Genomic DNA, 72,089 nt, shown 5'->3' with positions numbered 1-72,089 from the left:
GTACATAAATACTGTAGTGTTAGAGTATGTAAGAAGCAAATCTAGTGGAGTATTCCTGCTTTTGTTTACTTGCCCACCTAACAAAAATATTGCTATTTGCACCACACAGATGCCAATAAAGAGCCCCATAAGTAGCCTCTATACGGGAGATTGAATGACCTGTATTGCATGCCACAACTGATTGTTTAATGCAGAAACTAATAGGGGTACACAGGTATAAGCAAGCAAACTCCATCTTTCCTGGTCACTGCTTCTGCTTTGAATTAGCAACCCAGGAACATTCCATTCCTGAGTTGTTTCATGATGTGTGAACCCTGAGACAGAAGTTATCCAACAACAAAACTTGAATTAATTCTAGAACATATGACCCCTAAAGAACCCAGAGTTTCCTGACTCACGTGTCATGAAACAATTCAGGAAAAGTGCTGGGGGCGGGGAGCACTCATGGATTGATAATTGAAAGTGGGAACAGGCAGGATGCTATGTTCTGCTTAATCCCTCACACTCAAAAACCACCATGGGTTGTAGTATTTGTTTTTCCTGTTTATACTTCTCACCTGCCTGCACATCTTTTGCTGATGTTCTTCCACAGCTGCACACTTCTAACATCTCTGCTAGCACCATCTTGGGGGTTGTAAGGCACTCACAAAATCACTTAAAGTTTGTGACTTAAAATATGGTCATATTCAGTGGCCATGAAGGTAGCAGTCTGCCAGAACTATTTAATTCAGAAAAGGCAGGTTGCATCCAAAGTCTTGTACAAAGTCCAGTCCTACTGATCTCAGTTAATGCCTGCAGCGCCATCCCAGCTCTAGAGCCTGCCTTTTGAATAACCCGTGGAGACCTCTAACATTTCTTTTAGACCTTTTCCTGTCTCACCTAGACTTCTGCCTGATCTTCCCCTTGTCTCACGTCTCGCCTAAGCTTCCTTCATCTCTTTTTGTCAGCTCCCAGTAGTTCTTTCCACCTGCAGTTGTGTAGCGTTAAGACCATCTTTCTTGCATTTCTGCCCCTTCATCATGTTCACAGGGCAGAATGTACTGATGCCTGTCAGAAGGGAGGGGGATTTCTGTGTGTGTTTTTAACACTGGGAAGAATAAGTGAAGTCACAAGCCTACTGTTTTTCTCTCACAGCCATAACAGCTAGAAGCTAAATATCTTTAAGCATAAATATTGTGGGTTGTACTTGTTTTGTCCTTTGATAAATTGGGCCTTGTGTACATCCGTGTTCATGCTCTTGTATCAAATAGGAAGTTCTGTGACTTTCAAGATGCAGAACCTAATGTTCTTCGTCGTGGCCTCTGTGCATCACACATATGGGGTACTGCGCCTGCACAGCGCCTGTGGCCGGAAGATTGACAGCTAATGGTTTTTGGCGGGAAGCTCCGCTCCCCCTTCCCCCTGTGGCCTATAAAGAGCGGAGTGTCCGCCATTTTGTTCAGTCTTTGCGACCGCCGTTCGCTGTGCCTCATGCCGCTTTCGACTTTCACTTTGACTGTTACCTTGCTCTCGATTGTCCTTCTTTTCCCAGTTTTTCTTCTCCTTGCTCCCAGTTCATTGTTCCACGTAGTTTTTTCTCGTTATTTCTTCTTTCGATATATCTATCTAAAAAACAAAAACAAAAAAAACAAAAATGTATACTTACCTTCTGCACTGTCTCTCTCTTTTCTTCTTCTGCGATGGCGCAGCGAGCAGCTTTCCTCAAATGCGCTGACTGCGGGTCAAAAATGGCACCAACTGAGGGGCATAGGACGGATAAGAGAGGAGAGGGGCATAGGACGGATAAATGTGCGCATTGCCTGGCCTTCTCCGAGCAGGCCAGGAAGAACTGCGAAAACCGCCTCCGGAGACTCCTTTGGGATAGGGCCCTAATGCAATCGGACCCGCTTATTGCCGTCCCAAAACCTGGCTCCGCTTCTGTGGCCCCACCCTCAAGGCCTTCGGATGAAGGTGCGTCTGCTTCGGTGGCTCCCTCTGCTTCACCTAAAAAGAAGCACGAGAAGCGGAAGCATGCCGAATCCAAGAAGTCGACAGGCCATAAAAAGGCCAGGAGGGAGAAAGTCTCCAAGCCTCTCAACCCAGGAATTCAGACCGTCCGGACCGTCCCCGACATTGGGACTCGGAACCAATGGGCCCCTCGGTACCGGTGGCGCCTACGGTACCCACTTCGCCCGAACCGGTCCTCCAGGAGGCTATGTGGGTTACCCCTCAAGGGTCTCCCCACCGTGCGGTTGACCTCCTGCCTGCTCCCCTTCCAACTCTACGGGGTTCGATATCCGATGGGGAAATCCAAGACTCCCCTCCTAGGGCGAGGTCACCGACACCCATGCCCATGGTCACTATGGTAGCGGACGTTGGACTGTCCCCACTGGGGAGCCGGAGGAGCCGCTCTGTGGAACAATGCCTAGAGAGCTGGCACCGCCCCTACTACCATACTTGGGGTGATCCGCTCTCCATAGGGTACTACCCTGCTCCCAGGGCACGATCCTCTCCTCCATCCCGTGATCAACTGCACTTATCGGATCCGAGGCGGGCGTCACCTCGATCCCCACAGGATAGAAGCAGCCGCTCCTTCTCCCTGGCGGAGTTGTCATCCTCGGCCCCACCCTACTTCGGTGCCGATTTGGCCGACTCAACCTCCCCGGACGTCACTGTGACATTCCAGGGTCCTGCGTTGCCTGATGAGTCCCATGTCTCCTTCGCGGAGCTGATGTCCAGACTTGTCCAGTCCCTGGACATCGACGCTGCCCAGCACCCAGGACCGACGATGGACAAGTTCTATGATGTTGTCCGCGGGGAGCAGTCAACATCTATCGTCCTGCCGCTCATAACCACCTTGCGGCAGGCGATGACGCAGCCCTGGGATCTGCCATCACATCCTCAACAGACGTCCAGGAGATATGAGTCGATGTACAGGGTTCAGGAGGAGGACATCCCCTTCCTCCTCCGACATCCCAAACCGAACTCTGCAGTCATCGAATCCTCACAGGGCAGAGAGGCAAGAGGGCACACAGCACCGAGGGACAAGGAGGGCCGAAAAATAGACTCCCTGGTTAGGCGAGCCTACGCTGCTTCAGGCCTGGGGCTCCACATATCAAATTACGAGGTGACGTTGGCGAGGTATCAATACTTCATTATGCAGCGCCAGCACAACATCGCCTCCACCCTCCCAGACCACCAGGGTGACCTCGCGAAGGTCCTGATCAAGGAAGCCATGCAGGTCGTGGTGCAGCAGTTATCCACGGCGAGGCACCACATGGATACTGACTCACGGGCCTTGGTTGGTGCCGTTTCTCTCCGAAGGCATGCATGGCTTCGGAATTGCAATTTTCCGGAAGAAACCAAGTGCTGGATAGAGGAAATGCCTTTCGATGGATCTGGGCTTTTCCATTCTCGCACCGACCGTAAGCTCAAGAAGCTGCATGAATCGAGGATGACGGCACGCAGGATGGAGATACAGTCCCACGCCAGATGGGAGTGGTCCTGGAATCGTCCATCCTACAGGCAAGCATATCAACCGAGGCAGTAGCCACAACACCACCAGCAACAGCAGCGCCGCCGTCTGCAGCCCCAGCAACGCTTCCAACAAGGCCGCTGTCGTTTCGACGATCGGAGGCAACATTGACGGGACTGACGAACCATTCCTCCCACTCCACCAATACCCACCCCCCTCTCATCTGGGGATCAGCTTCGAAGCCGACTCCCCATTTGGGAGTCCATCACATCTGATCGGTGGGTATTGTCCATCGTTCAACATGGCTATCGAATAGAATTCGACATCGTTCCTCCACCGAGTCCGATCCGGTCCACTTTATGTTCACCGGTACTGCTCGATGAAATACATCAACTTCTTTGTAAAGGAGCAATTCGTCAAATATTTCCATCTGCTGGACTCCATGGATTCTATTCCAGATACTTTACGGTCCCTAAGCGGGATGGTGGTCTACGTCCGATTTTGGACTTACGGAACTTAAATAAGTTTATTGTACCGAAAAAGTTTTGTATGACTATCCTTCAAAACATTTTGCCGTTGCTAAGGAGAGAGGATTGGTTCGCCTCATTGGACTTGAAGGACGCCTACTTCCATATTTCAATTCACCCAAGTTACAGGCTTTTCCTTCGTTTTGCGGTTGCAACCCAACTTTATGAGTTTACAGTTTTGCCTTTTGGACTGGCTACAGCTCCAAGGGTTTTTACCAAGTGCATGGCTCCTGTCTGTGCCTTCCTACGCCTCCAGGGCATACAAATTTATCCGTACCTCATTGACTGGCTGTTGGTGTCGCAGTCCAGAGAAGGACTCCTTGTGGCCATCCATACAACTTGTGCCTTGCTCAATAGCCTAGGCCTATGTATTAATACCGAGAAATCTTCTCTTCTTCCGACACAGACACTCACCTTCATTGGAGCCCGCTTGGATTCGACGTTGGAAAAAGCCTTCCTCCCTCAGGACAGACAACAGACTCTTGCTCACCACATCCATCGAATCCGATGAGAGGGAACGGTCCCGGTGAAGTCTATCCAGAGGATCCTGGGGCATATGGCTTCCTCAGTTGCTATAGTTCCACATGCCAGGCTTCAGCTTCGTCCACTGCAACTCTTTTTCAACAAGGTGTACCATCCTCAAAGAGATCTGCAGTCGAGACTGATTCGGATCCCATCTTCCGTGCTTCACTCTCTGCATTGGTGGTTGGAACCGACCAATCTTATGATAGGAGTCCCCTTCAGGGCACGACCTCCTACGATAACCCTTGGCACTGACGCGTCTCTTCTAGGATGGGGAGCGATATGCTCTGGCCTATCTACCCAGGGTACGTGGAATCATCAAGAATCCACGAATCATATCAACCTCCTAGAACTACTGGCAGTTTTCAAGGCCTTGTGCTCTTTCGAGGACATCCTTCATCATCAGATCATTCAGATAACTTCGGACAATATAGCTGCCATCTTTTATCTGAACAAGCAAGGGGGAACAAAGTCACCGACTCTAGCCAGACTTTCTATGAAAATTTGGGACTGGTGCATCCGGAGACACATCACGCTGATGGCTGTTCATCTAGCTGGTGTAGACAATGTGCAGGCGGATCTTCTCAGCAGGCACATGTTCACCTCTCACGAGTGGGAACTGGATCCTCGTACGCGCAACCACCTTTTCCGGCACTGGGGGTTTCCCGACGTGGACTTATTCGCTACCCAACAGAACAGGGTGTGCGAGGCTTACTGTTTGAGAGCGGGAATCAGACACGCATCCCTAGGGGACGCATTCATGATCCCTTGGAACAATATGGAATTTTACGCCTTCCCTCCGATCCCTCTTCTGATGCAGGTCATAGCAAAGATAGTGCACGACCGGGCATCGGGGATACTAGTTGCCCCTTGGTGGCCACGTCAAGCGTGGTTTGTGAAACTACTCAACATCTCTCACGGGGAATTTCTTCATCTTCCATCGCTCCCATATCTTATAACACAGGTGGACAGCACAGTTCGCCACCCGGACTTGCTCTCATTGAACCTAACAGCGTGGCGAATTCGATGATTGACGTTCCATTGGTGCTGACGACGGTTTCGAAAGTTACAAATCCGACAGCTTCTACTAATCTGTCGGTACCGACGATGACTTTGACCACCTCGGATCCAATTGTCGAACCCAGTCACTCGGGTGCTTCCCCTTTCTCTGGTCTCTCTGTACCATCCGGTTTGAGACAAGACCCGTCGAATCCGAATTCAACATTTTTGCACCCTGATATTCAGCATATCATCGACTCTGCCTTAAAGCCATCCACAAGGAAGTCATATAAGACTAAATGGAAATGTTTTTCTGCCTTTGCTGAGTCGCGTTTGTTCTCTCCATTCCTCTCATCCATTCAACAAATTCTTCAGTTCCTCCTGGAATTGCACCATTCCGGATTGAAGCCGTCGTCCATTAAAGTGTATACAGCCGCAATAGCCTACTACTGTGGCTTAGTCGACAGATCACCTCTGTTTTCTCATCCTATCCTCAAAAGATTTTTGAAGAGACTATATAATCTTAACCCACCAATTAGACCGGTTATGCCCACATGGAGCCTTTCTGTAGTTCTACAGGCCCTTATGAAGGCCCCCTTTGAACCTTTGGCGACGGTGGATCTGCGATTGGTCTCTTGGAAGACGGTGTTTCTTGTAGCTGTCACTTCAGCCCGGAGGGCCAGTGAACTTTGTGCTCTTCGCATAGACCCTCCTTATTTAAACTTTCACAGGGAGAAGGTCGTTTTACGCCTCGACCCGTCTTTTTTGCCTAAAGCGTCTACACCTTTCCATACGGGACAAGACATTGTGCTGCCTGCCTTTTTTCTGTCACCGTCGACTCCATTGGAAAGATCTTTGCATTCACTCGATGTTCGGCGTTGCTTAGCCTTCTACCGATCGCGAACGGAGTCTATTCAACGATCCAATAAACTATTCATCAAATATTCTGCTAGGGATCAGGGCGATCCAGTCACTCCACAGAGACTTTCTAAGTGGATAGTCCACACTATAGTCTTATGCTATCAATTAGCTAAGCTCGAAGTGCCTTCGGTTCCTCGAGGCCATTCTGCTAGAGCTGTTGCAACCTCATCTGCATTCGCATCCGGGGTCCCGATTGATGACGTCTGCCGAGCCGCTACTTGGGCGAACCCTTGCACCTTCGCCAGGCACTACCGTCTTGATGTTCGAGCTCGACGGGATTGCTCCTTCGGTAGAGCTGTTCTCTCCTCCATTCTTCAATGAGGACACCTTCCCTCCTCCTTTATGGTAAGCTTGTTAATCTACCCATATGTGTGATGCACAGAGGCCACGACAAAGAAAAGCAGGTTGCTTACCTGTAACTGATGTTCTTCGAGTGGCCACCTGTGCAGTCACACAACCCACCCGCCGGCCCTGCTCGGTGTCGGTGAGTGGATGCATCTACCACTCGGTGTCGGTGAGTGAATGCATCTTTCGGTACCGACTATGCCTTTTTTTCACGGTACCGACCTCAAACAAAAAAACAAAACAAAAAAACAAAGTTTTTTTCCATAAGGTAGCGTACGTTCAGTCGCAAAGACTGAACAAAATGGCGGATGCTCCGCTCTTTATAGGCCACAGGGGGGAGGGGGAGCGGAGCTTCCCACCAAAAACCGTTAGCTGTCAATCTTCCGGTCACAGGCACTGCGCAGGTGCAGTACCCCATATGTGTGACTGCACAGATGGCCACTCGAAGAGCATCAGTTACAGGTAAGCAACCTGCTTTTTGTGCCAGTTTCTGAGAACCTTTCTGCTTTTGTACATTAGAGGGGATTGATACCATAAAGGATGACACAGCCTTGGGTTTGCAGGGGCTGAGCCGGGCTGTCATGGATAGGACATTTTGGAGAGAACTTGACAGCACGTAACAACAGCAGGTGATACAGTTAAAACTGAGACACCTTGTGCATATTGTGTGCACACAATTTACTTAGGTATATTGGCCCTAATAGTTATTCTGCTGAACAAACCTTTAAAAACATAGCGCCAAGAAAAGACTCTACTGTTGTTGTTTTACCAGTTTAGGACTTCATTTGTGTAAATTCTTTCAAGCCCATTGCACAGGGGTATTGATAAACAACTCAAGCAGAAGCTGTTCTATACATGCATCTTTCCTACCTCAAACTTGCTGGCTTTTGCTTGAGCTTCCTCAGAAAGGCAAGAATTCACTTCCTGCTCATTCCTAATATCTCAGCACTTTTTTGCATCATGAGGAAGGTCAGCATTAAACAGGTTGTCTGTTGGAGCAGCTTGTCAGTTTGGGGTGTGCCAGGAGGCTGGTTCTTGGCTGCATAGCATGTTTAGGCTGTAGTTAGCTTTGGAAACAACTCCCCAGGCATTATCCACATAGTGAGCCAGATAATGTAACTCCTTATTCCTGATGGTCTTGGCCTCAGCTGGGTCATTTAGGTGTTAAGATTGTGATCAGTTACATTGGGGTTGGAAGGGGAAATAATTCTATAATATTAGCCTTCCCAGATGACATTCTCAGAGGATGGATCTGCAGTGGCAATGGCAACCATTTTACTCAGACTAAAGGAGTAACATTTTCCCTGTCCCTCATTTTGGTAGGGAAAGTCAACAGCATCAAGCACTTAAAAGTGCATCTTAAAACCCGTTATGTGAAAGTGACTTGAACTGCTTGTAATATAACAAAGTTCAAGGTTCTTTGAGACACTGGACACTTTGGCTACTGGAATTGCATTTGAGTCCTAGCTGCAAACACTCTGTCGTTCAGCCTTCCCCGACCTGATGTCTTCCAGATGGGTCGGACTGCAATTCCCATAATTCTGTGGGAGCTGGCATGGCCATTGGTTGCAGCCAAACGCATCCTGGCAGCAGCAGGTTGGGGCAGCTCCTGCAATTGACTAGGCTTTTCATTGCCTGCTGAAGTACACATTATGCTCATCACTTTCTCCTTCTAGGTAAGTTCAGGCTTTTGGGCCAGGCAGAATGTGGCCCATGGGTAATTTTGTGCATCTATAAAAGCTCCTGTTAGTTTTACGCTGAGTCCTGGTGCGCCTCCAAATTATTTTGGAAAATGAACCATTCTTTCTATTTAATCAGTGAATATTTCCAGTGTTATCACTACTTCTGAGTGAATGCAGCATTTTTAAATGTTTCTGATTGTGGACTTAAGCATTGTGGAATGAAGGTGGGAATCAGGGTGGGGGGCAGGCCGGTACCCTTTCTCTTCCTGCATTTCCGTGGCAGCTGTCTCTTTCCATTTAATGCTGAAACTCAGAACCAGTTCCATCTACCCCACCTCCTCTTCCCTTCGGCTTCCCCCCACCATTCTCTTTCCAAGGATGCTGGGGGGGGGGCATAAGAATTCCCCCACCCCTACAAAAGTGCTTCTTTATTTTCACACTGGAGTGTAGGACTGCAGCAGTGGAGGCTAAAGCGGTGGGAGGGGTGGGTGGGTGGAGTCTGAGAGGTGGAAGCTCAACACCAGCGGGGGGGGGGGGGCTGAGCTGCTCCTGTGCAAAAGACAGGTTTGATTGTTTTGATGAAAAGGCAAGTGCATGCTCTGAAAAGCAATGGTTTTAGGCGCAATGTGCATGGAACAAAAAGGCCGTTGTCAGCTGCGTACAAGAGTTGGTGAGAGTTTGTATTCCGCTCTCTCTCTCTCTCTTTTTCTGTGGGAGTTATTTCCTGTTGTTGACTCCAGTTCTTTATTTAGAACCACCTTAGCTACTCAGCAACTGCTAGTTGGGGGGGCAGCGTAGGGAGGAACAGCATGATTACAACTTCTGAAGGCTTGTTTTAAACAGATATCCTTGCTTTGCTTCACTGAAAAGCAGCAGCTTCACTTGATGTACTGGGAAGGAACATTTTTCTCACTTGACACCAAGGCATCTCTTCCTAATAATGCTAGCCTCACTGTGAGAGGTAACCTGTGTGGAACAAAAGTCAAGTTAAGATGTGTTACGTTTTGGAAGGTGCTGGTTCACTTAAACATCAAATGCAAGGCAAAGGATATTTTTCAGCAGCAAATGGTGGGTTTCTTTTGTTCCTCAAGAAGCAGAAACGACATCCTAACGACCCTGTAAAAGTAAAAGCTTGGGCTACCCTTGCAGTTATAAATAAGCTGTCTGGAAAAATGAAAGGCCTGTCAACTTCTGTATTCTGTTATTGTGGAGACTGTCCTTTTCAGCTGACACCACGGTTTCTTGGGCTGCAAAGACTACAGCACACTCAGCCTCTGGCAGCAGAGGGTTTCCTTCTGCAGTAGCTGCCAGCAAAGAGAGAGCATCCCAGCTGTTGACAAGGGTGTCAGAATAAGTGCACACACTTCTCAAAGCAGTGAAAGTTAGTTAATTTGCCCGTTCCATGGTATGCCATCCAGCCCACACTCAGGGCTTTTAAACCCCCAGCTACAAACACGTTGGTCACACACACACGCGCGCGCACAACTTGATGCTTTGTGGATAACTCTCACAAGCATGTTGAAAAGTTTCATAAGGTAAATGTGTGTATTTTGAGATGACAGGGTAGCAATAAAGTTCTTTCTGTCATGACGGCTACTGTGATAGGGGATAACTAAGCATGAACATAGCAGCTCTTGGAGTCCAATTTAGGGAAAGAGGTTCCTGACTGCATTTATGGATGGGAGTCTATTTGGATTGCAGTCAGCTTTGCCCAGATAGGTTCTTACAGGAAATGCTTCCACATCATGGCTACCCACACGACAGTCAGTGGGGCCTGTGCTAGAAAGGCTTAGTGGACTGTGTCCATAAGCCCTTTTTTACAAGCTCATGCTACAATCACATCCTTCTGCAAAGCCCTTTCCCACAGAAACAGTATTGAAAAAATTGCACCGCACAGTAAGGCAGAACAACATCAATAATGATAACTTTGAAAATCAAAACATTTGCAAAGAAAGAAAGAAAGAAAGAAAGAAAGAAAGAAAGAAAGAAAGAAGGAAAAGTGCCAGCATTAGGAATGGGGGAGGGTATGGCTCAAGTCTAATTACCAGTATTTAAAATGTCAAGTTTGACCTGGAATAAATGTGTAAGCATACTCCATATATCAACTTGGATAGCTATTTATATGCTATTTGAGGAAAACGTTGAGTGCTGGGTGCTGGGAATGTGTATCATTCCAACACCGAAGGCACAATTTTAACTAATGTTATACAGAATGGCCCTGTTCAAACACTTATACAACTGAATCTTGAACACACACACCCTCCTCTGGCCTCACCCTTTGCATATGCCAAGGATGTATCAAAAGCTTTCATTTTTTAATGAACCACAATTTCCTATTTCATCTCAACTCAGGACATCATGGTATGTTTTAATGCTGGTTACTTCAACTGGGCAGTGAAACCACACTTTAATCCTGCTCTGAGTTAGTAGCCATAGTTAGAACAGTCCATAGTTTCCATGTCAAGGCAATCTTTTAAATCTCTGAGTATATGCAAAGGAGGAAGAGAAGGTATGGATGATGTAAGGTGTATATGATGATAGTACATTCTGCTCCACTAAATGGAGGCTCACAGTTTCCTTTTGAATATGAATTTGTGCAACAAATGTACACTCACTGTGCAAAAAAGATGAAGATGATCCTGCATCCTTAACAGTGTACATATTAATGGATTATCATCATCAATCTCTTTGTGACGGTATACTAAGAAAATGTCATAAAGATACTTTTTGTGCAGTATTTTACTACACACTGAAAACACAATGAAAGAGTAATTCAGTAGTCTTACATACAATCCTCTCAAAGTTGTTCTTTTGCAATAAAGATGCAAATGAAATAAAGGAACTGAAAACTCAAAAAACTGTTCCTGCACACATAATATACAATATTTAATAGTAAAAATCAGACAATGGATGCATCCTAATGCATCCATTCGATTCAATTTTGAAAACAGGACAAACTAATTGCAAAATCCTTAGAGAAACTGAGATGGGGAGAATTTCTTTCTCCCCTCCACAACTACTTCAAGTGCTCCAGAAATAAAACAGAACTCTATTCAAGGTCATGCGCCTGCCAAAGTTAAGCACATTCCCTTGATTTTAGTGTGTTTAACTTTTAGCTTAATTGTGCCCCAGATTAACGGATCCATGAAATAAAAATACAGTGAAAAACATACACGCTGATTTTGTTTTCTACAAGGCCAGCATTTTTTGCCTTCTCCCCTTGCTCACTGATATTTCCACCTATGTCCACTATTTTGTTTTCAAGGAAAAGGAAGGAGCTCAGGCTGGCTAACACTTCTTGACCTAACATACCCCTTTTTCTTCCTGTGAGTCTCTAATCACATTTTAAAAAAATAGTTTTTCCCACCATGGATTCCAGAGCAGCCACCTATGTTTAAAAAACATTTACGTCCTTTGCAGTAAGTCTAAAGCACTTAGATAACGTTACAGCTTTCTGTTACAGAATTTCAATGTGTTTTGTCTAAATTAGCAAATAATGGATACATGTTTCAACATAAAGAATAATTAATAATGATTGGATTCTTTTATTTTTGTTTACTACTATTATTTGCCTAGCTACCTAGGAGTTACAGGCAAGAGGTTTCTAGCTCTAATGTTTCCAAACCTGGAGCTTGCTAAAATGGGAGGGCGCCGATGCTCAAATGACTGTGTGGTTATCCTATCTTTCCTCCTTAACAGATTTTTTGAGGAAAGAAAAAAAGACAGAAGAAGCAGTGAGAAAACACAGGAGCGTTACCACTGGAGAACACCACCATCTGGATCTCCCGTAAAGTTCTGTGAATGACGGAGGGCGATTGCATGATCTGGAAGCACCCATAGTTAGAGGTAACAGTTGTTTTCCGAGAAGTTGCTCATTCATCACAATGACGTGAATTTGTTGTTCTGGGCACAAAGTGTCCATGGCTACTCCTCAGTTACTACATGCTTACATGATCTGTGAATTCCACCTACATTAGGTATTGATTGTGGAATTGACTCACATGGTAAACCAGAGACAAAAGAGCTGTCCCTGATTATCTACCACACAGCAACACTGGCCTAGCACAAGCAGCCCTGCCCCAGACCTGTGTGTGATGTGCTACCGCATGGCTCCTTGGTTGCACAGCAGCTGTTGCGTGTTGCTGCAACTGGTTAGAGCAGTTGGAAAAGCCCCCCCATTCCCACCCCCACACACCTCATCCATTTCGCAGACTGATATGGAAAACTGGCAGCCCGTGCAGGGGGGAGCTGGAGTCGCGATGGGGCCAAGAGTGCAGGTTTGTGCCTCCAGAACAGGGCTGTGGACCTTGCTTTGATTCTTCATTATTTTCAATTATGCTTCTTACCTTGAAGGGGTAGTTGAATGAACCTGGGTGAGGTGTTTTAATGAACCCATAAATCCTAGAAGAATTTGATAGAGTTCATTCATGGTGTGTGGGGAGTTGCTGTTTTGAGAGATAACATGTTTAGAGAGAGAGAGATGCATGCAGCAGTGAAGAACGTCTGTAGTGTTCATCAGCTTACTGAAACTGGCCTTGTACTTGTAATAGAACAGAATGGGAGTGGGAGTTTAGGCTACATCTGACATTCTCATGCTGGTTCCTGGCAGCCAACTCTACTTCTAAATTTGGTGATGCAGACTTAAAGTGTGTGTGTTTTAATGGAACATATAGCTCGTTTGATGTCTGCCGCTTAAATTCAGCCAGGGTTGCTCATTCTATCTGCCACCTCCCGCCAAACTATCTAAATTCTGCTCGTAAGAAATCTGAAATTCTATATAAAGAGAAATCTTGGTATCCTACACAGGGAATAAATTCTTGGAAATCCAGTTTTATTATATCCCACTATGTATAGCAACAAATAAAATAAAATTAAAAAAAAAAACCCAAGCGGAGATCTTGTCCTCACAAGATGGTAGATAAACCAGATTCTTGTATCCTCTTGTACAGGAGTCCAGCTAGGCATAACCTTGACATTGCTTTTTAACTAGCCCTAACCTATTCAGTTCTTCAATAATTTATCAAAAATAAGACTGTAAAAATTTGCAGGAAGGGAAAAATATCCAGCTATTATTTAATCTGCCTTCCTCTAAAATTACTGTTATAAAACTGAAACCTTCCAAAAATATGACTATAGTCTGATGGGGGTAGTTTTTGTGTATTAAAGCCAATATCCTTTTAAATTATCTGTATGCTGCATTGTTGAAATAACCTTGCCCCTTCATATTCAGTCCTTAGCATACAAACCCCATTGAGCTTAGTAGAACTCCCTGGTAAGAAGGTTTAGGACTGCAGTCTTAGGTTATGTACACATACTTGGGAGTAAGCCCTGTTAAATTCAGAGGGACTTAATTCTAAGCAAACATTAGGCTATAAAGTACTGCCATAACGAAACTGAAAGAAAATTACAGAAAGGATGAAGTCCTTCTTTGTGATCGTACTATGGGGCAAGTTTCTACTTGGGAGTAAATTGTAACAGAGTGGATCTTACAAATAAGCTGCATTTTTAAAACATTTAGTTTCATATTTAAATAGATTCAGTTCATAGGGTCTTAAAAAAAGCTCTTTCAGTTGAAATGGTGCTTTCACTGAAAATGGAGTTTAATTGTAAGAAGATCATCAGTTTGATTGATTACAAACCGTTACAGAACATTTGGAATGTAATGCCCAAGCCTGTCTTGATACTAATGACTAATAATCAATTTTATGGTAGGTCTTAAAACTTTATTGTTCCAATGTACTGCTGGTTTCGTGAACAATTAACAGCCAAAATTATTTGAGATGATTTGGGGGTTGCAGCCCATGTTTTAAGGTGCTGGAATGAATTTTTATTATACTTTTAAAAAGTTATACTTCTTAAACATGACTGTTAGGTAATTTTACAATAAGCCTTCCTACCAGAGTTGTGCACTGGTTAAATCCTGAGGTACCCAATCTTGACTTTATATAAAAGGAAGGGTGAGGAAACTGTCTTCTTTAGTTTCCCAGATAAGAACAAATATCCAAGAAGAAAGAAGAAGGGGCCAGTTTCTCCCTTCTGATTTACCAGCATCCCTGCTTTTAAAATTAATAATTTTGGATGATTGTGGTGGACTGAAAGAAAATGCAGCAGTGATGAACAGGTCCGGGTGCCTTGCCCAAGAGGAGGCAGAATTATGGTAATACCCCAAACGATTGTCTTTCTAAAGAGGAAACCCTGCGAATTCCATTATTCCTTATGGACAGGGCAAGAAGCTATGAAAGATTGCGGAGACGGATCTGCTTCCCCGCTCGGGCATCCACCGACCAACTGCACCTACACAACTCGAATTTAAGGCCGTGGCTAGCTCTCTTGTAAAGCGGAGTTCATTGATAACGAGAGGAGGCGGGGAAAGTTGATGGATTTTGTTTGGATTCGTGGCGGCTGCGTTGCCTGTAACAGCGCTGCGATGTGCCGGACGGAAAAGTTCAGAACTAGACTGCAAAAGGCAGCGGGGCTCAGCGTGCGGGGAGCAACTCTCCCCTGCCTGCGGTTGGGTCGATAGGCTCGGCTCGAAGGGAATAGGCTCGAGCGCCTTCCGCGACCGCAGGCGCGGGGAGCCCGGCTCAGGCCTGGCGGCTCGGCCACCCCGAGAAAAGCCCGGTCCCCGCCGAGCCAGTCTTGCGCAGAACTAGAGCGAGCGAGAGAGGCAGCCAGAAGCTTTGCTCCTCGTAGCAAAGCCACCCCCCCCCATTCACACACACCGCGCGATTGGAGAGAGTTACGCAATGGCCAGGACAGGGCTTCCAGCTCGCTCACCTCCGCTTGGGCGCGGAGAGGGGGCGGGGTGGGGAATAGGGACTGAGGGTCTTAGGGGGGCTGTGGAAAAAAAGTCCGGCACAAGTTGAGCGACACAAACAAGCGTCCCCTCCCCCCGCTCTGCACACATGCCAAGCAGGGAGGCCCTCCCTCCGTCCCCTTCGCCAGCAGCCAGCCAGCCAGCCAGCCAGCGCTGCTGCTCCTCCTCCCGCTTCCCTCGAGCACTGCTGTCGCTCGCAGGGGGACCCCAGCTGTTGTTCCTTCTGCGGAGCTCGCCTGCTCGCTGCTGCGGCGGCGGCGGCTGCTGTTTGTAGGAACTCGCCGCCCTGCTCCACTTTGACTTGTTGACCAGTTTCAAGTTGTTGAATAGCTGGCATGCTTAGCATAGTTGTGGTTTGCTCCGCTTTGCAGGCTGGCTGCCGGTTGCTGTGCGGAGGGTGGAGGGGTGCGCGCGCGCGTGTGTGTGCGCGCGCGCCCGCCCGCCCCCGGGAAGCACCCGCTTTCCTTTCCTTTTTTTTCTTTTCGTGTTTGCTTTTGGTCACTGCGTGATCTCCCTTCCCCGCTCCCCCGTCTCCCCCCAGTAGGCAGCCTAGGTGTGCACATGCGACTGAGGCATGGCCCATACACACGTCTACGCCGGGGTGTCTCTGTGCGTTCGTCCACGCCTGCCTGGATACATTTCTGCACGGAACTCGCGAGCTTCGGCTGGCTTCAGTTTTGAAAGAGTCGCCGCTGCTGCTCCGGGCTGTAGGTGGCTCCGCTTCGCGTGCAGGAGATTCCGGTTCGAGGTCCGCCCCCCACCCATCTCCAGCAGCAGCGAGGCAGGCTTGGGCTCTGTCGCCGAGCGCTGGCCAGGGTCGTCCGGTCTTGGGGCTGTGGCGGCCCCCTCCTCGCGGCACATCCCGCTCCACGGCAAACAATGGCCCCTCTTCCTCCAGAGCAGCAGCAGCCCATGCACGGTCCGCCCAACTTGCTCGGACAGGAGCGTGACTAGGCTCGGCCGCCGGGGCTCTGCTCAGGGCCTGACCCGACCCTTCGGGGCGTGTGAAGTAAGTCGTGATTTATGCCGCTGGGGCAGTGCGAAGAGCAAGCCCCCTCGTGGGCAGGGCAGCTCCCCAGCGCGCAGGTGGCATCGCCGGCGGGCGCAAAAGGTGCAGACTGCGGGGAGCTATCGGCTGCAGCCCAACTGCGGGGACTGTCTCCAGGGTGTCCATCGGTCATTTCCCGATTTCTAAGGATAAGAGACATCCTGCTAGCGGCTGCCCTGCTCCCAGCCCACCTCCAACTAGAGCCGAGGTGGGAGAGAGGACACTGCCGCCGCCTGCGCCTGCTGTCACCTTTTTTCCTCCCCCTTCCGGTGTGTGTGTGCGTGTGCGTGCGTGTTGTCTTCTCCAGCAGCAAGCAGCAGATTTGTATTAGCATAGCTGATCTCCTGGGACAAAGGCACATGTAAGTGATAGCGGAGAGCTGGGTTCCGCCTTCCATTGGCTGGCCCAGCGAGGGGCATGTGTCGCTGCCTCCCAGGCCTTCTGCGGGAGCCGGAGAGGGCGGGCGTGGAGTGGAGTGGAGTGAGGAGGAGAAGAGCGAGCGGCGGCGGCGGCGGCGGCGGCAGGAGGGAGGGAGGGAGCGAGCGAGCGAGCGAGCGAGACGGAGTGACTGCCTGCCTGACTAGGGACATAGGCGGGGCTTCCAACGTGAGCCAAAGGGCAAGGAGCTTGCAGGAGCCTCTCCTCGCGTCACTCTCTTTGCCTGGCAAGTGCTGGAAGCACAGACTGCTTGCTCTTCCAGTGCCTGCCTGCCTGCCGCCGCCGCCTCCCCCCCCTCCTCCTCCATTGTATAATGCTTCGTGATCGCCGCAGCCAGAGGAAAGCGGAGGCTTAAATCCTCCCCGAGCTGCATTCACCTCCCCGCCCCCCGCCCCTTTCCACCTCTTCCATCCCACCGTCAGCCCCCCTTGGGCGAGAAGAGCGACATATGGAGCCGGTGGCAGAAGATTAGGAGCGTGCAGAAGCTGCTGCTGCCGCCGCAGCGGACCCTGATGCTTTAGTTCTCAGGAGGAACTACATGTGGTAAGTTCAACTCGCTGCTGGAAAGGAGCGATTCAGACAGGAACGGGAGTGGGATGTGTGGGGGCGTCCCTGCTGTCCAGCGCCGGGATCCGGGGGGCCGGGAAGATGTGCATGGCTCTGTCAGTAGAGCGGGGCTTGGGGTAGTGGAGAGGCGCGCTGCACACGGGCGCGGGGGCTCTTGTTTGGTACATAGCCCCCGTCTGTTGGTTAGGAACTCAACGCAGAAAGATCCCACGGCGTGGCGAGAGAAGGGCTAAGGAAGCGCGGATCTTCCAGTGCATGGTTTGCTTCCCTTGTAACCCACTGGAGAACTACCTTCTCCCGTCTCCAAAGAGAGATGTGCAGTGAACAGAGGTCGGCTGAGTTACTTTTCTTCCTACAAACCGTTGAGTCCAAATGTGCAGACCCTCCAGTGTTGCTTTAAGCAGGTGTGTGCGCGTATCTGTGTTGCTTATGGCATAATGTACCTGCATGTACATTTTCTTGTTCCTCCTTATTAGTGTGGCGTATTGAGAGTTTCTCAGAGCCATGTTTACAATGCAACTTGCTTTTGCTCTGATAAGTTTCAGTATGTGCTAGAGACCAAGATGCAATGGAAACTATACCCTGTAATTTTGCTTTCTGATTCGGGAGGAAAAGCAAACGCGTGGGTGTTTCAGAAGCTTAAACTGTGACTCTTGAGGGTCTTTTTTCAAAACAAACGTGCCAACTCCAATATATGGAATATCTGTGCATATTAGTCCAGTTGATTAGGAGGCTGAATTGATCTAGGTTATTAAATGCGGAAGGCTTACTAGATGGTGTTACAAATTCTTCAGCTAAACTAAATTATTCCTTGTTTTTGTGTTTCAGCATGGCATTGTGGTGTCTGCAGGGGGTGTGATTTCTTGGGGACAGTCTACATTTTAAAAATTTTATCTTCCTAAAATTTACATTAGTTGCAAAACTGCCTTATTAATAAGGAATTGTACATGTAATATTTTCTGAAAACAATAGAGCTTAAAATATGTTCTGAACCTTCAAATGGATCTTGACTTTTCTTGCAGTCACAATAGAGAAAGATTGGATTCTACCATGCCTGAATGGGGGAATTTCTTAATTTAGTTGCAGATGTGTGTTGTAGGTTTGTTTGTTTGTTATTATCTTGTGGAATGCATGGTTGCCTTTCTTGCTAGACCAGGTTCACAGCTGACTTTGACAGGAACTCTACTTGAAAGTTAGCAGCAAAATGAAATTTGTATTTCTCCTATCTGTGTTAGATTATCATAGGGCCATCTAGCAAAGTCCCTTCACAGCCATTCTTTCTCAGATATTTCCATTCATTAATGGGTCAGTATTCAGAATTCTATATCAGGATCATATGTCCATTTGTTCTCCAAAAATCCAACTGACTGCTGCCTTTTAAGTGTCCCTTTAGGCTTTTCTGAAGGCCTCACTCCAGTGATATGGCTCTGTTTGTTTAATTGCTTCTGGTTTCCTTTTGTTGAGGTGGCAAGGAATTAATTTCCAAGGTTCATCTACATACACATGGAGTATGGTAGCTAAGTGCTGTTGTCAACCATAAGAAAAGGAGACCAATTAGGGACCAGGATCAACTTCCCCACACAACTCAGGAGTCTATTAAAGTTAAATATGATAATTGTGCAAGTTTGGCTTTGCTTCTGCTGCAGCCCTGTCAAGCTTTTCATATGGTCAATGCGGTTGCATTGGGATTTCAGATTTTCAGCTTAGTAGGACTTTACTTTCCTCTCCAGTTACATCCCTTGCCCCCATGTATGCCCAAATAATTGCTGCAGAAATTCTCCTGTCCTCCTGGAACAATTTTGGAGGGTATACAGGAAGCCGCAAGGTGAGGGAGAATCAATTCCACCAGCACAGCTTGTTCCATTGGTGAACTGGCTCTGTTGGGTACAACCCATTATTAATAAAAAAAAATTACTGAAAGCATTGATACAGCATTGTTCCTCTGTGTGTGTGTGTGTGCGTTCCAAGGTGAGTGAATGATAATGCCTGGAGAAGGTGCTCCTATTTTCTTTCCTCTCATAGGTGATAAAACAAACTGGGTTTCTGAACAGCTCGCATTCTTTCAGGCAGTGTGTATGGGTGATGGAAGAGGGTTTTGTGGTGCCAGACAGGTACATGAGTCTGTATCCTAGGGAACACTTCCATTGTCCAGACAAATGTTGTAGCATCTAGCATAACAACTGCTAGGAATTTCTTCTTTTTCATGTCTTTTCTTACTCAATAACAAAAATGCCAGAACAAAACAACTTTTAAAAAATGCAAACATGTTTGTTAATATTTGCACTACTTATGTTTAAAAAATCATCATGTACTTCAATGCCCTTATCAATCTTCAAACCTGTTGTAAATAGATAGTAAAGTATGTTCTTATATAAATATGTGTTTAGATGCGATCTTTAAGGCAAATCTTATCTTAAAGCTGACAAGCTGATGCCTTTAAGCTGCGGTCTGATGGCACTTAGTTTAGAGCGCGTCCCACTGAAAGTGCTGGAACTTCCTGCTGAGTAAACATGAATAGAATTGGGCTGCATAAGTAATATTGTTTCTGTTTCACTTAGCATGCATGCATCCCCCCCCCAATATAGAGTAATAATATGCAATGATGAAAGCTGCAATGAACCAAACCACCCAGATTTTCTAAAACTATCTTTGTGAAGGGTAACTGTTCAAGTTGCCATACACACCAAAAGAAGTATGTCCCAAACACAAGACTATACAGTTGGACTTCAGCTCTAGCACATTTTATGTCAGAATTCTCCAACCTGGTAGCCATTCAGTGTGTTAGCCTACAGCTCCTGCCATCAGCCACCCAACTATGCTGGGGAGCCTGTCCTGAGGGCACCAGGCTGGGGAAGGATGTCTTATATAATAGCCAGTTGAACTACTTTGTTGGCAACTGGTGTGCTTTTTTCACCCTTGGTATGAATCACTGGTGTGAAAAACAGCACAGAACTTCATTTTCTATTTTGCGTTTTTTTTTTCCTTCCCAAAAGTAATTGGATTGATGTATGGCAGGTAATATCCTGTCATTCAGAATTGCTTCTAAGTATTTACATAATGTATATATGAAATGCAAAATATTAGAAGTGAGATTATATTGTTTTTAAAATGTAGGCATTCTTCCTATGACCCACTTATAAGGGCTCTTCAGTGCCTCCTTTGGAAGTACACTTTCTGTCTAAAAAGATAACACAAATGGAGACAGCTCCAGTTGCAACAGCTTCTTGGCCAAAAAGAAGGGGAGGGGGGAGAGAGAGAAAAGAAAAGAAATTGTGCCAGAAACAGCAGGCTCTGATTACAGAGTCCAAAGATCATTTAATGCACTAAAGGAAAGAGAAAGAGAGAGCAAGGTCCAGTTTAAATGGCTGCAGGCTGGCAATAGGTTCAAGGCACAAACACAGCTGATTCCCCCTTCTAAAATCAGAATGTTTTTTTCCCACTAATTGTTTGGCTAATTACCCAGAAAAAAGAAAGAAAGAAAGAAACTTTAGCCCGATACTTCCATGGAAGTGCTGAGCGAAGGTAGTGGGAGCTGCCATATGGTGTGAGGTTCTGTCATTCCTTCCCTTGTGTGGACAGTGCTCACCCATAGCCCACCCTCCCTCTTTTGCTGTGCAGGTGGCAGGGAATCAGCATATGCTCAGCATGGGTACTCGGTGCCTTTGTGGTGCCATGCCCAGACAATGCCTTGACCAAGTCTGTTCTTTGCAAACTTGTCCCCAAAGGAACTTAACAATCAATTGTGGCCTCTGTGATACACACAAAGATTTCAAACCCTGATTTATACATGATAGTGCGGTCTTACATATCTAGACTCAGTTGCAAGTCCTACAGAATACAGTGGGGCTCCATTTCAGAAAAGCGGATATGGAGCGAAAACCCAAATAGTTTGAGTTTCTTGCACTAATTGTCCCACAACATGCATTTCCAGGAATGTATTCCTCTGCACATTTACCCATTCTGCACATTTACCCATTCTTGGCATTTTGTGGAGGGCATCTACAAATACAGTTAATCTCTGCATGCAGAGGGTAACAAAATGGCAACAGAAGGGGTGCGGATAGCTTCTTCTGGGCAACAGGCAGTGATATTTCCTGGGAAATTCAGAAGTAGGTTGGCAGAGGTTTTCCTTCCTGTGATGTGTATGTTTCTTCTGACCCACCCGCGCCTCTGTTCAAATGAGCTTTGTACTCTTCTGAAACAACTTCTTATTAGAGATCCAGTGGGGTGAGATCACAGGCTCCCCACATTATCATGTTAAAACTTCCTTAATCTATCACCCCACTTGAAGGCTTTCACTGCCATAAGATGCCCCCCCACACACACACACACACAAATCAGGAGCTCTTTTCGGAGTTGCAGGAAAGAGAAGCATGGATGGTTCATCTTTCCACATTTTGTTGCTCGGTTAGATTGAGTGGGACACCAGCTTTTCAAATGAATAATGGATTGGAAATGAATGGAACTCTTGAAGGAACCTAGAACTTGCCGGTGTCTAATTGTAGAAACCATGCCCTGACACTCTTATTTGGAAATAGCTCCAATTTGGATGGGGAATTAACATGCTGTAAACACAGTGAAAGTTACAACTGGAGGTGGGGACAACAAAATGTGTTACAGGGAGTTTCTTGTGATTGTGGTCTGCTATTATCCCTGTTCAAGCATTTACAATTTGTGTACATTAAACATGTAAGAAGGGGGAGCATGTGAGCCTTGTTCCCTCAGTCACTATTTTAATCATCCTCTACACATGGAGGGAAGCTTGTACCTGTAGAAACTGTACCTGCGTGGTTCCAAAATTGGGAGTTCTGCACCCAAAATTCTGTGAAGAACCTCCATGGATCAAGGCTGCTCTCCCTTCAGATAGTCTCCCTCCGCTTGGGGAGAGCAATGAAAGTGGCGAGAGCAGATTACACAAGTGTGATCCCTCTTTTTACATATTTAATCTATATGGATTCTTAATTTTTAAGAGGGTTCTGTCAATCTGGAATAACTCCAGTAAAGTTCATGGGGCTGTGTCTTGGTGCTTTTAGAACTCATGGCTGGGTCACGTGGCTGAAGAGCAACATGGCTGTTTGGTAAGCTCAGCTCTGTGACGAAGTAGTCAGATGTTACACAGCCAGATCTGTTTTCGGCACGCAGTGATGTGAGGTGTTCTTTTTGTCACGCATCTCTTCATGGATCATATGTATACAGCACTGTGAGTGATGGAGCCGCCCAGTAACCATTTCCTTTACAGGAACACATGACTAGGGCTTCTTGCTATATGGTTCAGCCCTTATTGTGTCACACTGAGGGCATAACAGTGTTAGGGTTAATCACGTCCTGGGGAATGCTATTGAAATCAAGGCATGCCCATAGATGTCAGAAGAGGCCTCGTAAGGAGGAGATGCTGCTAGCAACCTCTAAAAACCTGATGGGGGTTGCCTACGCGCTCTCTCTCTTTCTCTCTCTCTCTGTGTGCACGTGTGCGCGTGTGCACAAATATATAATGCAAACTGTCTTTGCTGTTTCCATTCCAGCTCTTGAAAGCTGGACTGACAAATGTAGGTGTACAGAAGTGCAGAGGTTCTTGTTTCCATGATCTTAACATTTCTTTGTGTATCTTGATGATTAAATAAGGCCCCAGGTTGTTAATGCTGAAGTGTGGAAAGAGCCATAAGAGAGGTTACTTGTGTAAACTTTTCCGGGTGGTTGAAAGATCAGGGCCTTAAGCAGCAGCAGAAGCAAAGTTTCGTTTATAGACTACTCTGCCCAGCAAGTTAATTGTTACGCAATCTGCGGGAAGCTATTTATGCTCTGTGCTTGTATGAAATGAGGAAGGAATTGTCCCATATCCTCAATTTTATTTTAAGTAAGGTTCATTCTATGGGAAATATAAAGAGAAGACCACTTCTGCAGACTAACTAGAACACACAGTAATTCCTGCAAATGTCATGCAGCCTTAATTAATTTACCATGCAGTACTAAGAGTGTTTATTCAGAAGCAGATCCATTCTTTTCAATGGGGTTCCCAGACAAGTGTATATAGGCTTGCAGCCTAAGGGTTGTATTGCAGTTCTCTTTCCAAAAGTTGCATATTTAGGGGTGGGGAAATGCCTGGAGAAGGTGCAAAGATACAAGATAACTGATGTTTCTGACAGGAGGTACGTCAATGAGGAGAGTCACACTAGGTGTTACTGTTCCAAACAAAATTAAATTGCTTTGTGGAACTCAACCAAAATCTACTGCTTTCATTTGTTGAAAGAATTGTTCTCTATCTAACTGCTATAGTGCGGGGGGGGGTCAATCCAAGGCTCACGAGCCGCACTTCGAGTTTAGTTTGCAGCTCATCTCTCACTGCTCGCGGGTGTCTGCGGCTCCCAGTTGCCGCTGGGTGACTGCTGCCACAGCCCACGGGCACGCACTTGCCACCCCCGCCTGCTGGTGCCCACTTGCCGCTCTCAAACATCTGACACTTCCCACATGTGGCTCCTCTGCTGAGCGAGTCTGGTCCCCCCTTTGCCACAGCATGCCATCATATCTTGTGGGAGGGGTACAGCTCCCTCTGTGATTAAGGGTTTTTATTAATTCCTGCAAACAAGGCATTCATCTGACCTAAACAAGATCTGTTAGTTGTGGCTTTTTATGTTGTGAAAAGTAGTTGTGCTGAAGAAGTCTAATAAGCTTTGGAAAGCAACAGGACAACTAGTTACATGATTAATCCTTCTAAGACTTTTTGATAGTCTTTTGGCCAAAGATCGTGGTAAAAATACTGTGAATAAATAAAATACTTCATTTTGTCTCTTTCCTTAGACTTCCATACCAGCTAGTAATGATGGTGTCTGTTCTGCAGAATTTAAAATCTTTTCTGGCCCTTCATTGAAGGTTAACATAAAGTGAGCAGCGATATAGAAAGAAACACCCATGGTGTCAGGTAAACTATGCCGATATGTTTTGGATGTAGGTGTGTAAGAGGGCCTACTTTAAGTAGACTGTACAGCTAGCTAGTCAGTCAGCAGGTCTGACTAGTTTTGAAATGCCTTGGGCAGTTCTGTCTTAATAAAGTACAGGTAGCTGTGAAAAGAGGTTCTCAATTCCATATTTGTCAGCATAGTGCCACCTTAATGTTTTCTCATATAAAAAGAGGTTAGTTTTTTGTAGTTAATTCATTCTCTTTCCTAATTTTGTGGAAAGCCACACAAAAAATAATTTGCAATTGTACATTTTATTCTTACAGTATTGTATTGACGGATTGCTCTTACCGGTGTAGGGGACTGCATTCTCAACCTCTGCCAAAAGGACAGTTAAATATGTTGTAGCAAAATATATAGTCTAACCTTGCTTATTAGATAGACATTGCAAGACAATGAAAACATTAATGGACCAGGGTGATCTGTGGAATGGTTCTTCGTGATTGTTAGCACTCTGAAGTATTTACGTTCTTATTACCAGGGCACTGAAATTTTGAACTTCTGCCTCCTTCTATCCCAGAAAGTAACACACCACTTTGTGTAATAGTGAGAATGTTTCTTTGGTATCTCAAAAGGGCAATCATTTTTCTTCATCTGTGACTGAGAAGTAACACCTGCATCATGTACTCCTTTCCATCTGCTTCAGAAGCAGCTACTTGTGGTAAATCTCCTTCCACAGACCAAAGGATTTGTTGCATGGAATCCTTCAGTAAGAATATAGTCCACTCTTTTGTTTTGTTTTTTTTTAAATGTAAGTAGTTCCCTATTGCTCGAAGTATGAATGTAATATGATATGTGTGATGCAGATACTATGTTCTAGTTTCTCCCCCCCCCCCACCTTTAACTAAAAGTTGATTCATATGCAAAGAGAGGGAAGGAAGGAGAGAGGGAGGGAGGGAGTTTAAGGGAAAAAAGTGAATCATTCATGTGGCTGCTTTGGTGATGGTGTTTGCCCAAGTTTTAAAGGAGAAATGTACATTATAACCTGTTGTTCTCCTGATGATCACTGAAAAGGTTTATTTTCTAACTTTTATTCTCATTACTATCACCTCTCTAAACAGTCTTCTAAACCTCATTTTACTCAACAGTTAATCATTATGGAGAAAACTACTTCTATCATGTATGTGGATACTATTTCAAATAAGTTATACATTGGGATGATTGGATGAAACAACGTGCATTATCATTCTTGATTCAACCTTACAACAACCTTGTGAGAGTGAAGCCAAGTATGACATACTACTTGTCCACAATTTCTGTGCTTGATTTTGCATACTTAACCTAGATTTTCCACATCTAAATTCCACATTCTATCTGGCTAGCAAGTACAGAAACTGGCAGTCAAAGAGCTAACTAGGTAAATGAAAACAATGTGCAAAACTCAGCCTTGTCACCTCTACCAGCATTTAACCATCATTCCCCAAGCCTTATATTTGTTTGTCTGTTCAACTCCTTCTTATTGATCTTGTCCCCTCCTTCCCCTATACCCTGACTTTTTTTCAGATGAAATGGCATTGCTCAATGACAATTTATGGGTTAATTAATTAACTCATTAATTGCAGGGATATGGGTCACACATGAGCCAGATCTGGTTTGTAGCAACAGCCTACAAATGCAGCAATTATAGGTTGTTCCCATGACATCCAAACCCAAGAACAAACGATAGGTTAATAAACCCAACCTGAGTTGCAGGTCTTGAAAATGACCTATGAATGTGGCATTTGTAGCTTGTTGCTGGAACTAGAAGCAGTTTGCACCCCCAGAACCCATGAATTACCAATGAATGTTATGTCTGAACATAACATTGGGTCATTGAAGAAGGCCACTTCATGTCTGTACACCTGGTGTCTTAGCCTATCCCACTCTACCTTGCTTCAGACCTCTGCTGATCAGTCCACTGCTTGCTCTACACCTGTTAGCTTGTTTTTGCCTGCAGGATGGTCTTCTCACTTAGTCTCTCAGCCACTTCTTAGTGAAGAGACTTTTTTGGTGACACTTGAGCATGCAATTCTGTTGGCCAGGCTAATACGCTGCTACAGAAGAGAAACAGGCAGCATGGAATATTCTGGGGTGGTGTCATCTGAGTGATGTGAGGGCACTTGGGATAGAACTAAGGTTTCCTCCTGGCTGTGGGGTCAGCAGAGGAGATAATTAGACAAACAGTCCGGGTAAGAAGAAGCCCAGGAGGCAAGACAAGTCGGGGAAGGGAGCCTGGAGGCACGTTGAACAAAGGAAAGGGGCAGAGTTAGCACTGGACTGAGATACAGAAGCCAGATCAAAGAGTACATGGAGGAGCTGGGCCTGAGGAAACAATAGGCTGAGAAGATGAATGGAGGGGCCAGCAAGGAGTGTGGAAGTAGAAAAGGCTTCTGCAGAAGCTCTACATTGTTGGCAGGAGGAGGGGTGGAGAGATAAATAAGAGGGCTGAGCGGTGAAGTATGCTGGCCGGGTGCCAGTGGGCTGAAGGAAGCCGAACCAATTAGGAAGTAGCAAGAAAAGGAGAGGCCTGAGGAAACAGCTTCCAGAGGAGTAGCCATGTTAGTCTGCTGCAGCAAAACAACAAAGACCCTTCAAGGTGTCACAAGACTAACAGAGGCTAGGCTCTACTTCGTAGTTGATGTAAGCATGGGGCTGAAGAAGCCCAGGGCAAGCGGAGGGGCAAGCTTCATGCAAGGTTAAGATTGTCCCTATGGTTTTAAATTCTTTCTTCTTATTCAGCACCTAAAGGCTTTGGAGACCTGCCACAAAAAGTGGCAACGTGATAGATGGGTCAAGAATGGCACATGAACTGTGGACAAACAAACAGAATTGCTACTTTTGTTCTGGCCCTGCTCCATTAGTGGTGGCCCAGCATAGAGCAATTAAGCAAAACAGAGCTTTACTCACCATGCTGTTTCTTTGCCCAGGAAAGCTTCAACTGCTTAATTTTGTTAATTTCTAAAGAAATGGCCCTGAGGGAAAAGTGGCAGTCCTGTAGGCAGGGAAGCTTTGGAAGTCAAAGGACTTTGGCTAAGGAACCAAGGGACATAGGGTGCCGGGTCCAAAAAACCTGAAAAGAGGTGTGCAAAAGGAAATCTTGGCACGGTACAGCATTGCCTAGCAAAATTCTAATTTCTGTATTTCTTTTGCTAGTCTTCTCAAAGACTAGAATTGAAAGTACACTGCATGCAGTTATTCTTAACAGACAGTGAAAAGGTGAGATGAATTTAACTGATTTGACCCAAGCAGCTAAATCCTTTGCGCAGTGGGGAAGGCAAAGCTGGGCCTGGGTGGTTCTGGCCAGGCTTCATTCACGGGGTGTGGGATGCAATGGTAGATTTTGTTTTGCCCTCCTCCTTGTTTCTTTGGGTTAAGGTCCCTGTGTGCTTGTGAACTGGGTTGGGGGTGGGGGGGTCACCACTAGCAAGGGAAAGAACCAGCCTGGCCCAGATCAAGCCTCCCTTCGCTTTTGTAGGCTGCAGTCCACACCTGGTGGCCTTCAGTCCAAACTGTTTCTAGAATGGAGTGGTAGGAGGCAGTGGAGCCAAGCTTATAAGGTGAAAGTTGCAATGGGAGAAAGCAGTTGTGGGGAAAATACATTCTCCCTGAGCCACTGCATGCTCCCAGAATCATGCTTGCCAAGGTAAAGTGAGACAAACAGTGGAGCAGTGGTAGCATGTATTTGTAGAGGAGAATTTTGGAAGGAGGAGTTTAATCTTTGCTGTATCCACCAGTTATTTCTTGGAAATGGTCTCAGAGCTTGGATGGAAGCAAATGGAGCAAAAGAGTTGTGGGTCATTTGTGTGTGTATGTGTGTGCGGAATCAGGGTTAAATCACTCTTCCTCCTCCTGTCCAGTTTCCCCTACAAGTGGCTTCAGGTCTCATTTTCCTGGAGACATGCACTTAGGCAATTGGGTGGTCTGTACATTTTAATATCAGTGTAGCTGTTGAGTATGAAGCATGTCTTGTTAAATCTTCTGATTTTATTTTCATTAGCTATTATCCTGGTGAACTCAGATGTAAGGGGAAGAGTGGCGCAAATACCACATAAGTGGACATGCTTTATTCCATTCAAGGTGGCAGATTGCCTGCTCAGAACTGGCACAACCAAATAACCATTCTTTCCAAGGCACACTATTTGTCATAGAATCCCATATGACTTAACAGCGAAATATTTGTATTTTCTAAAATTGGTTTGCAATTGTCACAGTTCAACTCTAGCCTGACATCTCTGTACATGTCTTCAGAAGTCAGCTCATGCAAGCCTGCAAATGCACTATAGTTCAAACAGTGAACAGAGCTCTGGCATACATGTAATTGAAAAATCGCACAGTTGCCCATTTGCCCAGCATCACTTAAACCTGTCTGAGCATGAGTTCATGTCGGGTGTCCTGTATCAGCAGCTTCTGTAAGCACATATTCAAGTTTGGAGCTTCCAGGCTAATAGAATGTTCTCCTCTTTCCATCAAGCAACTAACATAAATTTGTAATTTTACCATTTCCCCATAAACTTTGTTTTTATGCGCACTGTGCATTGCAGAAACCAGTGGATGGTTCACAATCCCTTGAAGCTTGCTGACACACCCCTTTCTAAACAAGCAGAATGATCTCTTATCAAATAAGGGTTTTGACAGGCTGCTAAGGCATAGTGACTAAGAGCTGGAATAGGCAAGGCACTGGAGGTATGTGAGTGGTTCTTCCATCTTTTACCATTATCATTGCATTTATGTCCCACCTTTTTTTCTTCTTGTGAGACACCCAAGGCAACTTAGAGAGCTCAGTTTTTTCCTCACAAGAACAACCCCCTGGGGTTGGCCAGGCTGGGAGCGAGTGGCCAGCCCTACCTAAGTCACCCAGAGATCTTCATGGGCAAAAGCGGATTCAAACCCAGGTCACCTGGTCCCCAGTCCAGCACTGACCACCACAGGGCATGACCTCTCTTTCGTATTTCTTCTAAAAGTAGCCACAGCTGAAATGCATCAGGACTGAGGAAGGCATTTCCTCTTTTTAAACTCTCCCTAACCTGAATTGGCTGGCAGGTGCTGTTTGCTGGTACGGACCCATTGGTTTTCTTTAATGGGACAAGTAACTGTGGGGGGTTTCCTTTCTCCAGCAGCATGTTTCCAATCTGTTCAGGGCATGTAGCCACTTTTTTAAAAAGGAACCAAAAGAGGTGAGAGACCCAGTCATTGATCCTTGAAGTCTCATGTAGTCAGGCCCTAAACATTAAATAACCAGTCATTCAGCCCTCAGCTTCCATTTCACCTCAGCCATGATCTCAGTCAAGTAGCCTTAAGTTGGCGACCTTCTTTTTCTCAGCCACCTACCTTCATCGTGATGATAATTATACTCTCCTACCTTACAAGGTTGTTTTAAGAACTTCAAGAAGATAATCTGTGCTGCATAATGATCATTATTAAGTTGATGGGCAGCTTTCTTTTTAATGGTATGTCTACTACTGTTCAAATGGTGGCAAAGAATCTTGAAAGGTCAGCTTGATTTTTTTTTTTTAAAGTAGCCCAGTGGAAATGCTTTTCCATGTTATAATCTGTTTATAGGGTGCAGAAGCAAGAAGCTAGTCTAAGCAATAAAATTTACCAGAGAAATCCAGAAGGCTTGTGATTGCTACCATTGAGCTTGGTCCTGAGGGAGGAGGATCCTGTTACCTTTTGGGCATTCTGATTAATTGGAACTGTGATCCCTGATGCATTTATTCAGAAGTGTATCCCATAAACCTGGAACTTTTTTCTTGCTAAGTAATTGGCTTGAATTGCAATTTTGGTCAAACTTTTTTCCCCTCAAAGTTATAATGTGTTGACTTAACGTCTGAAAGGTGTGGCATCCCCTCCCCCAGTGTATTTTATTCAGGGTCTGCAATGTAAGGGGAAAAACAAGGACTCTTTAGGGAAGCAATTTTTACAGCAGGCTTGAAAATAAAGGCTCTAGCCGAGTAATTATAAATATGGGGGAGGGGAATCACCTATTATAATGCGAAGGGATGTGGGTCTTTCTAGTGTGCAGTCGAAACTGTTATTAATCTTTATGTAAAGTGGATATCTGTCGAGAAGCCTGGAGATGTAGTTTGTGTGTTTTTACATAGCTGCATCAACCAGTGACATGCATGAGTCAGTAATGAAGATGATTCCATTCAGACAATCACCCACTGGCCAGCAGTACACTGATGAGATTACAGAAGAAGAGCAAGGTGCTTTCTAGTATCTTGCATTCTGCAAGCATATCATTGATAAAGAGCATGAACAACATAGATCAGTTAGTGTGTTTTGCGCCTGATGCCTGCCTTGTGAGTTTTCTGAGCTATTTTACATCTAATTTGTGATCAGACTGCTTCATCCTACTAATTTCCTTCTTAATTAAAAAGAGTGCCTCATGGCCTTTTAACTTTTTTCCTGCACCATTAAGCAATCTTGATTATATATGGCTATTTTCTTTCTACCTGTCGGGCCAGTAGCGGTCATCTGCCCAGCTATTGGACAAAAGAAATAATTTTGTCTATCTCCCCTTTACAGAGAGACGTCATCCCTCTCCATTGCTTCTACCAGCTCAGACTGATGGGAATTGTAGGCCAAAACATTAGGAGGACCACAAGCCACGCACCCTTGCTTTTGGAGGGTTCAAATGGCAGAAGTGGCAGTGCCTGTCAGTAGCAACCGGAAGGCAGGAGATAGTCTTTACTGTGACATGTAATTGTTAATCACATTCTCATGTACATGTCTTAGACAACTTTGTGTACATATCTGGTTAAGGGATTGTTAGATGCATGTTCTATTCTAGCCCTTCACTTCAGAAATAGTAGCATTTGCATAAAATGTACTGCATAGAAGTCTGAATTCTATGTATACCATGTGGAATGATTTGATTTGTGCTTGGCAGGCAGCTCTTCATTTGCATTGCCTTATGGAGAGTCCGGCCTGACAAAGAGCATCTTGCTTTTCAGCTTGGCCAGTGCAGCAACAGTTTCCTTCAAAGGAGTGGTGGGTGTAGGTGGCCAGTGAGAGAAGAGATGTGTCTGTAAATGCAAGCATTGCTCCAATGAGTTATTTTTCCCCTTTTCAATAGAAGAAAGGTTCTCTTTGGGCAGCCCAATTTGGTCTCGGTCGGTCGGTCTGTCTGTCCGTCTGTCCCCCCTCCCTCCCTCCCTTTCTGTCCCCCCCTCCTTACTTGTTCATTGACACTAAAAACTTTAGATGAAAAAGTGATCCCAGCATAAGGTTACATTTCTGATACTGGAACAGCAGTGGTAAACAGTGCAGAATCTTACTGGTGCTGAACACTTGAAGAACAACAATAGGTGGGAAAGTTCTGCTTTTATTTTTCCATCATTTCTGTCACTTTCATATTTAGGTCGCAGTTTCAAGATTTGGGTTATGCTTGTACAAGTTGAAACACACATAAGGAGAATGTCTAACACTGGATTGGATATAAAGCAGTTCTTTGCCCAGCTCATATTTTTTCGTGCAAAATAATTGTTTCATCTGCTAGTGTTCTGTTTCCACAATATTTTCCAGTATAAACAGTAGTGATTTCAGTGTGGAAGTCCATTTAATGCAATAGCTGTTTAATAGCATCATTTGCTTGTGATTTCAGCTAAGAATTCAGCTTTTATCCATCAAGCCACAGGATCAATGTTGTAATCCTTCCAGCATAATTTCTAATAGTAAACAAAGGGAGGTAGGTCTGCTCACGCTTTGTGCAAGAGAGCTTCGTGCTACTCTGTTAATATTATACACACTCTTAGTGTTAACAGTTGGGTCCTTAGTGTACCAGACCTGGTCCACTTTCAGAGGATTAGTTAAGGAGGCGGTAATTTATTCTAAAGGATATATTTAGTGAAGGGCTTCTCAGCTATATTTGACATAGCCCTGCCAGGGGAGTGCAGTTTCTCAAAACCATTAAGCAAACCTCCTTAGGGGCCAGAGAAGGTTGCCCCAGTGAATGGACAGCGGTGGAAACGGCTTCAATTTAAAAGAAACTTACGGTCTCTGCAAAACCTTAGCAAGCTGCAGGAGTTAAAGGCCTACTTGGACCGATCTTTTCCGGAGTGCATGTGTTTGCTTATGCATCTTTAGATCAGTAAAATCTTGTTGGGACAACAGGGAGACCAGGAGCAGTGGCACTGCTTATGTTGGGGCTTCAGTAGTCTGTGGTTTCCAGCTCTGGAGAAAGTTATGTGGGGAGTGCTGGAGCAAATCTTCCCTTTCCTCCTCCTCTTCTGCCTGCCCCAGCCTTGCCATGTAACGTCTGATCATTAATAAACAGCAAGCGCTCGCTTTGCCCTCTGGGCCTCAAATAGTACAGTGTGCAACAAGGGAGTGCAGGCAAGGCACGAGGATGGAAACAGTAGTATCAGATTACAGTTTCAAAATATCACTAGAGCACGTTAGCTGGCTTAGGCGATTGACTTGCCATATAATTGCATTGCTTATGTGTTAGAAGAGGCTTTTCCTTTCTTCCCAATTAACATGGATGTTACCACTAAGACCTTGGAACTCTCCGGTTGGTTGGCTTTTGGTAGAATCTGCTCTGGAGTGTGGGTGTTCAGCAGGAGCTTCTTTATTACTAGACTACTCAAAAGTTTGGTTTATGGTTAAGTAAACCTTTCAAACTTCTGCAGACCTACTTTGTAATCAATAGAATTTTAAAAATATAATGATTCCAGAGAAAAGGCTTAATGTGCATAGCCTCATTTATTTTTATTTCTGTCCATTCTTCTATCATTGAACCTGGAATGAGGATGCAGTCCCTGTGATATGTGATGCATATGAGCAGGAGCAACTATTTTGAAACCCTTTGGCATGCATGAATTAGGATGAGAGAAGCATAAGATCTAGAGCCAGGCCACTGTGAAATGCGTGCCCTTGCAGTTCTACTGGTGCCCCAAAACATATGTCACGTTGATATTGAGGCCCTTGTAGAGTATTTTTAGGCGAACTATCATAAATCATTAATTTATTTACTGTGTGTAAGTTTCCCATCTCTTCAAATTAGGGATGCCGTTTCAAACAAACAAGATCTATTTTGGCACAGAAATTTAAGGGACCACTTTATTTATTTTTAATGTAGGCGCTTTGGCTTGGGTCCTTACTAGCACTCCCTCCATTCATGGATGGGATTAAGCCCAAGTGGAGGATCTGACAGGAATGCCATTTTCACCAATTTGCCTCTCGCCCTACATGCATTCATACACACACATCTCAAAGGAGAACCCTCACAACCTGGCAGAAGCATCCCGATGGTGAACTCAGGGGCCCAGCCAGTGAGGATGCCTCTTTTTTTTTTTTTTTTGGCCCTTTTTTTCTTTTGGTGCCAGTAAATAACTGTGGGTGATCTCCAACTCCAGTAAATCCCACACTTATTGCCCAGGCCTCAACAGGCTTCTGAAAGCAACTTCCGTGAAATGGATTTGTGCCAGCATAAAGTGTTCCTTGGGGATTAGAAACTTGGTCTATGTATTTATGCTCATTCTTGCTGCAGTTTGATTAACCTCTGACTCAACCTATCGTCTGCATAGAAATAAATGTGGGGAAAGGGTTTGTCTTAAAATGTAAAACAGCAGATCTTTCCAATGTGTAGTTTTTGGCAGCACTGAAATCTTTGCAGTGAGGACCAGTGAACACTAAACGAGCCTTTGTTCTCAGCTGCCTAGTTATTTCCCAGAACTGAAAAAGAGCCAATTTTGATGTCATTCAACCCCCCCCCCACTGCAAATTCTTAATAAATAATACAGTTTCCTTGCTGAGGAAAGGAAAAGCATGGTTAAAATAGAATGTATTTATAGAATTGATGGGGATGGGTTGGGTGAGAAATACCTGAAAATGGGAAATCCTAATTGGTATTCTGTCTCATTTGGGATGCTGGGGCTAACCTGAATTCTGCCTTCTACTTCAGTCTGTCTCTTCCAATACTGCTCTTGTACAAGGGATTTTATGGAGGTCTGGTGATATAAATCACAACTAATTCCTATATAGTAACAGATTTGGCATTCCCAGGCATATACACAGGTCTATACGTATGTGGCCCGTGCTTTATGCATATGCTACAGAAACACAACACTTCAGTTTTACTTCAGAGCAAGTGTGTGTGGCCTCAGCTTGGATCAGAACCAGCACATACTGGGAGAAGGAGGTTAAACCTTTCCCCTGTTTGCTTCCTAAAATCCAAAGACATGGATTAGAAGAAGAAGCAAGCCTCCATATGAGTTAAATTCTCTAGATTACAGGAATGAACATCTATGTTAGAATTTAATCCTTGGGATCCACTTGTGGCAAAAGTGTCACGAATGACAACAGCAAAAGAATTTTGTGGCACCTGGCTTCGGCTGTGGCTCAGACCTGGAGTCCTGCAATGAATTGCACTGTTGATCTTTATGGTAATATGTCTCTGTGTGAAAGTATATCGTCTCTGGCAATACCAAGATACACAAACTGTGGCTTGGTTCATAATGGGAACCATGGTTTTCTGCTATGTGAATAAACCATGGAAAGCCCTGGGCTCATGTGCTTCCTTGACTTTCACCTCTTGTTTCCCAGACTGCAAGGAGGATATCAGAAGCAGATCACAGTTTGCTGTGACATTTCAACTTGGACTGTGATTTATTTGAGCAATCCATCAAACTGTGTTTCGGATCCTGGCTTGTTGAATAGATTGAGTCCCCAAGCCTGAACATCAGTGTGTTTTGTATAAGGGAAAAGTGTTTTCCTTTTTAATCTGAGGGGTATGGGAAGCAAGTAGGAGAAAGTTTTCATCTTTTGCTCCTGATGTGTGCTGGTCCTAGTCTGAATCAGGCCTGCACATATTTACTCTAAAGGTTTTTTTAATACCCTGAGTGGCAAGTTATACAATTAGTGAAAGGCATACTTTGATCTTCAGACAGCCTATCCAAAATACTACTGACAGTCTCTGAGAGGTCCAAAACTTGCATTCCCCCAAGTCTTTCTCCCAGTATAGATAATCTGTTTCAGATCCAAAATCATGCTGTATCTCAGCCTTGTTAATATATGTCACCAAAGAACCCCAATTCAACCATTATTTCGAGACACATGTTTGTTTGCATATTCCTTGCAGGCATCACAAATGTCCACACAGTGACTGGGTTTGCTGCATAAAACTCTGGAGGTGGCTCCCTCTTCACTTACCCTCTGAGGGCAACAGTCTCAACCAAAATAAAGACTTACTTCTCAGTCATCTCTGGATTAGTAATCATGCACCCAGGGATAGTCAGCAAAAAAGTATATAACTGAGCAAATTTTAAAGGGTGGGAGAATCTGCATATTACTAAGGAGTGGCCTGTTAATTGTCTCAGAATTCACATTTCAAAATGCATTCTCATTTACTGTCTCAGCAAAGAGTTTGGCCTAACAAGTGGCAGAGGGAGGAAAAAAGAAAAGTGTCTAAGATATAACCAGTATAAGGAAGAAAAGTAGTTAAAGGTATTTGTGGGGGGAGCTGACCTGTGGAGAAAATAGCACTATGGAACAATCTGTCTGGACAACTCTGTGATGATGTAGTGGTTAAGACTGGAGTACTACAAACGGAGGTGGGGAGGGGAGGTGGCAGCTGTTTGGAAGGCACATATGAAAGCACAACAGAAAAGTGGTTGTGAGGGGGTCAGGGATGGACAACTGCTTGTGAATGAAACATTGCACAAGACACCTACTGCAGAAACCCTAAAACAGCTGCAACACATCAAACTTTTAGTGGATGATCTTATGTTATGCCTTCCACTGGAAGGATGTATACACTCTGGGGCATCAAGGAGCCCTGATGAATTTATACACTGCTTTGTACTAGCAGCTCCAGGGCATGAGGAAACTTATAGGGGATGTCTTGTAGCTGCTCTTTCATTAATGCCATCAACATAGTTTGTTAGGTAATAAACAGTTAATAAACTTACAGTGAGTATTGAAATAGGCAAACTTTTTCTTTCTTCCTCTGATTGATTGATTGATTGATTGATTGATTGTAGTTCCTTCCTATAATTCTCCTGCTGCTCTCATTCTTACCCTCTCAACAACCCTGTGAGGTAGGTTGGGCTGAGAGTCAATGACTGGCCCAAGGTCAGCCATTTTGCTCTGTGGCTGAGTAGGAACTAGGACCCAGATCTCCTGGATTCCAGTTCCATACTCTTAACCACTACACCACAGGAATGTTGACTTACTGCCTGTTTCAGTTCCCGACGATGTGTGAATGGATTGTTGCGCCGCCACTTGTTCACACAGAGTTAATCTTCCTACTGCAGCTCCCCCACCCTCTCTGTGTCCTTTAGCCAGCTGGCAGTCATAGGATAGCATAACTAGGCATTCTCTTTGCCCCATAAATCTGTCACACTCCCACATCCCCCAAGGCATTCCCCTTCCACCAGTCTATGGCATGGAGCTGGCCCCCAGGTTTACACCCTTCGAAGCAGAGATGCTGGGGAGGGGGCAGTGAAAGAAATACGTGGTGATATTCTGCCATCAGGATAATCCCTAAAACGACAATCTAGTTTCTGGCAGCTTTTGGTCAGGAGCAAAAAGTAATTGAAGTGTTTTACTTGAATCACCCAGTCTCAGTTGTAAGAACCAGTTGATTAAGATTGCCACATGGCAGGAAAGATTTTTTTAGCACATTCAGAGTCTGGCACCCATTTATATGGTGAGGAGACACTTTTTGGCTGCAATCCTAAGCCCACTTACCTGAGAGGAAGCCCACTGAACTTAGCAGTGTGTATTTCTGAGCCGACCTATATATGATTATCCTGCGATTGACCTTTTTTGGAGAGCACTGTGGTCCAGAAGGAGTGGGACCCCAAGGGAAAATATTCCCCATCTCACACGATGAAGGTTCTGGGGAAGGATGTTTTGGGAGGCTTGAGTCCTAGCTTTAAAGTTTTTAAAGAGTGTAATCATTTGTGATCGATCTGGGCCACATGGATAGCTTCTTACGCATATCCTGCCACTACCCAATGACCAAACATACCAGCTGTGTGTACTAGGCTGCCGAGTGCTGCTCACCCAGGTCAAGGCCTTCCCCCTTTGCAGTTCCAGGCAAGCAATATGGAAGGGGCTGGCTCTCTGTCGGTTCCCTTTCTCCGCCGAGTCCCTCCAGCCCCCTACCAGCTGTGCCCCACACGGGACACTATGGGTTGACATTGTGTAGGCCTGCCTTGTATTTTGATTGCGGTCTGGTAAGCTCTGTGTGCTTGTTTTTGAGTTAGATACATGGAAGTGCTTAATATTCTGCTTAGAATTTCAGCTGTGGGTTTTCTGAAATAATTGTTTTTCCTGTCATTTGTATTTAAGTGTTGTAATTTGTGCTACACAGGATGTAAGTCAGGAAATAGCCAGGGCCAGTTGCTGCTTCCAAGCCATATGTTGAACGCAAGCTCCTCCTTAAGATCCTTTTTTTCTCCTTCCTCTTCCTCTAAGTGGACTTGTAAGGACAATTTGCTTTGCAAGAATTATGAGAGCTGCTAAAAACTTGTTGTTAAAGAAAGTGTAGAATTGCCTTTAAGAAACAATGGTAAAATATTTTGTTTTTGTTTTAAATCTAGAGACTGTGGAATAAGCATCATGTATTGTGGAAATGACTTCTGGCTGGACTCTGTAGGGTGGAACACAAATGGGAAGGATTCCTCAACTTAATGGTTTCTGGAGACAAGGAAGTGTAAGGTGAAAAGTATATCAGACAGGACTGGAAAACTAGTACATTAGAAAGTAATTGTGCAGGGAAGTCAAGCCAGGTTGTTTTATTGCACATTGGCCTGACTTCAAATGAGCCACTGTCAAGAATAGCGTACCAGCACTGCATTGCCCCTTCAAACCAGATTGCTTTGCCAGCATGTGCACAATTTTACATGCCGGAAATCCACTGCCCAGGCAGGTGCTACACTGGTATGCTTACCATAAGAGCTCCAAATATTGCACTGGGTTCAGAAGAAAATAGTTATTTCGCCTAGCCAGAATTCATATGAGCAGGAACTTTCTGCCTTACAAGTGCAACCTGGTTTTGTAGGTGCAACATATCCCCCCTTGCACTCCAAATTGCAGACCAAGTAACATAACTTTCTCACAGGCCTGAGTCCCCACATTGCTCTTTTGAGAAATTATGCACACAGCACTTTACTTGTACGTACGCTGTACACAGTGCTGGCTCCAGGCTTTTGAGATCTCGTGGGCAAGACATCTTTAGTAATCCCTCTTCCTTAGCAAGTCTGCCTTGTCACCATCATTGCCACCAGCTGCTATTGCTCCTCTTTCTCCCTGCTGTCACTCACTGGACAGGCAGAGAATTGGTGAGCAAGTCGGCAGGGCCACCTCCTGATTCTCCTCCTCCTGCTTCTCTTCGCCTGGGCCAGAATAAGAGGCAGATGCGCAAGAGAAGGAGCAGGTTGAGGGCCTCTTGTCACTGGAGTGCGGCCCCTCAAGCTGCTCTCCAGCCCTGCCTACCTTTGGCCCTGCCTGTGCATGGCCGTAGGGAGTGGGGGACAGGCTCTTGCTTTCTCTCTCTCCAACTCCTGCCCAGTAGCTTTTCACACAAACAGTGTTCAGCTGCCCCACAGCTTTTCACAAAAGCCAGTAAACACAGCTTTTCTTCTGTGGAAGTCCGCTCCAGGTATTGTTTTGCTTGCAACAACGCTTTTCTTCACAAAATGTCTAAAAGTAATGGCAAGGGAGGACAAGCATCAGTGTCAGGACAGGATAGACTGGCTAAAGGTGGGCATGAGCTTCTCTCTTCTCAGGGCTAGGTGCAAGAAAGATACCGGCAACCCAGGCAACTGAGAGGGCAGGCCCGGCTTGGGCTTGGGGAAGGGAGAAGAATCTGACTGAGATGGAGGAACTGCAGCGGGAAAAGTCATGCATGAAAGCTGGTGGTAAAAGTTTAAAATCGGTGCTGCCTTTTCCTGTTCACTTGGTCAACTGGAGGACTTAAGGCACAATCACAGCGAGTCTCGTAGCTTGCCTTATATTCTCAGGGCCTCATAGGGGAAATGCCTGCAGTTGTAAAAAGGAATGGGAACAGCCATGATGCCTGCAGTTGATGCCTGCAGTTGTAAAAAGGAATGGGAACAGCCATGATGCCTGCAGTTGATGCCTGCAGTTGTAAAAAGGAACTGCCACAGCCATGATGGTGGCTGTGGCAGTTGTATTGGAGGACTCCTCCTCACAGCACGCTCTGTGGGGGAGGACCCATTTAGACAGGACGAGCTACATGAATAGGTTCTTGCCCACTGGGCGCCATGTTTAAATCAGGCCATTGTATAGTGTCATCCTTCATCTTTCCAAGTAATTCTCATTTTGTAACAATAACAAGCGTCAACAATAACAAGAAAATACATCTGTGAGCAGATGAGCAACATGTGGTGTGTTTTACTGCATGACAAGCACAATATATACATCCTTTTCACATGGACCAGATACTTGGCTAGAAAACCAGTAACCCCCTCATTGGCCTAGTTCAGAGTTTCATTTCTCAATTTGATAAACCATAGCTTAACAGGCGGGAATGAGCAACAGGGCTGCACACTCTCTCATCCCCCATCCCCTTGCCGCTTCTGTTCTTGAAATTTTGGTGTAATTAAACCTCAGCTAGCTGTTATGTCCAAATAATTATGGTTTAATAACACCAGTTTACTAATCAGGATCTTAAAACAATTTGAAAGTGTGGCTTAACATCCTGCTTAGGAAATGGACATTAAATCATAGTGCCTTGTTTAAGGGATAATTGCTAGATGAGGTTCAATTAAATCAGGATGCAAGTATTCAAATATCGGTTGTCTCTGTCCCCGTCTCCTAAATTAGGGCTTAGCAAGGTGGGGAATAAGCATTCATATTATGCCATTTACTACTCATGAACATTTGCTGTCCATTGCAGAGCTGATCTTCCCCACTTGTTTGCACCCCAGTTTAATTCATATCAAAATGCATCCAGTTGTTGAAGGGGAAGGGTATCACTTCCTTCCCTTTGTCAGGTCACGACACCTGGAAAGGTACCCCACCTTTCAAGACTGTTAGTGCTGACAAAGTTAAGCCCTCATTTTTCCCTAGTTTGTGTCAGCTAGGGATGAGTGAGAGGACCACCTGTGGAGTCACAATCCAACAGTCTGGCTGGCTTGTCCCCATCCCTGGATTTGGGCACATCTGTCTAGTGCCCACTCACTTAGATGCAAGTTGAACTGACGTGTGGTCTTCTGCCTTTAAGTGTGCCATGATTTTATGCAAATTTTGCCATATTTTGTGCAAAGTTCTCTGCCTTTTTGAAAAATATGCAAATTATGGTCTGCTTCAAAAGCAAGAGCTTCAAAAAAGAAACCCCAACAACAGCAACTTGGCCTACTTTTGGCTTTTGAGTTGTCAAGGTGCACTGAAATCCAAGCACAACTGGGTCGGGTTCTTCAGTGTTGCCCATTCCTAGCACAAACTGACTTGAACTGCTTTCAATTTATTGAGGACATCTTGGTGCTGTCAGTTTCTTGAGCAGTAAATGTATCTTTTGGCTTTTAGTTATCACATGTTTCCTCTTAATTTTGCTTCTGTTGTCACATATCGCTGCACATTTAAAGCAGAATGTATTTTCCCTGCAAAAATAAATGAAAGTGCTTCCCTGATGGAGCATTTGTCACTGCTGGGATTGTGGACTGTAGATTCATGTGTGTCATAGGCACTCAGTGTTGGGATCCTTATTTGCGATATGAATTGTGCCAGACTAGATGAGGCACATGTGCAGCATCCTAATAATGATTACCATACTGAAATACAGCTTTGGGATGTGACATGCAAGAGAGGGGGCATAACCTTTTACCTACAGGTCACCTTTCTGATTCAAATTGCCCTCCCCCAAATTGCTTTTCTCCCTACAGGGGAAGAGATAATGAGATCTGCTAACCAGTTCCAGCTCTGGAGTATGCGGGCAGCCATTTTGAGTGTTCACTTGCTGGCTGGCTTGTCATATGCAAACCCAGGTGCTGAGAGTTGTTCTTAGGTCATGCAAGATTTATTTAATTCTTGCACAGTCCCCACTGCCCCAGTCTGGCCAGGTGGTAAATATTCAAATACTAACTGAAGCCCACTACAGTGTATCAAAGTACATTGTGACTTAATGATTTTGGGCAATCCTGTTCATGCAAACCAGGTCAATGTCTCTTGGCTCACCTTTCCCACAGTATCTTGCAAAGATAAAGTGAGGAGGAAGCCCTCTGATTATTGATGATGAAAAGGAAATACAGCAGTGCAACACTGAGATTGTTATTAATAAACAATGAGATATTTACTAATAAACAACCAGACCCAAATATTTGTTAGTACAAGGAAACTGGGCATCAGTATGATTCTGCATTCATGCACTCATACAACACAAAGGTTTTAGAACAATTCTCATGCTTCTGTTTGAGAAAATGGAACAACTCTGGATTTAGCTTCACTTTTGTCACAGAACACAAGTGACGAAACAGAACTTCTAGGAACAGAACATGCCTTCCACATGCAGAAGGGTAATACGATGCAGCCCAAGATGTCTCAACATTTATTTCCTCTTCATAGCTTTTGCATCCTTGAATTTTTATCTCTTCTTGCACAACATTCAACTAGTACTTGCATGGTCTGAGGGGAGGAAAGGAAGCGGATGCCTGCTTACATGATGTCATATATTGCCCATATATTGTAACTTGACCAAAAAAAAAAGAGAAGACCTAAACCAGACTTTGTTAGGAGCGCTTATTTGAACAGAGATGGTGTATTCAAAAGCAGCTTGTGATACTCATGGAGAAGAGGGTTGTTCCAATGGAAACAAGAATCCATAGTCCTTTTGGGGAGGCCCAAGACCTTGGAAGAGCTGCCCACATCCCAGCCACTGAAAAGGGATTTGATGGGATGTTTCAGCTAAAGTGTAATTGGATTGTGGTTTGACTGTTTTCCAAAAAAAAAAAAAAAAAAAGGCCTTCTGCAGAGAGGAAAGGGCAGAGGAGAACTGAGATCTCACCAGAATTCATTGGATTTCAGGGGACCTCCAGGCTGGCAAATCTTAGAACTACCCAGTTGTGTAATCTAACTGCAGAATGGCAGAGGGTTGCCCATGCCGCAGCACTCTCTGAGTGCATGTACATCCAGCTCCGTTCTGTCCGCACAGTGACATACCTGTGTGGGCAGGGAAGGGGTAGCGCTTAGCATGACATCTTTTAAAACAGGAATGGGTGACTGATATTTTAACTTAAGTGGTCAAAGGTACAGGAAAGGTTTGAGTCACTTCAAGACTTCGTACAAAATAACCAAGAGAATTTGCTTTAACTTTGCTTGTTCCTGAAACCTTTGAAATAAAAAAAGAAACACCCTACTATTTTTGAATAATGCGCTTTCTATATTCCATTTGAAAAGAGTTCATTTAAAAACTAAGGCAGACCTTCAGAATGTCGTGTGTACTGGTGGTGTGCACATTTGTTGCCCAGACTTTATTAATCAACAAGACACTGCTTAGCTTTATAAAGCAGCTATTTTTCCAAATGACCAAGAATTAATTAAACAGCCTAGCAAACTTTAAAGATCGGGGATGACATGCAGTGTCATGCTGGTGGAAGGGACTTTGTGAGAGCTAATTTCCCTATGCCCTCTTCCCCAGATGCTCACAACAGAGCTTTAGAGCACCCTTCTGAATGCGTGCAGCTGAGTGTGAAAAAAGATCCCCAAAATCAGGTAGAGGTATTTGCAAATTCCCTTCTACCAGGGCTCTCTTTGATGCTATCACTAAAGCTCTTTGTACCAAAATAAAGAAAAAAGGAAAACCCTGCACAGAGAGCATTAAACAAATCTTTATCGGGTTTTTTTCTTTCTTCTCCTGTAAAGCTGCCCAGAATGCTTATAAAACTGCTATGTTTTTACTCAGTGTCTGCCTGCCTGGTGTTTTCTTCTCTCAGCATATGCATCTGCAGCCAAAGGAGGCAGTGTGCTGCTGGGAGAGGAGAGGGAAGCATCACATTCCTAGCTCTTGCTAGTATGAAGGGAGCCGTGCTAAACTCCCACATATTCATTCACCTTGGAAGCCAACCAAGAAGCTGGCTTTTTTAAAAAAAAAACCTATGGGTTCCCTAAGGAGGTTAAATATGGCATTTTTCAGTGCTACTCTAAAGAATATTCCAGACTCATTTTGGATTTTTTTCCTGTTTTCTCTAAATGTAGCCATCAGATCCTACCCATGTTAACTCTGAAATAAGCACCCTGAAAGCAGTAAGACTAACTTCTAGACAAGTTTACCTAAGACTGTAGGCTTAGTTTTCTCTTTAACATCTCTTCTTGTTTTTATATACAATTCCTTACAGAAGTTTTCCCTCCTCTGACTTTTCCACAGTTTGCTGTACTTATAGCCTGGAATTGAAATGAATTTAATTGGCATGTTTGCCACTTAATGCACACATAATACTCGGCACCGTGAAGGTGTACTTCTTTTTAGTGTAGCACAAAAATTAAATAACAAACACAATTTGGCACTTGTTAGTTGCATAACTTGTCCTCCTCTTTGTAATTTGGCACAGCTAGGTAAGCTCTGGTGCAGCCACTGCCTCCAGAAGTCACATACTGTTAAGTGGCTGAATGGAGCCCAGCTGTGTGCAATTCCAGTGCCTTGTGACTTCAGATTAAATGCACCTGTGTCCAGAAAGCCCCAGAGTTTGTTGGTGAACTTACTTAACAAGAAGCAAAATGAAGGCCAATGCCACCCCCAAGATGAAGCGTGGGGGTAGCAGAATCATGTACTGGCGATGCTCTTCTTTGCAAGGACTGGAAGACTGGTCGGGATTGAGGACAAGGTACCTGGAGCTAAGTAAAGGGCAAATCTAGAGGAAAACCTGCTTCACCCTCCAAAAGACCCGGACCTAGGGCAGAGGTTCACTTTTTAGCAGGACAGTGGTCCCCAGCACACAGCTCAGTTAGGCTGGAGTGGCTGTTATAAGAGCCCGAATGGCTGCGTCAAAGCCCAGACCTCAGTTCAGTTGAGAAATTGTGACAAGACTTGGAAGTTTCTGTTCACCAGCAAAATCCATCCAACCTGAAAGAGATGGAGCAGTTTTTCCAGGAAGAAGAGGTAATCTGGCAGGATCCAGATGTGCAGAGCTGAGACAGACTTGCCCAAGAAGAGCAGCAGTTGAAATTGTTGCTAAAAATTAATCTACCAAGTGAGTAATTATGCAACCAACAAGTGCCAGTTTGTTTTCGTTTGCCCAATTTTTGTGCCACAGTAAAACAGTTGCCGCTTCACAGGGTTGTGTGGTTTATGCACATCAAGTGGTTGCAATGCTAATTAAACCCATTTTACTTCCAGGTTGTAAAGTCAATTGGGGATGACTGTAGACTAGGTCTATCCCTCATTGTAGAAAATTCATTTGACAGTTTAAAATTATTGCTATCCAATTAATTAATTATAGTGGGGTGAAGAATGCAACAAATGGAAATAGGTTTGAACTGTAGTCATGTAACAGTCGTCTCTTGATCACATTTGATGAAATGGAGTCTAGTGCCCAAAGTGTATGTCATGATAAATGTGTTGGTCTTAAGCTACAACAAGGCTTTTTGTTGTTCCTAATTGGAGAAAACTTAAAGATGTGTCATTTTCCAAGGATAAAAGGTCACTGTAAATGCTTTTTATGTACAATTAAGCTTTATTTGTGATGTAATTGTTGCAGTTTGTACTTTTTCAGTTCCTCAGACATCATTGTTAGAATCTCTCTCTCTCTCTCTCTCTCTCTCTCTCTCTCTCTCTCTCTCTCTCTCTCTCTCTCTCTGTTAGACTTTAGTTTAATCTACTACGTGGCTCTTTCTTGCTTTTGCTCAGCCTTGTTCACTGAAGTTTACTGAAGTTCCTGATGCTGATACCTGTTGCTTCTGCGTTTGTTTTCTCACCATTTCTTTCATTTTCTTCGTTATGGAATAGCTGCACGATGCTTTCTGGTTTTTAACACCAGGACCACTCTGTTTGGAAGACCCTAAACACAGGGTCTTCTGGAAATTTTCCAGGGATGTTACTGCACTGCTGGAGAGTTGTTTTAGGATAATTAACATGGTCATTCTAAGGCTCAAGAATGACTTCATTCATTAGACCTTACGTATACCTTAAGTAATAAATCATTAAGTAATTTAAGTAATAAATTACTTTATCATTAACTAATTTAATTTATCATTAATTTATCATTAAGTAATAGAGAGCCAGTGTTGTGTAGTGGTTAAGAGCATGGGACTGGAATTCAGATGATCTGGGTTCTAGTCCCCGCTCAGCTGTGGAGCCAACTGGGTGACTTTGGGTCAGTCACAGACTCTCAGCCCAACCTACCTCACAGGCTTGTTGTTGTGGGGATAAGATGGAGGAGAAGATGTAAGCTGCCTTGAGCCCTTTGTAGGAAAAAGGCAGGGTATAAATTGAATGAATGACTAAATAAATAAATAATTCAGAGTGTTGAACATAGGTAAAACTGATTCAAATAATATATATATATATATTACTATATACCATTTTAGCAGGCATTTGCTTTATTGGGAAGCTATCCTATCTGATGTCTTTACTATCTGTTGATCTTGTCGATTTTGTTTTATTGCTATTTTGGCATTCCTTTGAGTAAACATGGAATGTGGCTGTATTTTGTAATTTGTCTTAATTGCTATAAGCCACCCCGAATGTTGTGTTAGCGCTAGAAGAGTCAGATATAAATTCTTACAGAAATAAGACATATGCATATGTTTTGCATAGGATTAGGGATATGTTTTGTATCCTAAGAGGAAATTTCCCTAAGCCATTAAAAAAACCCTGTTTCCTTACTTTATGAATGACCAGGTCTGTTACCCATCATATTCCTTCACTTGCATGTAGTTATATTAAATTAGAAGATAATAGAAACTTTGCATTCCCTTATCAGTGCTCACTCCCTTTTGTCCTGGAAAAATTATGGAACATCTTCCTCCTCCACCATCCCTCCACCAAATAAACACACCATCCCTCCACCAAATAAATAAACTCTTTCCGAGAGCTAGTGGCAGAACACCCCCAGGCTAAAAGTGTGGCCTTGTTAACGAGGAGAAAACTACAGCTGAAGTCGAAAGATTTCATTTGGGCATAGCAAAGCAAAACCAAAATGTCTTGTTGGCACTGTGATTTATTCCATAAAGAGAGAAGAATTTGGTTACTTTACAACAATGGAGTGTGGTCAGCCTGCAGTTGCAGTGCCCAGGTGCTTTTTTTTTGCACAACCTTGATAAATGCAAACTTATTTCTGTTCTGTGCCTCACAACCCATATTTACCTTCACTCAGGGTTGTGCTCCTGTAGTGGGTTTGTGACACTTCTCAGGTATATGAAAAAGTGCAATATTTTGTCCCTACATCTTGAAGAGCATTTAACTTGCTTTTAAGGAAATGGGTAGACCACCACGACCACTTGTAATTTGTGGTGCAGCACTGCGGATAAAGAAAGGATTGGGGTGGAAAGCAAACTCAAGGTCATAAGCCAAGTTATTAAACAAAGGACTAAAAAAATCAGACACGTGGATGACCGACACCCCAGGAACTGTAAATGAGTCGTTTCTATGCCAACCAACGTCCTATCCTTGTTTGTGTCGGGCTCTGATTTTGTCAAAGAAAGTGGAGAGGAAACGAATCCATATGTAGGGGAGGGGGAACTCCATCTTGAATGTTTTAGGGCACAACTGAGACATGAGAATGAAACCACAAAGTATGCTTCTTAATCTCTGTAGGTCTGTCTTGCATTGAAAGTTGTTCTTTGTTCTGGGCTAAAAGTTCCAGAACTTTTTGTCTGCTGATTCCGTACTTTTTATGTCGTATGTTTGCAAAGCAGGCACTTGGTTCTTCACCCACTCACTTCTGATGTTCCACTCTGAGTAGGACCTGGGTGACCAGGGCACATGAGGCAGTCAGAGCCTAGGGCCAGCAGTGACATTCACTTTTAGAAAGGCTGAGGGACCATTAAGAATAGAATTCAATGAATCCAACAGATCACATGTGGCTCTGTTGATTTTCTGACAGGCCACTGGTTCTGTTGTGCAAACAGTCGGTGCTACCAGCTGCTTTGTGTGAGCAGGGCCCACTGCTTGTGCAACACAGGTTTAGCACTTTCCAGAGGAAACCCCAAAACCAGTGAAAGTGCTAGTTTCTTGATAGGGACAGGTCAGCGGAGCTCTTTGGTCCAGAGGCCTGTGTTTTTGGTTGTTTCCAATTGCCCTGGAAGTATGAAATCTTTGCAAATGGTGTGCCCCATCTACACAAGGGGGAATTGGTGAAAGTGTAAGCACCCCATTGGATTCCGCCCAGTGTGTCACTTTACAGTCATCCCTGCTACCCAGCCACCTCAAATTGCTCATAATGGTTAGTGTTTTAATAAATACTCCCATTCTAATTTACACGAAAGTGTGTGCAGTGGAGAGAATGGTTTGGAGTTATTCCAAAGCAAAAAAGAGAAGTATTTTCTGTTTTGGAGTAAGTCCAAATAGAAGTTTTGCAGCTGCAGTTCCAAGGACGATGTACCATATTCACTTCATTCTTGAACAGCTTTTCAAACTTTACAGCCTATGGGCTTTTGCCACTGTAGTTGTTTCAATAATCAGAGCCTAAGAAAAATGTGTGCATGTATAAATTACGCTGCTGCATTCTAGATAAAGAGGAACCTCAGTGTTCAGTCACACGGTCAGGCAATTGACCATATATGATGTCCATTGTATGTCTTGTCTTATAAACACTGATGCATTAGGTTCAGCAGGTTTTCATTTCAGACAGCAGCCAATACTCTCCAGGACTGACAGATTACAGGGTAATCGATTACAGGCCTGAATCGATTCAGAAGGCCAGGACTCACACACTAGCTTCTTTATGCCCAGTACACAGCTACCTGTAAACTCTGATAATGCAACAAGGCTTTACTTGAACAACTTTTGGCTTGCCCTCATTTCCAAATAGCTGCAGAGAAGTGACTGACAGCACCCTGCAGTTCACTGCTTCTCCATTCTGTTGGAAGGGTCATGAGATGCTTTAAGAGACTCCAGCACGATTCCTGATCTGCCAAGATCTTCCCTTGTTGCTAATAACAGTGGGGAAATGCCCCCAACCCCAATGAGATTTTACCCTCATCCTCCACCCCAATCTGTTGGATCTTTGTTAGCTCTTAAGAAACAATGTACATTCCTTGCATTGTTGGCAAGGGATGTACATTAAAGCTTCTTTCGCCCAGTCCCAACAATCCCAATTAGGAGTGTTGTTTCCCACTCCTAATAAGCTATGGCTAATTAGCTGGATGGCAAGGAACTGTTGTCTGGCACTCCGTGGAGAGCATGTCAAAGGTTTATAGGCCCAGGTTTGCTCATACGTGCTCTGAGCCCTGCATGCAGAAGAATACTGGTCTCATGCAGTCATTCAGTCCCTAGTTTCACAGCCAACCCATGCACATTTTACACTAGGATTCGGTTACGCACACTAGCTTGGCTTATTTTTGTGACATGCTTGTGATAGGGACAGCCTTTGGCAGGTTTCCCATTATTTCCATTGTGGACTGCTGAAGAATGAGTGCAGTTCATAGAATACCATCAGTCAAGGATAAGCAGATTTAGTAAAATAAGGATTTACCTATACTAGATGAAGATGTGCTGCCTCATTATTACCAGATGGTATCAGTCATCTCAGACTGGCTTAGCAGAAACCAGTTTCAGTATTCTTTCTGTACTGCTGAGTGTTGGAAACTTCCTTTTCTTTAAAGAAGCACCCATGAAAGATTAGTGGAAGGAACAGGAGAATCTCCAGCTGACAGACTGTAAAGCCCCTTTTACCTTTGCAGTGTGTTTGATTCTGAGATCTGGCCATAATATTAAAGGCACTTCCTGCTCTTGCTTCCTGTCATGTGCTATTCAATAAAATCATGGATTGAAATAACGCTTGTTTGACTACCAAAACCTCGAGCCCACTGCATTGCTCCAATATACACCGGCCTCCTACTTGTTCAAGTTACAGGAAGCCTGTCTACTCCTTCTTAACCAGGAATTAATGCACCTTTATCAATAACTGCTCTGGTGGAGGCATAAAGATTATCTCAGTTGGTTGATATTTCAAGGCCTTTGCTTAATGGCATATACAGCAGTGCCTGATGAGACTCCATTGTCTCTCTGGTGTCCCCATTTTCTGTATTAAGGTCCTGGGGATGGAGGAATGTCTCTCTGAATCAATATTTTAATGTTTTATCCAGGCCTGAGGATTGGCTATGCTAGAGTACAGGCTGGAGCCTCTTCCGGTATTTTGTTTATTGCTGTGTTTATATCTAGCTACTTTTCCTCACATGATTCTCCTCTCCATTTTATCCTGGCAGCAGCCCCATGAGGTAGGTTAGGCTGAGGTTCAGTGAATGGCCCAAAAGCACCCAGTGAGCTTCATGGTCATGTGGGGACTAGAAGCAGGGTTGGCTCACTAACCACTACATCACACTGTCTCCAGTTGGGGGATGGGGCGGGTGGGCTTGCACACACCCTTTCCCCAGTTTAGCCATATTTGTTCTTCAGGTGAAGGCCTGCAAGGCCCTGTGGTGAGGTCAGCATCTGATGCCAGAATATCAGGCTCTGGAACTAGCATGATCTAAGGCCATGGTGCATCTTGTGTCCATTCGAAAGAAGGAAATGCATTTAATTGGCACTAAAGTTAATTTCAAATACCTCACACTTGGTTACACTTATGAAAAAACTGAGGCATCATTCCTGGGCTGTCCCCAGGAGTTACTTATGTGGGGAAGAAACATGTCTCTTTGTGTCATACTTGTCATGCTGGGAAGAGATTTGGGCAAAATGTGCACAAGTGTGTTTAATTGGTCACAATTTTCCTTTATCCCTTTATTTTCAGATATATGTTGGGGAAAGGAGGAAAGCGGAAGTTTGATGAGCATGAAGATGGGCTGGAAGGCAAAGTTGTGTCTCCTACTGATGGTCCATCTAAGGTGTCCTACACCTTACAGCGCCAGACTATCTTCAACATTTCCCTTATGAAACTTTATAACCATAGGCCATTAACCGAGCCCAGCCTGCAAAAGACAGTTTTAATTAACAACATGTTGCGGCGAATCCAGGAGGAACTCAAGCAGGAAGGCAGCTTGAGGCCTGTGTTCATCACTACTTCACAGCCTACGGATCCTCTTGGAGATAACTTCCGAGAGGTTCAGCCTGCCTTTAGCCATCTGGCATCTCCGCCAGCGCACCCCACAGACTCAGCAAGCACTACGCCCCTGGAGTCCTGCCTCACCCCTGCCTCTCTGCTTGAGGAGGACACTTTTTGCACTTCCCAGACTATCCCGCCAGATGGTCCTACAAAGCTCCCACCTCCAACTATCCAACCAGTAAAGGACAGCTTCTCCTCAGCCTTGGACGAAATTGAGGAGCTCTGTCCAACACCTACCTCCGCTGGGGCAGTGGCAGCTGCAGCAACAGCAGAAACCAGAGTGTCGGAGAATCCTAAAGAGAATGCCAGTGAATCCAGCACCCAGAAGCCCGAGGGAGCCCAAGAGAGCAGAGTAAATGAGCCTAAATTACTGGACTCTTTACCTGGTAATTTTGAGATCACAACCTCGACAGGTTTTCTTACAGACTTGACCTTGGATGATATTCTCTTTGCTGACATTGATACTTCTATGTATGATTTTGATCCTTGCACATCTTCGACTGGAGCTGCCTCAAAAATGGCTCCTGTCTCCGCAGACGACCTCCTCAAAACTCTGGCTCCCTACAGCACCCAGCCAGTAACCCCCAGTCAGCCTTTCAAAATGGACCTTACAGAACTGGATCATATAATGGAGGTGCTTGTTGGGTCTTAAAAGTAACTTTCTAAACACTTGGTAGTATTTTCACAACCATCCCCCTTGACAGATCTGCCCAGATACACACACACACGCACCCATACAAACACACTCACCCCACTGTGCATGTATCTTTGCTTGTCTCTTTTTGTTAAAGAATCACACTAGTTTTTGCTTCAAGCAGAGTTGGAGTGCCTTCATCCATGTATGACCACTTTTAATGTATTTTTGAAAGTGGTTCCACAAGGGAGACCTGAAATCCTGATATAGGAAAAAATGCATATTGTAAACAATATTAATATGTTTGACAAAAAATGAATTGTAAAAGCTAAGCACAAGGATTATGTTGCGGGAAAGCTGTAAATTGCATGTGCATATTTGTCTATTTTTTCTATAAGTTTTATTGCAAGAGGTTTAAAATATTATTTAGATAATTGCAGTACTTTTTTGGCATTTTAGACCTGTTTAGGTTGACTTAGCAATTCAGCCTTTTTAGAGGTATTCATTATTCCTCTTTAAATGTTGCATTTACATGGCTCTTTAGAAACTGCTATCCAAATTTATTTTATATTTTTGTACAGATTGTGCAATTTATGATATTGGGGATCTTTCTTAAAAAAAGAAAAAGGAAAAAAATGCTGTTTATACTCAACACAAAAAAGGAAATAGCTATTTTGGTAGGATTTGCTCACCCAGTTTCTGCATACACCTTCTGATGTACAAGAACTGCTTGTAGTTTTATACAGACATGTAGTGTTTTTTATGTGTATAATGGTGCAAAGAGAAATTTGGATCAAATCAATCTACACTTGGGCTCCCTGAATCCAGACACACATGCTTGAAGGAAAAGGCCAAGGGCTCTTCCCTGAAAAGTTTCACAAATATTTACTCCCTGCTGTGTACTACTGTGATTAACAAAAACCTTAGAGCCATGTATATTCCAACACTGATGTCAAACAGTTGGCGGGAAATAGCTGTGAAACTTCTTTTTGATTAAACTTCTTCCTTCTTCCCACTCCTACCCTCAAAATGATCAATACTAAAATTCTGAAACGTTTAAAAAAATATATTGAAGGCCAGACTTTAGTCACAATCCAACACAAGGCTGAGTGTCCCTAAGCCTGTTGGCTTGAATTCTACCTGTTTGTTCCTTTCACGGCAGGGGAGTCGTGCTCCTGGAAGACTCTTTTTGTGAGAACGACTTCCCTTCTGTTCACAGAGCAGAAACCTAGAAATAAAGTCATAAAAACACGTGGCTGAAAGCAGAAGTGCTCTACCTGCTTACATGTGAGTAAATCCCATTGAACTGAGCAGGACTTACTTAGGGAGGTAGAATGGACTTTGTGTTGCGACCACTGTGGGTTCATCTCCTTTTAGAATGCCATCAAATCATTTGGTATTGGTTTTGGATGGCCGCATCCCTACAAGTGTGGCTGAAGCTGTTCATTACTTCTTTTTGTTCTGTTCTGTTTTAAAGAAAATAATTCTTCTTTGGCTGCATGTTAACTATGCTTACTTGAAAGAAAGTTGCATTGAAGTCAATGGAGTTTCCTTTCAAGGAAATGTGTTTAGGACAAGGGGGGAAGTGTCCCTCTGTCTCTCTTACGGTGTAATGCTAATTTACCGTATTCCTTTGAATTAGGCTTATGATTACCCTTGCCCTTTGCTTGGAACATTATTGCTGTTCACTGTATTGACAAGTGCTGAAAAAAGGCAACTTCAGTATTACTGCAGTGAAATCATCTCTCGCCGGCACTGGATGGACTTGCTCGGATATCCTTTGCTGTCAGAACTGGAGCTGATCATGTTATGAACACTTGGTGTCTTTGCCAGGGTCGGTTTCTTGGATCGCCTGTGTTACCTGCTTCACACTTTATTATAAGGCCTGTTTTACAACGTGTAGACAACTGCAGCTCTCTCTATGCGTGTTCCCTTCCCTCTGAAGGCTTCTCATGACTGCACCTGTTGCAATTTTTCCCCTCGGTATTCATGTGATGTACATTTATTTGAAAGAAAACTTGCAATGTTATCATGCCTGTTGCTCAAATTGCTATGGCATATTAATTTGAAATGGTACTTAAGAGCGCAGGTTACAAACTATATTGTTGATATGCATATGGCTTCTTTAGGAATAACTTTTATATTTATTTAATAATTTTTAAATTATGTTTTATGTAATTTGGCAATAGTTCTGTTCACTTCTTGTCATGGATAAAAGGAATTGGGTCTTGTCTGCCTTTAAGAAGGCAGCTTTGTAAAACTGGCACTTTAGAACAGGCCGTATCTATTTATTTAAAATACTTTTAATGTATTATGTGTAATGCACACACAGCTCTTCATTCCTCTACAAATCAACCTTGCAATTAGAGACTTGCTTCTCTAAGCCAAATAGCATAATTAGCAATTAAATCCTAATTGGTCAATCAGTTTTTAATACCTTGAAAAGTCTAAGGGCACAGCCATCCTGTGCTGTGCTTAGAAGAAAAAAACGGTCATGGTTGCTGGACATTGTAGGACTTTCCCTGTCTAAACATGCACAGGATCATGCCCCTACTCACTCAAAACAGGGTGGTCATGAAATAATTGATGCTGCATGTTCTTCTGATAGAACATTTTTGCCCATATTGGTAGTGATGCGGGAAAGGAGAAAAACTGGAATGTTACAATTTAGATTGCAAGCAACTCTGGGCCTGGGCCAGTTCTTGAAAGTACCATGTGCCTGACCAGTGCTGTAGAAATTACAATGATAAAAGAGCTCATCACATAAATTCTTGTAGTGTTGGCATCTGGCCTTGTCAATAACTATAACTGTGACTTGCCCACAGAAATTCTTGCAAGTCCACTGACTCAGACACAGTTGGCATTCATCATGTGTAAAATATCAGCAGTTCACAAAGGAGCCACCTGATTTGCAGCCTGCTAGGTCAGCTGGAGAGGTTGAGGGACTGCTAGGCACAACGCTGGGTCCAGATCCTCAAGCAGTGGAGTGTTGTTACCTGAAGTGTCAGGTACATCAGGTTGCTCCACAAGTGCAGCAGTCATACAGTTGCTAAACTTCGGAGGTTCAGGCTGAAATCTCTATGCCGTTACAAGGACTGGGAAGGGGGAGAACCAACAGTGCGAACAAACATTCACCTTACCATTGTTAAAATCTGATTTTACACTTAGCTTAGAAACAACTGCCCCCTTCTTTGGACTCACTAAAAGAGTATTTAAACAAGTACCATATGTTGGGAAAGAATTCAAATGAACGCCATTTTTGAGCAAAGCAGTCTGTTTGTTTTTCAAACACTAGTCTAAGTCCCTCAGAAATTTTGCAGCTGGAGTCCTCTTAGAGCATTGTTATCTGGGGCAAATAGGTGGCAGCTGTGGTAAGCAGTGCAACTCCTGCATAGAATTATGTCCCCAGATGACTTGTGCTTTATACTTTGCATTATGGTCCTTGCAAGTATCACTTGAAATACTTCTGCCCTTGGATATCTTCTCTGCTCCTACGGTGTGACTCCACCACTGGAAGAATTTAACAGGCCAGGATTTCTCTTCTCCCTCACTGCCCCAAACATCCATAAATGCTGTGGAAATGTTAGTGACACTCACGTGCAATGAAGTGACAAGAAGGGAGCAGAATTAAAAAAAAAAAGCTTTTGAATTTGAAGTGATTTTTTTCCATTTTGTTTTTCGTAAGTTATTTATTCCTTTTATTTTCCTTTTGTAAATATATTTATTTTATTGTGAAGCTAACAACATCTGGATTGTAACATGTACAGAATGTATGGTAGGAATGTATTCTCTTGTAGGACTATAAATCCATGCAAGAGGGGGATGAAAGTTAGGTTTGGGGGTCCTTAACTGGACATTAAGATTCAGGAGACATTCAGAAGATTCCCCACCATCACCACCAGGTCCCTTCCTGCTTTTCTCCACGATGAGAATTATGCAAAAAAGTTTATAAACTTAATTGTACAGATCAAATTGTTTGGTATTGGTGGTTACTTTTGAAAGGGCCAGATCCTCTTTAAATTTGCTGAGCACACCCTAGGCTCCAGCAAGCCTTCACCGTACCATCTTCTTGCATGTTTTGCGCAATCCTGTACATGCCCGCTCACGGCCCACTGAGTTCAAAGGGGCTTCCTCCCAGGTAAGTGTGTGTAGGAATGCAGCCTTAGAGACCTGAAGCAGCATATTCACACACTAGTAGCTTGAACTGGATGGAGCTCCCAGGAGCACTGCAGCTTCAGGCATCCGAGTAGGCCTGCTGATGTAACTGAGCGTGCTCAGTTTTGGCATTTCTGTCTCCCTCCAGGGATTCCTGCAAGCCAGGGCTCAGGCACCATTTTCCTACTGAGGAGTCCCAGTGGGCCTGTGCAGAGCTGCTCATTCTATCAGCACAGCCTCACGTACACATCAGTTTGTAAGGTGCTCCCTTTTCTGATTGAGCGTCTAATTTGGAAAGGCCACCCCGTTATGTCTGGGGGTCAGAGTGGGGTTGGGAGCCACAGTCAACCAACAGAAGATTGCTCTTCATATATATAGAATTTTTTGGCTAAGGTGATCTAGTAGGCTTGCTTCAAAGACAACATCATCTTTACAAAGCATCCTTTAAAAGGCTTTGGACCATCTTAAGTGCTGCATACGGTGCTAGTAAAAGCACAGCCTTTTGTGGAGCGGTGTTAGAAGAAGCCTATCACTAATCTGCTGGCAAATGTAAAGCCCTTTTTGTGTGCATCCAGTCCTCTGCTAGGGAGTCTGCAGGGGCTCTGCACAAAACGAGCAGTGCAGAAGCTAGCAAGCTGCAATTGGAAAGCGGAGTCCCGTGACGCAGTGGATTCTTCACTGCCTCCCAGATGTGAATTGCACAGCTACTAGTTTGTTGAATGATGCATGGCTTACAGAGATCAACTTTCTTGGACCTTGGATCCTGTGTGGGCAATTGGCAGGATTTTGCGCCGAACAAAACCTACGTACATGTGTAAATATACTAAGTATGTTTACACGTATGAGCATTTGCTTCCACTTTTTCTTTCTTTTGAAAGGAAGTCGTTAATGTGGGTGTCAGTAGGAGGCTTAATCCTGAGATTGTTGGCACAAATTTAGAGAATCAGACAAATGTTGCAGTGGTTTACAGATGCTGTGGGACAGGATAAAGCAGTTCTGATTCACAGGACTCTCTCAGAAGTGCTTTTCTACTGGTTTGAAACCAAAATGCATCACTTCCACCTTCTTGGCAGACACCTTATTGGCAAGAACGCAGAAAGCACCCAGTGCATCTAAGCTACAGACAGAGTTAAGCAGGCAGGTGCTGACCTCCACCAGGTCTTCCTTGGGAAATAGTTCTGTTGAGAAGTAACAGGCATCAGGGCCGTCCCTGCATTATGGTTTGCAGGGTTCTTTGGGGAAGTTCTTGGACTAATCAGTTTGGAGGGTAGATGCTCTGATGCATAGTAGCAGGAATGCCTCAGTATCATCTGAGCTCTCCCTGCTTCCTTCTGCAGAGCAGTTGATCTGTGTGGGAGGAAAAGGCGACTTCCTGGGCAGGATGGGGCGCAGCAGAAGCTGTGGGTGTGCAGCATCCTTATGCACTGAGTCCCCTGACCATGCAGCACACTTGCTGTTCCAGGGACTTGGTCTGGTAAAAAATTTTTACCATCACATGCAGGAAGGATACAGAAAGTTCTTGCCCCAAGTGTCATCCTTAGTGTCTCCAGTTGCCTGTGCCAGCTGCAAGAGAAATGAGATCACCCTTTGTCAAGTTGGCCAGTTTGGGAATGAACTGTACAGTGTGATTCTCCTGTTGTCTTCTAGAACCTGACTTACGAATCTAAAGTTTACAGTTGAAAAAAAATTGAGCAAATGTAAATGAGTTCTCCAGAGAAAATGGTTCATTGGCTCTAGAATGTAATTTTGTCTCTTAAAAGAACAAAAAACACATACAAACCAGGATCTTGCTTTTATTAATATTTCAGTGCTTATAATATAATGGCTGAACTTTTATTTGGAATTTTAGCTCATTTTATAGCCTTTTGTTTTCATTGTTATGCTAAAAATAATCCTAATGCAAATTTTGGATTTTATTTTAAATTAAACCAATTTTTTAAAACCTAGTAGATGCTTAACAGTGTAATCCATACAAGATCTCTCCAGGCAGAGATTCCAGAGTGGGGGGAGGTGTAAATAGTCAGGACACATTTGGTGCACGGTTGTTTAAAGACAAGGCGTGTTTCTCTGTCAAAAAGGTTGTATTTTCTTTCCCCCATCCTTCCCCCCGAACCACAGACCTTAGAGCTGTGCCTTTTCTATGCAATATTACAGACATATACATCTGAAACCAGATTACTGTATTCACTTGTAGGTATGGGCTGTAATCAAACAAACCGTTGGGCAAATTACATGAAAATGAGCAGTCTTACTTTTGTAGTTTTATATTATACAATAAACAGTTTAAAAAGAATCGTGGCTGTCCTTGGTTCAGTGCTTAACCAGCTTTTTCATAAAATGGGTGTGCAAATGAGGGTCCTGGATTGCATACCAGAGAAAGGGGTGGGTAAGAGTGGATTGTGTTGAGGTGGGTAGAACCAGCCACGGTGTATTTTCCGCAAACTGGGCAGAGGAGTGAGTGGTTACAGCTGCTGCAGTCTCCAAAGATGGCACCTACTCACGCCACAGAGCAATGGTTGCCAAAGAGGCGGAGGGTGGGAGCAAGGTCGGGCATGCTTGACCAAATGCCTATCAGCCCCCTCCACAGGTAATGTGAAAAAACCATCCACATTGCTTGTACATGCATGGCTGGCACCTGCATCACATCAGTAGCTGCTAGTAACACTGTCTAAGCAGAGCTGCTGCATTTAACCTCCATTGTGCCATGAGGACTAGAAACACAATCTTCTGTATTAAGTCATTCATTCATTCATTTAAAACATTTGGTGCAGGTGTTCAAGAATAGGCTGGACGTCCACATGGTGGGCATGTCGTGAGCGAAGCTGGCTGGTGCCGGAGGTCAGACTAGATGGCCCGGGACGCCCATTCTGACTCGCTCTGTTTTCTATGTTTCTAATGCCGCCCCCATCACAACAAAGCCTCGGGGCGGCTCACAATAAGAACAAAATATACAAATATAAATTATACAATAAAAATATTAAAACCTGGTGCATCTCGGCTTAAAAGATTTAAAATAACCAATAAATAACCAATAAATTAACAATTAACAATAAATTAAACAATTAAAAATTAAGTTTTAAATAAAAAGGTCTTAGCCTGGCACCGAAAAACAAATACCGACAGCGCCAGGCGAACCTCTCTGGGAAGCGCATTCCATAGGTAGGGCGCCACCGCAGAGAAAGCCCTCCTCCGGTTAGATTTACGAATCTAACAAGTTAACATTCCATTGTAATCTGTGAAACAGTTTTGTGTATGAGGGTCTCTCTACAAAGCAGTACAAACAAGCCCCCCACCTAAAAGGGTTTATCTAGATGCGCCTTTTTTTCTTTTTCCTTTTTTTAGCCATGTGGAAACAAAAAACTGAAGGCAAAAGAGAAGATTAGGTCAATGGATGTATCTGCCAGATGTACTGGGACAATTCCTTCCTTTAAACCACAGTCCTAAACACACATACTTGGGAGCAGGTCCTATTAAACGCAATAGGGCCTTCTGGGTAAAGATGACAGAGCTGGAAAAACCATTTAAAAGTTGTATTTCTACACTATCCTGTTACATCTAGAAGAGAGGATTTCTGCAAAAAATGCAAACTTCTATCCATGCACTCTCCTTTTTTGTCAACCATAAACAAAATTGCTCATAAATTCCTAAACTTCCAGGCTGGCTGGCTGGCTGAATTGATAACCTTCTTTGTGCAAGAAGCTTGCTCTGAGTCTGTTTCTAATCCCTGTGAAATGTCAACAATTTGCTAGCTAAAGATCTGTAGCAGCCTCCCCCAGCCTGATGCTGCACCACATATGTTGGACTGCAATTCCCATTACTCCCAGCCAGCAGAGTCATTGGTTTCAGGCAAACTGGCCTGCAGGCTCACTGATCTGACTTGTTCAGATGTGAACTCCCTGATTCCTTTGTGCAGAAGGTTAAGCATTTAGATGGGCACTTTGAAGTTTCCAGAGTGCTTTAAGTGCCTTGTCTAAGTAATCCTTGGAACACTCCTTACAAGAACAGGCGAAAGGGCCATTCCTACACTGCAGGCAGAAGCTGATGCAAGGAGCTTTTTCAAGAAAAAAATAGCCACAGAGGAGACTATTAGCCAAAGTATTTGGTAACCTGCATCTCATAAATTAATGGTTGTAGGGATGCTCTCAGCTTGGAAGTCACCAACGTATGAGTAGCCCACATGCTTTCCCAGTGTATGAGGCCAGACATTTCCCTGTGGCTAGCATAAAATGCATTTCAGCTCCTGGGCCATCCATGCGGATAGACCCACTCCTCAGAGGAGGGGTAGGCAGCCTCCACCCAGCAGAGATTGTTCACTTGGCCCACAGCCTTCCAGAGTTCCTCCAAGGCTTGGTCTCAAAGTCCTGCCCCAAGAAATCCTTGCTGCTCTCTCCAGTTGCAGAGAGCAGTGGGGAAGCCTTCGCACAACACAACTGCTCAGGTACGAGCTAGAACAGCAGGCAAGTGTGTGTCCCCCACCTGCCACGTGGCACCTTTCCCATCACAGAAGGCCAGGCCTCTGGCTAGTGGGACATGGGATGTGGCATAGGGGGCTTCTGGGGTGGGGGGGGGGGGGAACGGGGATAAGAAAGTCTGCAAAACCAGGCAAAGCACTATCAAATTTGGGATATTTTCCCTCCACCAGCAGCCCTTTGAGCTCTACCCCATCTTGTTCAGGAGAGCTCCAGCCCCCTGGAGAGTCTTCTCAGGGTTGCTGGCAGGAGGAAAGGGCAGGAAACTTCCAGAAGCTTCCTTAAAGGTTGCGGCCAATGAATATGACACAGAAGCTGCAAAGTGTTCAGGTCCTAGAGCCATGACTTTTCATCTGCCTCAAGACAATCTGTTCTTAAGGCAGAAGGTGGCTAAATTCAATGTGCACATACATTCATGTGCAAAACTGGAGTGGGGTTTCTCCTTTTGATTCTAAACCACTGGTTTGCAGGCACTGTAGAATAAGATTTGCAGCTTTACATTTACAAGCAGCAGAAGGATATCAATTTAGGCACCACTGGCCCAGCACTCACAGAGAATGGTTGAATGTCTCTGCCTCCAACACATACAATTTCAGGAGCAAGATTTCTGAGCAGGACCAGCCAACAGAGTAGCATACAAGTTATGACAGGTTAAACATGCAGTTCACTGCATAACTGAATTGGAATTGCTGCTGTAAGCTTTTGTTCGTGTTCTACTGTGATATAAGCAGACTTTTTGAGCGGGGAAAAGTCAGAGAGGTCCTTCTGAAATGAAAGGCTGCAAGTCGTCAAGAATTTGATTTAATTTAAACATTTATATGCCGTCCTTTGTAGCAAGCCTCAGGACGGCTTACCAAATGGCTCACCATCAGTAACATGGACTACAATTCAACCATATATGTCTTTCCAGCCATGTGGAAAATGGATTTTCCCACCTTCTGCCTTCCCAGTGTGTTGAATGCAACTTGCACCAGCCCTAGTTAGTGTGGCTTATTTATCCTTCCTTCCCTTAGCCCAGTGCTGCCCCAGGCCCCTCAGAGGCAGGAAGCAACTAGCCCTCTCCTACCTGGGGTCATCCAGATGTGCTGGTCTGCAGTTCCCAGCATTCCTGACCATGGGCTGTGCTACTAAGTTCGATCGGAGTCCAGTGCATCTGGAGAGCACCAGGGTAGGGAAGCCTGATCTCAGTTATTGCTCCTGGGTCCTGCAGTGTGTGTGCCCGGGATGCTTCTCCTCACTTCCCAAGGGCCTAGTCAAAGACACGCACCATTTGAAGGGCCCTGCATTTCAGATACCTGGGCAATCCACTGTGTCTCCTCCTATTGGTCTGCATGTGTACCGTACCTTTAATACCAATAAACTCTCTTGCCTTCTCTGGCTTTTTGTATGTGGGCTGGCCAAGGCCTGCGATAGGATATAGATTATATCACATTGGCTTAGATCGGTGGTCTGCAAGACGCCCATGGACCCTTCTCTTGGAGCCTACTATGCTCCCTTCTCCTCCTGATTTTAATTATTTTGCTATTTCACTGATTTTAGTATTGATTTATGATGGTGGTGGTGATTATTAAAGGAAATGACTGGGAATGAAATGCTGGCCTCCAGTCCAGTCTTCACATCCAAGAAAGCCTCTGCAGAGGCATTCCCAAATCTGTGGCCGCAGCCCTAGTGCCCGCCACCCACCACCCCAGCAAGGCCAGCATCACAGGTTGGCCTGGTCAGGCAGCTGCAGAGGGCCTCACCCCAGCAGCAGGCCATTCCTGGCCTCCTGGAATCGCAGCTTCCTTTCCCCATTGCAGCCTGCATGGGCTCCTGCTCTTCTGCCCATGTGTGCCCCAGCCCTCTGAATGCACAGCAAGCAAGCAGGAGCAACGCTGAAGAAGAACATGGAGGGCCTTGCCCACAGATCTTCGAAAACATGGAGCCAGTACTGTATGCAGGAAAAAGAAAAATCCCTGGGCACTAGAGTGGAAAGGGGTGCAAGGGCAAATTATTTTTGTGTGCATTAACTAATTGGCTTGTTGTTTCTGCTTCAGCTGGCTGTACGTGTGTGCACACATGCATCTGTGCATGGGGGTTGTTTGTGTTTCTTGGACAGCCCCAATTTGCCTTCTGTGGAATGGGTATTTTGTGTGTTGGAGAAGAGGGTGTCTCCTTTGCTCTAAAAATACAGGTTTAAAGAGGAAACGTGTGTGTGTTGGTGTGTGTAGTTGTAGGAGAATCTGCTCCTAGATAAGAGAGAACAAGAAGGAACCAGGCCAAGGACAAATATTTGAGCTGCATCTTGGTATGAAGGTTGGGAGGAAAATTCCCAGCCCTGAGAAGGGAGAAGGCCTATGAAAAAGTTTTCAGAGGATGAGGTAAACTGCATTGTTCTAACTGTGTACTGCACAGTTTCAAAGTGTTCTGCCTTACACGTGTAATAATTTGTTGATTGCCTTGCTGTCACTCTGTATTTAATAAATATTGCTGGTTTGCTTCTCTTCCATCTATTTGACTCGTTTTACAAAGGATCGGACACAGCACTGAATGCAGGAGAAAGAAAAATCGAGTTGCGGGTGATGGATGCCATCCAGGGCACTGCAGTGGGATGGGGCATGTACTTTTGCGTGCATGTGAGCTGGTGTGCTTGTCTGCTTGAGTTGGCAAGGTTTGTGTTCCAGCTGGTTTTGTGTAAGTGCAGATTGTGTGTGTTTGTTGGACATTCTCACTTTGCCTTCTGTGAAATGGGTATTCTGTGCAGTCCTTTGCGCAGGCAAATATGTGGGGTTCTGACATGATATCTGCTTCAAACTTGATTTCTTGCCCACATTTCTTGTTTTAGAGCCTTGTTTATTTGTTTGTTTGCTATACTGCCCAATAGCTGAAGCTGCCTGAGCTGTTTATGGCAACATGCATTTCCCTTCTGTGAAATGTGTGTTGGAGCAGAAAACTGTCAGTATTTTGTCTTTTGGAGCTCAGACCCCACCTCTGCCTTGTACTCAGGCTCTTGGCCATGTGCCTTTCCTTCGAGTCTCATGTCTTCCAGGAAATGCACATCTCATTATCAGGCACACCTTCCCCGGCAGCCATTCTGTGGTTGTGCATATCCTCAGCAGGCATCGGTGCAAGTACCCAGGTCACAATTCCAAATGTGCCCAGGGTCGGAGAACCTCGACTTACCTCAGAAGGCCAGCTCATGGAAAGAAAGCCCCTCCAGTCACCGGAGCACCTTAAGAAGCCTCTCCGGAGCATTGTGGCCCTTCCCAAAAATGTGGGACAGCATGGGGAGGGAGGGGAGGAATTGCCCCCACAGCAGCAATTGCTCCCTCCCAGGGCAGCTCTTGACACTCTCTTCCACATGGGTCAGGAGGGGCCCACAGTCCTGTCCCTGTGGCCAGACTTTTTGTAGAGGCTGCAGGTGGCAGGCAGGTCAGGAAACCTTCCATCTGTGGACACCTTTCAGTCACCCTCTCTCAGGATCCAAGGTTGCCTGTGCAGACAGCGTACGGGGTAGTGGTTAAGAGGGCTGGGCTGGGACTCTGGAGGTCTGGGCTGCAGCCTGTACTGAGTCGTGCAGCTCCTGCTGACTGTGGACCAGTCACCAAGACTCAGCATGACCCACCTCACAGGACTGTTGTGAGGATAAAATGGAGAGGGGGGAGGCATGCTGCCTTGGGCTCCCTGGAGGAAGGGCAAGATAATTTATTTATTAATTAATTGGCAGTGTTTTGCAGACATTCTGCGTGGACAGTTTGTTACCTATGAGGTTGACCGACCTGGTTTGCTCATATTACAGATTGAGGGGAGGCAGAGCTGAGAGGCAACGATTTTCCTAAAGCCACAGAGTTCTTGGCAGCCCACCTGAAGGGCCCTGGGGCATCTCCCGCATCTCCAAGTAGGGCTGGAAAAACTGCCTGAAACCCTGGAGAGACACCATTAGCCTGTGCCAGCAGTACTAGGCCACGTCGGAAGCTGGTGTCTTACACGGCAGCTCCCCTTCTTATGTTCCTGTTCAGTTCTCACACTAGTCCTTGGCTGCGCTGAGCCAAGCCAAGGTCTGTATCTCATGCTCTCCAGCACCACAGTGTATATCAGGTCACTCCTGGCTCTGCCCCAGGAGAGTAGGATCACCAGGTCCCTGCTCTCAAAGTAAGACTCCCATTGCTTTCTTAGGCCTATCTTCTTCTTCAGCGGGGTTTCGAAAGTACAAGTGCATACGCCTTTCGCCACGTTGCCCTGACGTGGAGACAGATTTATTTATTTATTTATTTTTCGATTTATATCCTGCCTTTTTCCTACAAAGGGCTCAAGGCAGCTTACATTTCCTCCTCCATCTTATCCCCACAACAACAACCTTGTGAGGTAGGCTGGGCTGAGAGTCTGTGACTGGCCCAAAGTCACCCAGCTGGCTCCATGGCTGAGCGGGGACTAGAACCCAGATTGTCTGAGTCCCAGTCCCACGCTCTTAACCACTACACCACACTGGCTCTGCTGCACTCCCATATACCATATCCTGTCCCAGAGTCCCTGCAACCAGGATCCAGCAGCATCCAGAACTCTGCTTCCCTGGTTTGCATCATCACCATCATCATCACATTTCTATACTGCCCACAGCAGAAGCTGTCTGGGTGGGTCACAACATTTAAGCAGCCTTCACTAGGGTGGCATCTTCCAAATGTTTTGGGGTACCCATCCCAGGATGCTTGCCCATTGGCCATTCTGGAGCCGATCAGAGTCAAAGTCCAAACGTCTGGAGGGCAGTATATTGGAGCGGGGGGGGGGTGTTAATGTAAATGAATAAAATGTGTGAGTTTAACAAAATGTCACCAGCAAGGAGTTCTGCAATATCCAGCAAAGATAGCTGAGTGTCAAGGGCTGCTCAACACACAGGAGAAGGTTCTTATGCAATGTATAACAACTGCTAGATATTCAAAATGTGATATGAAATAACAGAATGTATGTATTTATAGCTGTGATGAAAGCCAAATGCTAATTTATTCTTGTATTCTTCAAATTCCCTAATTGCTCCTCAATGGGAGGCCAGCTCAATAAGCCATTTAGGATAAGCATTTCATTGTGAGAACAAAGGGCAGCACATAGCGAAATCCTGGCATCTAATGTATTGTTGTGTCTGTTTGCTGTCTGGTTACTGTGTGTACAGAACTATCGGTGTGGCTTTGTCTCAATGCGATGCCTGATCAGACTCAATTGGACTGAGGAATGCGAACATCCAAATGTCTATGGAATGGCTGGAATAAGAAAGGTGTTGTTTTACCCACTGCAGCTAAAAGGAGAGAAGAGAAAGGTTAGTGCGTGTATGGCGGGGGGGGGGGGGGGGCAGCAGCATTCTTGAGTCAGGGCGAGAGTTACTTAGAGCTGGAAGCATTTTGAAATGTAACAATGCTTCTCAAATTTGCTGTTGAGCAGCAAATTTCCTGCCTGCCAGAAGCACACGTTTGCTTGTCCCCATTATGTAGATATTGATATTTAAAGGGGCCATCCTATGCTATTTACATCCTATGCTATTTATATTTAAAGGTGGAATTTTTAAAATATATTTAAAGGTGCAATCCTATGCAACTTGAGACAGAAAAAAGGCCTGCAACTTCCAACACGCCCCAGTCAGCATTGCTGTGAGAGAGAGAGAATGCCTCCGTACCTCGGGAAAGAAAGGAAGGCTGGCTGGAGCATGCTGGAAATTGTAGGCGTTTTGTGTGTTTGTAGTTTCATCTAATCATGCATAAGATTGTGCCCTCAATAAAGCAAATTTATTCTTATGATTACCATCTATCTTCAATAGAGCATATACTTTGCAAGTGCCTCTCTACTCACTCACCTGGGATTAAGTAATGTTTAGCTCAATGGAACTTACTTCTAAATACTCATTGCCTTCTAAATAGTATGGACTTGCACTGGCATCTGCAGATGAGTGGGGAACATTATATTTGTCAACTTTATTTGCACCTGTGATCACTGACTCAAAAAGTATTCCTGTGCTAGTATTGCTATTATCCAAGCACCTAGGAAATCCTTATACATCAAGGCAATGTCAATTGGAAAAAAAAGTGTGTTTGTGTGTGTGTGTGTGTGTAGACAGAAGCTCGCACACACGCGCACACACCCACCTAGAAAGAGAGAAAGAGAGAAGAGAGATGCCAAAGATGAGCAACTACAGGCTCACGTCTCAGGAGATTTTAAAAGAAAATGTTCTCAGCTCAGAAGCACCGTCCAAAATCAAAATGGCCAAGGTATGAGGGCAGTTACTAAAAGGGATTTTGGGAGACTCTGTACTTCTTAGTTTTCACCTCCTGCATCCAAGAGCAGTGCTCTTTACGCTAAAACTCTGAGGACAGACACTTTAGTGAGTATGTTAACTTCCAAGAAATCTGCATCTCACATAGCTAATTGCATCCTTGTTAACAGTTAGGGGATAATTCCATGCATGCCTTGTCAGAAAGAAGTCCTACAATTCCCAGCATTCCCCCTGCCAGCCATCATGGCTGGGGATTGTAGGACTTTTTCTTTGGATGAAGAAAGCGCAGGATCGCATTCTTACTATGGCTTACATAAGAAACAGAGCCTGAGTGGGTTGCCTCAATTCTTCCTCCACCTTCATTGCATATAGCATGCCCAAGTCAAGGTGCCAAGTCATGTTTGTGTGGCTAATTGTATATCTTAGGGAGGAGAACAACTACGATTTCTCCCACGATTAGCTCGCATGCTTGTGCTCCATTCCTTCGTTGGTTCAAATATTTATCCAGCCCTGAAACCACATTGTTGCTCTTGTTGTTGTTAGTCGCGAAGTCATGTCCAACCCATCGCGACCCCATGGACAACATTCCTCCAGGCCTTCCTGTCCTCCACCATCCCCCAGAGTCCACTCAAGCTCACACCAACTGCTTCAGTGACTCCATCTAGCCACCTCGTTCTCTGCCGTCCCCTTCTTCTTTTGCCATCTATTGTTCCCAGCATTAGACTCTTCTCCAGAGAGTCCTTCCTTCTCATTAGGTGGCCAAAGTATTTGAGTTTCATCTTCAGGATCTGGCCTTCTAAAGAGCAGTCAGGGTTGATCTCTTCTAGGACTGACCGGTTTGATCGCCTTGCCGTCCAAGGGACTCGCAGGAGTCTCCTCCAGCACCACAATTCAAAGGCCTCAATTCTTCGGCGCTCAGACTTCCTTATGGTCCAACTTTCACGGCCATACATTGCAACTGGGAAAACCATAGCCTTGACTATATGCAGTTTTGTTGGCAGGGTGATGTTTCTGCTTTTTAGTATGCTGTCTAGATTTGCAATAGCTTTCCTCCCCAGGAGCAAATGTCTTTTAATTTCTTGGCTGCAGTCCCCCCGTCTGCAGGGAATGTGGGGAGGGGGGAGAATAAAGCCCAGGGAAATAAAATCTGTCACTACCTTCATTTCTTCCCCATCTATTTGCCAGGAAGTGAGAGGACTGGATGCTATGATCTTAGTTTTCTTAATGTTGAGTTTCAAACCAACTTTTGCACTCTCCTCCTTCACCCGCATCAAGATGCTCTTGAGTTCCTCTTCACTTTCTGCCATTAGAGTGGTATCATCTGCATATCTGAGGTTGTAGATATTTCTCCCAGCAATCTTAATTCCAATTGGTGATTAATCTAGCCCCGCCTTTCTCATGATGTGCTCTGCATATAAGTTAAATAGGCAGGGTGACAGTATACAGCCTTGCCGAACTCTTTTCTCAATTTTGAACCAATTAGTGGTTCCGTGTCCAGTTCTCACTGTTGCTTCTTGACCCACATACAGGTTTCTCAAGAGACAAATATGGTAGCCTGGGACTCCCATCTCTTTAAAAACTTGCCACAGTTTGTTCTGATCTACACAGTCAAAGGCTTTAGCATAGTCAGTGAAGCAGAAGTAGATTTTTTTCTGGAACTCCCTAGCTTTCTCCATGATCCAGCGTATGTTGGCAATCTGATCTCTGATTCCTCTCCCTCTTCGAAATCCTGCCTGTACTTCTGGTAGTTCTCGGTCCACATACTGCTGGTGCCTAGCTTGTAGGATTTTGAGCATCACTTTGCTAGCATGTGAAATGAGTGCAATGGTGCGGTCGTTTGAATGTTCTTTGGGATTGCCCTTCTTTGGGATCGGAATGTAAACTGACCTTTTCCAATCCTGTGGCCACTGTTGAGTTTTCCAAGTTTGCTGGCATAGTGAGTGTAGCACTTTTACTGCATCCTCTTTTAAGATTTTGAATAGCTCAGCTGGAATACCATCACCTCCACTAGCTTTGCTGTTGCTCAGACTTCCTAAGGCCCATTTGACTTCACATTCCAGGGTGTCTGGCTCGAGGTCAGTGACCACCCCATCGTGGTTATCAGGGACGTGAAGCTCTTTCTTGTATAGTTCCTCTGTGTAATCTTGCCACCTCTTCTTAATCTCCTCTGCCTCTGTTAGGTCCCTGCCATTTTGGTCCTTTATAATGCCATCTTTGCATGAAATGTTCCCTTTATATCTCCAATTTTCTTGAAGAGATCTCTGGTCCTCCCTATTTCTTCTATTTCTTTGCACTGTTCATTTAAGAAGGCATTCTTATCTCTTATATCCTCTGGAATTCTGCATTCATTGGGCGTATCTTTCCTTTTCTCTCTTGCTTTTTGCTTCCCCTCTTCCCTCAGCTATTTGTAAAGCTTCCTCAGACAGCCATTTTGCTTTCTTGCATTTCTTTTTCTTTGGGATGATTTTAGTTGCTACCTCTTGTACAATGTTGTGAACCTCCATCCATAGTTCTTCAGGCACCCTGTCTATCAGATCTAATTCCTTAAATCTATTTGTCACCTCTACTGTATATTCCTCAGGGATATGATTTAGGTCATACCTGAGTGGCCTAGTGCTTTTCCCTACTTTCTTCAATTTAAGCCTAAATTTTGCAACAAGAAGCTCATGATCTGAGCCACAGTCAACTCCTGGTCTTGTTTTTACTGATTGTATAGAGCTTCTCCATCTTTGGCTGCAGAGCACATAGTCAATCTGATTTCTGTGTTGACTGTCTGGTGATGTCCATGTGTAGAGTCATCTCTTGGGTTGTTGGAAAAGAGTGTTTGCTATGACCACCGTATTCTTTTGACAAAATTCTACCAGCCTGTGCCCTGCTTCATTTTGTACTCCAAGGCCAAACTTGCCTGTTATTCCGGTTATTTTTTGGCTTCCTACTTTAGCATTCCAATCCCCCATGATGTTAAGCACATAATTTTTTGGTGTTAATTCTAGAAGGTGTTGTAGGCCTTCATAGAACTGGTCAACTTCAGCCTCTTCAGCACCAGTGGTTGGGGCGTAGACTTGGACTACTGTGATGTTGAATGGTTTGCCTTGGATTTGAACTGAGATCTTTCTGTCATTTTGGAGGTTGTATCCCAGTACTGCTTTTCCTACTTTTTATTGACTATGAAGGCTACTCCATTTCTTCTGAGGGATTCTTGCCTGCAGTTGTATACCTGATGGTCATCTGAATTAAATTCACCCATTCCTGTCCATTTTATTTCTCTGATTCCTAAGATGTCGATGTTCAGTCTTGTCATCTCTTGTTTGACCACATCCAGCTTACCTTGATTCATGGATCTTACATTCCAGGTTCCTATGGAGTATAGATCTTTGCAGCATAGGACTTTCCTTTCACGTCCAGATACATCAGCAACTGAGTGTCCTTTCGGCTTTGACCCAGTCGCTTCATTCTTTCTGGCATTACTAGTACTAGCCCTCTGCTCTTCCCCAGTAGCACATTGGACACCTTCCGACCTGAGGGGCTCATCTTCCGGCGTCATATCGTTTTGCCTTTTGTTACTGTCCATGGGGTTTTAATGGCAAAAATACTGGAGTGGGTTGCCATTTCCTTCTCCAGTGGATCATGTTTTGTCGGAGCTCTCTGCTATGACCTGTCCATCTTGGGTGGCCCTGCACGGCATAGCTCATCACTTCATTGAACTACGCAAGCCCCTTTGCCATGACAAGGCAGGGATCCATGAAGGAGTGAAACCACATGGACACTCACAAAACAGAACAAAGTCTTTGGATGAACAGGTGAGTTTTCCAGCCTCTGTTACTTGCTAGTAATGGCACCTTGGAGGAGGAAGTAAAATAAGGACTGATATAAAGGTAACAACATTTAAGGTATTCACTCTCAAAGTGATTCATGAATCCAAAATCCACCTGCAACTTCAGGCTGTATTTCCTCATTCACCAAACCAGGATACTGCAGCTGAGAGGGAAGATAGGAAGAAAAGAAAAATTGTCATGGGGTCCTGAGGCAACACAGGTGAGTTTCTTGCATCTGAATAATCCGGGCAATTGAGTGATCATGTCACAAGGGTTAATAATGGTGGCTTGGTAACCATTTGTGTGCATGTAAGTTGCACCCCTAATACACCATAGCCTGTTCTAGGCCTTCTGGGTGGTTCCTTAACCACCCCGCCACCCTAACCTTCAGACATCATGACAAGCTGCACACGATGAGGGTAATTATGCAAATCAAGTGGCAGGCACAAGGCTGATTAACAAGCCACTGTGGCTTATCAACTACCCATATGTTGTCCCAACAGCCTCCTGGAGGGTTTGCTGGAAGAACCATTTTAATTCTGACATAAAATATGAAATCCTCCGCAAACTTTTTGCTGGCCTACTGGAGGGGGTGGGCAGCTGCAAGGCAGCACTTCCTACTTAGAAACCGGTTGATCTGGTCAGCATGTCCATAGCTTAAAAAACAAAAAACCACCTGGAAGCACTGCAAGGAAGGTTAGCTTTACAACAGGAGGCACTCGAAAAGAGGCATGTTTCCTGCCCCTGCTTTTCATTGCCAGACTGAAACTTCACATGCATACCCGTTGCTCTGGATCCCAAGAAGCTGAAAGACTTCCATCTCAGTTACTCCATGGCCTTGATTTTTAATGTTTTGACAAGCTGCACATTGCCTTTGCACTGGGGTATGGATCCGAGCTCCTGTTGAGGTCGTTATCGGTATTCTAATGCATAAAGACAGAGTAATTTCCAAATGCGTTTTTCGAGCGTGTGGGAGAATCCCCTAAGGTACCAGCTCTCCCCAGAGTGTTTTCACACAGCAAGAACCACGGCTCAGCCAGCATGCGCACCTCACCTCCTTCTTAGGACATGCGGAGGGTCACATGTGTGTCGAATGGAGCAATGCCGCTGAAGCTGCCTTTGGGTAAGCCAGCTTCAGTTACTTTGCAAGCAAGAGGCACTAGCTGGTCCGCAACTGGGGGTAGACTCCCTGGCTATACCTCATAAGCGCCTCTGAGTATCGTCCAGCTTTCCTAGTTGTCGGTGGGAGCATTAGAACCTTCACTAACATTCTCATTATTTGTAGTAGATTATTCTCTCAAAAGGGTGGGGGGAACAACCACCACCACATTACACTCATGTTAGAATATTATTCTTCTGGCCATTCCTCTGCTACATCTCTTTATTGAAGGGTTTTTGTTTTTCTTCTTAGTAGTTCTGATCATGTGTCAGTTAATCCATATGCCGTTCACTTTCTTGTTAGTACTGTGGGCAACTCTGGTGATGCTGTCCTACTGAAGTATAAATTACAAGGCAGCCTCTTCAAAACGAAAATACAGCCTTTGTCTGCTCTCATGTTCTTCCTTGTTGGAAATTTGACTTCTGTCAAGGTCTAGCCTCCATCCTGATTCCAATGAAGTTAGCATCCTTTTCCACAAGATGGCTGCGAGATCCACAGACAGACGCAAATACATATTCTGGAGATAGTACTTTTCTATATATGAGGTTCACCACGCTGGCCAGCACATGGGACCCAAATTAATATATGTACACATTTCTAATACAGGAGGTATCCCAAATGTTTGTGTGCATTTTTATGCCACCTTTCCAGGCAAAGCTGCCTTAAGGCAATGCACATTTTAAAACAATACAATATAAAATGCACTTGCCTAAACAGCAGCATAAAACATTCAAAATAACAGCAGCAGTAAGAAATCCAGTTCATAAAATAAAGCTGGAGGTCCTTTCATTTAAAAGCAGACTGGACCATCCAGATAAGTTCCAACCTATGGAATGCGCTCCCCAGAGAGGTCCGCCTGGCGCCGTCGTTATTTGTTTTTCGGCGCCAGGCGAAGACCTTTTTATTCAAATGTCATTTTAATTGTTAATAGTATTTATTCATTTTATTCTTTGGCCAGGGCGACTTAATTTATACTGTTAATTTATATTATTTTAAGGAAGTTTATTTATGGATGTAAGCCGCCCCGAGGCTTCGGCGAATGGGGCGGCATAGAAGTCTCCTAAATAGATAAATAAATAAAAATATGGAAGGCCCATGTACAGCAGGCAGGCAGGCAGGCAGACATCTGTCTCCCAGGTGGACTTTCTGTAAGGATGGGCAACACATAAAGCTCCCTCCCACCACACACACCTTTTACGACT

General features: G+C 44.6%; 1 protein-coding gene across 5 annotated transcripts; it reads left to right on the top strand.

Annotated features, from left to right (window-relative positions):
* Window positions 1–11,978: 11,978 nt before the first annotated feature.
* Window positions 11,979–57,502, top strand: SERTAD2 (SERTA domain containing 2). Of its 5 annotated transcripts, XM_044454193.1 has the most exons (3): window positions 16,973–16,983; window positions 17,191–17,296; window positions 50,109–57,502. In XM_044454193.1, the coding sequence occupies exon 3, from the start codon at window positions 50,113–50,115 to the stop codon at window positions 51,070–51,072; it is 960 nt and encodes a 319-aa protein (XP_044310128.1). In that variant the 5' UTR covers window positions 16,973–16,983; window positions 17,191–17,296; window positions 50,109–50,112; the 3' UTR covers window positions 51,073–57,502. The 5 variants fall into 5 exon arrangements, with proteins under 5 accessions (XP_044310129.1, XP_044310128.1, XP_044310127.1 ...); XM_044454194.1 differs by lacking the exons at window positions 16,973–16,983; window positions 17,191–17,296 and adding an exon at window positions 11,979–12,296; XM_044454192.1 differs by lacking the exon at window positions 16,973–16,983 and having other exon boundaries at window positions 16,992–17,296.
* Window positions 57,503–72,089: the final 14,587 nt, after the last annotated feature.

This window comes from Varanus komodoensis, unplaced genomic scaffold (assembly GCF_004798865.1).
Source record: "Varanus komodoensis strain SLA01 unplaced genomic scaffold, ASM479886v1 scaffold7_3, whole genome shotgun sequence".
Lineage (NCBI taxonomy): Eukaryota > Metazoa > Chordata > Lepidosauria > Squamata > Varanidae > Varanus > Varanus komodoensis.
This window is presented reverse-complemented; position numbering and strand designations above follow the sequence as displayed.

Coding starts and splice junctions, on each gene's coding strand:
- SERTAD2 (XM_044454190.1), top strand. CDS start 37,871: ATGGGAAGGATTCCTCAACTTAATGGTTTCTGGAGACAAGGAAGTGTA. Junction 37,921..50,108: donor TGGAGACAAGGAAGTGTAAG/GTGAAAAGTATA, acceptor CTTTATTTTCAG/ATATATGTTGGGGAAAGGAG.